This window comes from Ctenopharyngodon idella, chromosome 9 (assembly GCF_019924925.1).
Source record: "Ctenopharyngodon idella isolate HZGC_01 chromosome 9, HZGC01, whole genome shotgun sequence".
NCBI classification, from domain to species: domain Eukaryota; kingdom Metazoa; phylum Chordata; class Actinopteri; order Cypriniformes; family Xenocyprididae; genus Ctenopharyngodon; species Ctenopharyngodon idella.
The window spans coordinates 21689427-21753002 of NC_067228.1; the positions used below are offsets into that span (position 1 = coordinate 21689427).

General features: G+C 38.7%; 1 long non-coding RNA gene across 2 annotated transcripts; it reads left to right on the plus strand.

Annotated features, from left to right (window-relative positions):
- The first annotated feature begins 33017 nt into the window (after positions 1–33017).
- On the plus strand, positions 33018–51598 carry LOC127518450 (uncharacterized). Of its 2 annotated transcripts, none has more exons than XR_007931560.1 (2): positions 33018–33761; positions 50693–51598. It is a non-coding gene; the product is annotated as an uncharacterized LOC127518450 (long non-coding RNA). The 2 variants fall into 2 exon arrangements; XR_007931559.1 differs by lacking the exon at positions 33018–33761 and adding an exon at positions 45130–45456.
- The last annotated feature ends 11978 nt before the right edge of the window (positions 51599–63576 follow it).

The following is a 63576-nucleotide window of genomic DNA, read 5'->3' on the forward strand; positions in this document are numbered from 1 at the left end:
ATCCGCTAACTCCATCTCTGATGTTTCAGTGTAGGTCAGTGGTCAAGAATCAGACCAAAGTCACTTCCTCTGTTGTCAAAACCAATCAGAGGTTAGAACCCAGCACTGGCCTTTAAAGGGGACATATTATTGAAAATGCCTAGAGGACTAATTATTGAAGAGCAGATGTTTTTAATTATGTATGTTGCTTTATTAGTAATTGTCCTGCTTTGCTGTCTATCTTAGCCAAGACATTTCTGTAAAAGATATTTTTAATATCTGAGAGGTTTCTCACAAAATCAAAAAAAATCAGTTAAATTCCAAATTCAGCTCCAAATTTAATTTAGAGCCCATTTACACTAGTGTGTTTCTGTTTTAAAACAGCGTTTTAAAATGAAAATAATCCTCGTCTACACTGGTGTTTCCACAGCATCTCAGAAATTATCTCTGTCTACACTACACGGCCGAAAACGCATGTCACATGACTGTTCATGCACACTGGGCATGCGTGTACAAGTGTAAACAGTTGCCTTTTGCGCATGCAGGCAGCTGCAGTATTAAAAAAAAATGCTGAGTTCAACTGCAAAATGGCTGCTAAAAAATAACAAAACCAGCAAAGATTTCAGTTCAGTCTCCATGTTATTGTTTACACGGTCGTCAAGGATACGCAGAGCAAACGTGGGCAGCCACACCATCGTTTTCAAAAGTCTCCGTTTTGGTCCGTTTATACTGAAACACAACCCTGGCATTTTCAAACTAAAACAGGGTCTGCAGCGTTTTCCAAAGTCTCCGTTTTCGAGGTTCGAAAACGCCAGCATAGTGTAAACGACAGGAGTAACCATAGCAAAACTTATGCTTTTAGAACGAAAACGCACTAGTGTAAACAGGGCCTTAATTCCAAATTCAAATTCGATTCAATTCCAAATTCAAATCAATTCACTTCCAAATTCAAACTCAATTCAATTACTAATTAAATAAATAAATAATAAAATATAAAATAAAATATAAAATAAAAAAATATATGTAAAATAAAATAAAAAATAAAATTTAAAAAAATAAAATAATTGTACGTTACTGCTTCAACTTAATGCTAGCGAGTAAAAACATGTTGGCCCTCTGAATGAGACGACAATATTTTGTGTGGTATGATTGCAAAAACTAAATAAATAAAAAACTAAATAAAACTACATTTATTTCCTGATAAAATTGTGTTTTCATTTGAGAAATGTGAGTAATATAATAATACATAATGTGCATGTTTTTAGAGGCATGGAATCTCATTCAAAAGATTTTAAAGTTACATTAGCCAAAACAGCCTGTTTAATTCTATAGGTGTAACGTTGGGAGTCGTGACGACAAGGGGTAGGTCCAAACGCAGGCTTTATTAGAATGAGCGTAGTCATACAGGCAAGGGTCAAACACCAGCAAACAGAAACATTAGGGCAAGGCAGAAGAGTAATCCAAGTCACAGGCAATGGTCAAGGCAGGCAGCAAACGATCATCAAACAGTCCAGGGTCAAAACAAGGCAAGGCTAGGAACTAGGAACAAGGATTAACACGGAAAACATACGACTAAACAATACTCAGCCCTGTGTGTGTGTGTCTGGGTGCAGCTTATGGGAAACAGGTGTGAGTGTGTGATTGGTTCCTAGATGGGGAATTATGGGAAATGTAGTCCAGAGTGATGTATAACTGTGTGTGCACTGAAATGGTGAACCGGCGACCTCTGGTGGGGAGTAGCAGGAACCAGCAGGCGCTGGATACGTAACAATAGGACAGTGATAGGGTGGAAAATTTTAACATAAAATCTGTGCAATAAACTAGGGCTGGTCCGAATACCATTTTTTAAGCTTCGAAGCTCGGTAGTAATCAGCACCGAATATTCAAAGCTTTCGGCGGGAAGGAGCTGATATTCTTCTCTCTAATAAAGGCATGTGTAATGAGTAGAAATATAGTGTAGCCCCTTTAAGAGAGGCGCGCTCCCGGTTGAACTGTCTCGAACGATTCAAGCACCGCATGTATGCGGGTTATTTCTGTTTTTCTGTTGCTCATTTAAAGTTGTTTTCTGTATTAAGTAACGTTGTAGGCGGCATAACATTTGCGACGGACAGTTACACGAGTTTCATGGGGAATAAAGCGTCATTTGTGAAATGTCAATCGCCTCCGTGAAGTCTGTCTGGTATCAATAACTCAAGCTAAGTGAGCTAACGTATACCTATTTGCTCCGTACACAACGCGTTACAGCAGGAATCTCTGTGTGTCTGTTTGCATTTTGATTATGTCAAGAACATGTTCAGAATTAATAAACTTTTAATAAACTACAGAACAGCGCGAGCCGGAAGCGGCGCGCCTCACGCGGGCAGGGTTTATGCTTCGACTAGTACGGACACTGTACTAGTGATAAAAAAAACAGGTCTGTTAAGAGTAATACTTTTAATAAGGTAGTCTAACATTTTTCTGACAAACAAATCGCTCCCAAATCAGAAATTAGCAGCACAGTAATTACTGACACAGTAAAGGGTAGGCTATTTAAATAAAAAAACCAAACGAAAAATAAATGAACTAACGGTAATAAATAAAGAACACGCAGTCTCAGTAAAATAGTATTGCAGTTCGCCATATTTTGTAGTGCAAACATATTCAAGTGCGAATGAGAAGCATTTCGCGAGGGGGATGCCAGGTGTACAAAAAAAACAAAAACAACAACAACGAATATTCGAATCCCAAAATTGAAAATCGAATACCAACCTACCAAACGAATATTCGAATAATCTAATATTCTGGTCCAGCCCTACAATAAACCTTGCCTAACATGATAAAATGGACTTCAAGTAAACAAATAAAAAGCTAGAAAAATGTAGAATATTGCTCCTAATACTCCTAGAGTGAAGTTAAAAGCCAGACTAACAGCCTGAGCTTGAAGGCTTATCTCTGAGATGAAGACTGGCAAAAGATCTGAAGAATAAGAGCATCCATGCAAGGAAGGAACAGTGCATGATGGAGAACACCACTCAAAACAGATATGTAATCAGCGCTCAGGGGGATTTAAGGCTGGATGCTCAAACGCATGGAAAGTGTCACTAAGCACTGAAACAAATTAGGTTCTAATCCGTTTCTTTGAAGGGACTCTAATTAGTCCTCCAATTTCCTCTCACATCAGAACAAAAAGTGCTTCATGATGTAACATGATCTTGTTTAATGTAACATGTTCTGGCAAGATTGTTTTCTCCATGGTGATAGATGGCCTGCATGTAGAAAAAAGGGCTTCTCATTTGCTTTTCACATTAAAAACCTATTATTCTTCCCAAATCCACATATGACAGCGAACAATTTGAGCCTTTGTCCACACAATAAAATACCCTGTAAAGTGTCACAGTTCACAGATGGAAACAAAGGCAACATCATGTACATAGAGAAAGTATATTTTAAGCTGGCATATCTTGATTGAAATCTAGAGTTTGGATTTTCTAAATGCCCTTTTCCTTTGCAGAGGCAATTTCCTTTGGAAATTGTCGGCAGTAAATATGGTTAATGTGCTGTGCCTGCACTTCGCTCACACGGAGAGTTGAAGAAGGCTGACATGAGTTATCTGTATGATTCTTGCTAGAACTGAGATATGAATCCCTCCATCGTAAACTAGATTGTAGAATGATGTACAATTGCCCTGGAGGGACAAACTCACAGGAAAACCCTCCACTGATGAAATTCAACATATGGATCATGATACAAAACAAAAACATCTCTAATTAAATATCATACAACTTATAGATAACTAGAATGCTAATGGATATTAAAGGATTAGTTCACTTCTGAATTAAAATGTCCTGATAATTTACTCACCCCCCATGTCATCCAAGATGTTCATGTCTTTCTTTCTTTAGTCGAAAAGAAATTAAGGTTTTTGAGGAAAACATTCCAGGATTTTTCTCCATATAGTGGACTTCAGTGGGGTACAATGGGTGGAAGGACCAAATTGCAGTTTCGGTGCAGCTTCAAAGGGCTCTACACAATCCCATACGAGGATTAAGGGTCTTATCTAGTGAAACGATCAAGTGCTTGTCTTGCACTGCTCTGCGATGCGCCACGCATTACGTTGAAAGTTCACGTGTGACATAGGCAGAAATACCGGCAAAAAAAACTAAAAACTAATTTTCTACTCCTACTTCAAAATCATTCGATATCATTGTTTTACCTTTTTTTGTAAAGGGCGTCACGTGTGACCTTTGTAACGTGATTAGGTCATGCATGTGGATCACAGAGTTAGTGCAAGACAAGCATTTGTGGTTAAAAAGTATATAATTTTTATTTATTTTTTTTTTAGAAAATGACCGATCAATTCATTAGATAATTCCCTTATTCCTCTTCTGAGATCATGTGGAGCCCTTTGAAGCTGCATTGAAACTGCAATTTGGACCTTCAACCCGGTGAACCCTGCTGAAGTCCACTATATGGAGAAAAATCCTGGAATGTTTTCCTCAAAAACCTTTACGACTGAAGAAAGTCAATGATGAGTAAATGATCATGAAATTTTCATTCAGAAGTGAATTAATCCTTTAAATATTATAGATTTCTTTAGTTCAACCAAATTTTAGTGATTAAGGCAACTTATGGAAATTATTTTTATTAAACATTCCATTTAACAATCTCATTTTTACTACTATAAATACATTTTTAAAAATGCCCAAAAACAAAAATTGGTTAACATCTATGGAAGCGGTTTCAACTGTGAAAAAAATAAAATAAAAACAGTGCAATCTTATTTTACAATGTGATTTTTTTCATAAAATATAATGAAGTAACTCACAATTATCTTTTTTGTTACTCTGAGATGAAAACAGGCTTTTATGATTATCTGTAACTATGAATTAATCAAGGATTTTTGATTCATCTGATTTCTAAAGCAAATAAATAAAGAAAAAAATAATAAAATGTATAGTCTATGACAAGTTGTCTATATGACAAAGTGGTTTTAATTAGTGCAAGAAGTCTGGACTTTAATCAAGCCAGCAAGCATGATGGGAATGACAAGCCTCAGCGAATGAGAATTAGAGTAGCTGACCAGCTCATCATTCATTGGCTGGTAGATGGTGGCAGATGCAGGTCGACCATGATGTGGAATCAATGAACTGTACCACTACAGCACTAAGCTCCATCGCCAATTATCCTTTACTCAAGTCATAAATAACACGATCCTAACCATAGCTGCAAACAATTATGACATCCAACAAAGAAATCATGTAATAATGGAGAAGAATGAGACAATATTGCACTAAATTACATGAGCAAATATGCCTTCAGTACACTCAAACCGTGATATTGATTCTTTAGCATCTGCTATCACTCCAGATTCATATTCCAGCTGCAGGTTGCCTTCTGACACACTACACAACCATATGGTGACCAAGTGTGCAGTCCAGAGATGGGAAAAAGCACAGAATGTTCTTAAATTCAATATCAAGCGACCACAGGGCTGAGTAAAGAAGTTAAGGTCATTATTGTACAGTCTTGACAGGAAAGTCGACATTGGGGCTATTTGGCTCTGGTTCACATTCCACTATCAACTTTACTCAGTGAATAGATTCTTTGCCTGTTCCTTGATCTGCTTGAACTAGTGAAAGAAAGAAAAAAAACATGTCCTTGAGTGAGGTTCAAATTTCTTGCCATACTAGGAAACAAACACAATTAAAGACCTTTCTCAAAACATGTAAAAAGGATTTCTGTCACTTCGGCATTTTCATAGTGTCTGGATTTCACCAAGGGCAAAGAATGATAATTACACCAATCAACAGTTTTTAGTTATCTGAGACATCAGATTGATTTTGTAGCCAGGAATTCAGAAGAAGCAACATAGCATGAACCCCACTGTTGACACAGTAAAAACCCCTGCTTGTTATCAACGAGTTCAATAAAGAAGCGTCACAGTAATTAGCCTGGAGGAAATTGCCACATTCTTTTTTTTTCTGAGTTCTGAGTGGTATTGCATTGCATTTCTGTAGCCAAAACAAAACACTGTTTCTGTTATAAGACTGCATTCCAGATTATAAAAAAAAAGACAGCAAACCACTGTAATGACATGAGAAGGATAGATTCTTTCTATTTCACTTTCTTTGAGTATTGGCGAATAAAATGTAGCAACAACAACACAAACTGTAAACATGGTTACAGCCAAATTCTGGTTGACTGACCATTTTCAATGAATAATGTCTCTATTCTATAACCAGTTCTTAACTTCCAACTTCAATTTAGTCAACCCAGGCTCAATGGGAAAATGTTCCTACGGCGACATTTCTGCAAAAAAAAAAAAAAAAAAAAAAAAATTATAGTACGCTGCTTCTTGAATGTTTTGCAACACATTCAAAGTGAAATGTCCAGTGAGTGGCACTAAAAGTGTGTTCATTTTTCTCAAAAATAGATGAATGTGAATCTGGCAAATTTTTAGCACGTTGGCTGTTGTACATATTTCAGCAGTTCAGAAATGAAATGTACAATGAGTGTTGCTAAAAGGTTTATGCTCTTTCGCCTTTGAAAATAATGTATCAGTTACTTTATCCTACCCTAAACCTAACCAGTAATGTTAATAAAAGCAAAACGTGAGATAAAATGCATTTGCTGATGCAACCATGGCATTTTAGCTTGCTTCTACGTGTCTTTGAGTTTATTATGTGTTTCACAGTACTCGTATTAGTGCAATGCTGTACAACTACATCAGAAAAGCCATCAATGAACATGACAATCAATAATTTTAGAAACATCCCCAGCTTTTATAAAAAAAAAAGAAGAAAAAAAAAAGTTGTTGGTGTTTTACTGCCACTAGTGTTCACTGCAGCTAGAAGTGGGTGTAACGGTTCGTTTTCAGGTACAGAAATTCAATAAAGTAACTTCTCTTACAGCTGCACAAATTCTCTTTCGTGTCCTCTTGTGCTTGAATGTTTAAATTGGCAAGGCTTAAAAACACATGCAAATGATAAACTTCCTTAAACATATTTGGAGAGTGACAGTTCCTACAGCTTTATTGAGAGTCTTTAAAGCTCGCTCCGGGCCATCAGGAAGTCCTTATTGCTTGCACACTATCAACACCCGGGTGATGTCGGTGCAAACGACTGGTCATATTAGACGTATTACCTTGAGCACACGGCACTCGCATCGAACAAAGTATACACTGTTCTTTTTTTTTTTTCTTTTTTTTTTTTTTGGACCATCGCTGTTGTAACGTATTGGGAAGCTAAAATGTTCTCAGACAGGAGATTTATATGATGTAGGCAGCGGCTCTACCATAGGCATGTCTTTATTGCATGGCATGCTGAACTGCAACACCAACATGTAAGGAACTGTGATATCAGCGTGTGGAGCGTATCCATCATCAGAAACATATTAGCGTAAACTCTGTCTGTTTTACATGTTGTTGTTTTTTCACCAAACCATATTATAGATGTGGCATCAGATTAGAGATTAATGTGGTGCAGATGGGTGCCAAACCATGGGTAGAGAAAGGTACTGTGTTTGTTTTTTTTAACAGAACTGTTACACCATTAAAGGCCCCAATACACTTCAAGCGAAGTTCTTTTTTGTTCTTCGTTTAGGGATAAAATGAAGTTCGAAATACATGAGCAGCGATATACTGTAATCGAACATCTAACGCCACATACACTGCTGAGAGCGACGGTTCGATGAATATGTAAAAATGCTGCGCGCTTTCCTCTCAGTAACAAAATAAACAAAATTGAGAAAATAGCAAGGATTTTTTAATAAAGCATAAGAAAAGCATCTGATCATGGCAACATGGATATGTTTGTTTGCACAAACTCTGTAATTCAGCACTCCAGTAAAGTCACGTCACGTTTATATTATAACACTTTATAAAATAGATTGCTTAAAATCAAGCAGCTTTACTGTATTAAATACGAAAAACAGTGTCAGTCTCTCATTTCATCAGAAGTACAACTTCGTTTTCTACTATAAAGCAGCTCTCCAGTGTTCATGTTTTCACTCGCAGACGTCTGACTTCAACAGACTTGAGAAGAGAAATGGACTGGAAAAGATTTTTCAAGTGAAAGAAGGTGGAGCCTCAGCACACACCTACCTTACATAATGGCCACGGACCAATGGTAGTACGAAGGTGTTTACCGGGCAAAGCAAACTTTTCCAGAAAGTCTGCTTTGGCAAGCTGTTTCGAACTTCCAAAACGAACTCCAATGAACTTAGTTTCAGCCTGATTTTGTTCGAAATGACGTCACATCAGTGCGTTCTTTGATTTTATTTGAAGTATATCGGGGCCTTAATAGGTAAATTTTTACAAAAAATGTAGACAGTGGCATGGGGTACATGTCCCTGTAGACAGGGGTACATTTTTACAAAAAAAATGTAGACAGGGGCATGATTTTCCTATGAGTCTGGATTTAGTTTAGCAACAAAGAGCAATGACAAGCAGGACTGTATTTTCCCACCACCAGCCTCAGAGAAACAAAAACCCAAGTGCTCAAGCCAAAGAGCGCATCTACGCTAAACCAGGCTTGTGCTGCAAATCCAGGGCTCTCTGCTCCATCAGCGTTTGGCTTTACCTGCATTAATACTTTATAGAGCAAAGAAGAGCTACAAGTGCCTGCTAATGGCCTGGAAATAATATGCTTTTCTCCAGACCCTTACGAAAGGAGATAGCGGCAAAAATGTGTACGGACCATTACTGCTTGCTCCGTACTTTCCTTGCCATTTCGTGTTCTCACAGCAAAGGGCAAACCAACGTTCTTTCACATCAACAAAAGGAACTAAAAAATAGCTGACGGCCATAATTACTATTGTAATAGCTGACTGAGGGACAAGGACTGAAGCAAGTGAGAGAATGTTAGCGAGAAGTGATGGGTACAAAAGGGTAATGGAGGCTAAAAAGCCCAGCGAAAAACACCCCGTTGGCTTGCATTCAGTCTGCAGTACAGCGTCACATTCTCTTCCTCTATCTATCCACCTTTATTTAAGGCACCAGATGCAAGGACTATTCCAAATGTTAGGATGTACAGGTGTCGAAAAAATTGACTATAACTGTGGGAGCCTGGGAAATTTTATGCTGCCATTTTTTATTAAGCTTGTATGCCACTGCTGTTCCTTTCGTTTTGTTGTTTATGTATATTTTACGATTAAAGTTACGTTTAATGTTCGCATCCTTCTTTCCTGAACTTCAACTTTGTTACAGTTATGTTTGATCTCTTTATTTAAACATTGTTGGAAACATTTTGGATAATGCAAGTACACAAATCAACATAATATATAACATAGTTCTAGTTTTTTTTATATTTTAATCCAAAAATCTTACATATTGTGCCTTTAATATGCATGTGTGTTGGATTTTTTTGTGTGTGTGCTTATGCTATTATAAGTACATGCTATTATCGTTAACAACTTGCTAACATCAAAACCAACTGAAATTAACTACAAGCCAAGGCTCTCATGCAGAGTGATATTTAGGTGCATTTCATTTCATATTTAAGTAGAGCATTTCAAATCGAACCTTAGAAGACAGCTGCCTATGTCGGCAGTAGGCAGCGAATCAACTTTGAAACACAGCTTGTATCTCTTTTTCTCTCTGGTGCCAAGTTACTCATTCTCTTTTCCTTTCCATCTCAGAGAGATAAATTCCAGGTTCCCAAGTGATCGCTAGAGAAAGACAGTTTAGAAGAGAAATCTGATGCACAGGAATAGTGTCGTCCCCAGAGGACAGCAACCTTTTAAACACAAACAGCTGAGCAGCCGAGACTAAAACCGACAGACCCTGTAGGAAAGACAAAAAGAGTTGGGTAAAAAATGAGAGGGGAACGGGACATGTTACTGGAGTAAACACTAAATCCCCAGCAGTAAACTATCAGCAATGATAATCCATTAAGAATCAATGCATAGAGAATATGGGCTTATGCCTCATTGCAGCGGCGGTTATTGATTGAGAGTCGGTCCGTGCTGAGAGGGGGCAGCGGCATTATCATGCAGCCTACGTAATGCCATTTCATTCAGGCGAGACCGGCGAGCTTTTGATTAAGAACAGATGCTGCTCACACCTCCCATTCTCTTATGCGCTGCTTATGAAAATGGCAGATTTAGGAGCTTTATCCTGGTTTAATATCTCTAATGTCTTATATCCTCAACCACTCCCAAAGCCCTATTTCTGTCCCAAAAACGAAAGGCACAATTTCCCCTGTAATTGGGTGCTGTTAAATGAAACTGTGGCCTTTTAAGGGTTGTTTAACACAAATATATCGACGTTATGCCCTAACTGTTCGCCCCTAAACTCGAGAGAGAGAGAAATGTTCAGACTGTCCCTTTTAAATCACACCTAAAATTTGTTAACAATACCACAGTCTAGCAGCTTAAGCACCCATAGTGCAGTGCTTGTATATAAGAGATTACGGGATAATGACTCACTGCATAGTGCAGCTCTATTTCCGTATAGTTACAGTACACATTTTTCGTAACAAAACGTAAATATATTAACGACCAGCTCAAATCTGCTAAAAGCAATTATAAGGCATGAAGACATTAAAGAGTTAGTTCACCCAAAAATGAAAATTCTGTCATTAATTACTCACCCTCATTTCGTTCCAAACCCATAAGACCAGTGTGGTGTTCATCTTCAGAACACAAATTAAGATATTTTTGAAGAAATCCAAGAGGTATATGACTCATCCATAGACAGCAATTTAACCGACACTTTCAAGGTCCGGAAAGGTACTAAAGACATTGTTGAAACAGTCGACATGACTGCAGTGGTTCAACCTTAATTTTATGAAGCGACGAGAATACTATTTGTGCGCAAAAACAAAACAAAAATAACAACTCGGTTGTTACTGAGATTGTAACGACTATAATATTAGCCAAATTTTATTAGTAATGCAATATATTACTGTTACAGCAAAAAAAGAATATATAACTGTAATATAATTACTTTTGTAATGCGTTACTCCCAACACTGTGAACCGCTGCAGTCACGTCGACTTTTTTAACAATGTCTTTAGTACCTTTCCAGACCTTCAAAGTGTCATTTAATTTGCTGTCTATGGAGGAGTCATATACCTCTCGGATTTTGTCAAAATAGCTTAATTTGTGTTCCGAAGATGAACAAAGCTTTTTTAGGGGTTTGGAACGACATGAGAGTGAATAATTAATGACAGATTTTTCATTTTTGGGTGAACTAAACCTTTAAGATATTATAAAAATTAAGATCATGATTTTCTGTAAAGCTGTTTGAACAGCAATACAAATCATTTTAACTTTAATTCTTATATGCAAAAAAAAAAAAAAAAAACATCCTCTACTTTTGAAACAATAAGCACACACCAAAGTCTATTGAAGATTGTATGAATGAGACTCCAATGTCTCTTGCCATCACACTTGACTGACATCTAGCGTTGTGCCACTACCACACTCATAAGTGACAGCCACTCCATTATCACATTATCAGAGTCGCCACATAAAACTTTACAGCGCCGACACCCAGCATTCATCACACCCTCACCTCCAAGAGGGCACATGGTGAGACTCTATCAGATTGACAAGTGGCCTGGGGTCTGACTGAAGCCTGACAATACTCCCCCAGAGCCCTATTTATGAGTTATCGCACATCGGCCTCGACGGCAGGACTTCACAACACACAAAGTCGACCTTTGCTTTGTGCACGGTTCAGTGCTCCTTTAGATGGCGTCCTGTTTGATAATTGCCTCCTTGCCATGTTCAGACCGGCCGTAAATACCCCCTCCCTGTGTTTCACGGTGAATAGCAATTAGGAAAGTGATGACAAAGATTAGTATTCATGCAGTTGGTTCAAAAGAAGGACGTATATTGTGCAGCTGTGACAATTCGGCAATAAAATCAAGGAGCGGCAAAAGTTTGATTACAATTTCCCGAGAGGGCGGGAAATGGTGCCGGTGGGGCGGGGAGGATTAGGCCTTAACGTACGCCCCCTGTCTGTGATTGTGTCTGCCACATTACATTACCTCAGGCGCTCGGAGAGGAGATATAATGAGATTATCACAAAGAAGCATGAATCGAATCCCAGATGAGACGCAGTGAATGGGAGTCGCTGTTACTCACACCTGCATGAGTGGAGCTCCTCAAGCATGGAATGAGCAAAGCACTCGAGCGTAACCGCAGTGAAACGCGAACAGAGGTGATCCATTGCTCTCCTGCAAAATATCATTAAAAAAAAATTATTAATAATCTTATAACCAAAGATCTACATGAGACAATACAGCTAATGGCTCCAAGTTAAGAGACTTTGTAATGTCTGTAATGTGTTAAAGTATCACTGCCTTGGATGCATGTCTGAATAACACGGTAGCATATCAGTGATTTCATTTGCATTCAAAGTAGGGAACATATTGTATAGCCAAGGCTCGACATGAAGGTTTTTCAGGGATAGTTCACTTGAAAATGAAAATTGTCATCATTTACTTACCTTTATGTCATTTCAAACCTGTATGATTTTCACCGTTCAGCAACACAAAAGATGATATTATAAAAAGTCAATGGAACTTAAAACTTTCAAGCTCCAAAATGACATAAAGGTACTGTAAAATTAAAGGTGCATTCAGTAGTTTGGTGCTAATTTAAAGTTTCACATATTAAGAAATTCAATTGTGGTTTTATGAAGAGTCATCTGAATGGTGTACACTTATTATAGCTTTATATGAAAAGTGTTTTAATTATATATGGCACGGGTCACCCACCTCAAAATGTATTTCTCCATGTTGAGAATATGTGACCTGCAGTGCTTCACTAAACATCAGACAGAATCATCACGCTCATTGGCTTCTGCCTCTGTAGATACGTTAGTAATGTAATGCTGGTTGGTGATGCGAAGTGTGACATTCAGGCAATGAAACACACATGACAATGGGACAAGAAGATATGAAGCAAGAAGACAGAAAGAATCACAAGCTGGAAAAATCCGACGATGGACAAAATCCTGAGTAGTTATGCCCAAGTTGCTTCTTTTGTTGTACAGACAAGGGAATTAATTAATGCGTTGACCACTCTTTAAAACTCAGATACAATCGTGATGATTCACATCGATAGATGGCAGTTCAGCATCTAACACCATTGTGATATTGGTACTTAAAGAAAAATTAGGTTAATGCTATCCAAACAACTACTGAATGCCACTTTAATCTATACAACTGGTGTGCTTTAAGTGTTCTGAATGAGAATCACTTCGTATTATAAACAGATTAAGCTATTACACACTCAAATTTCACATCAAAACACTGATCAATGCCCACAGACTACATCAAATATGGCAAAACGAACCTCAAACATCATAACATTTGGACACATAATGTGCAAAAACCAATGAGGTTTGACATTAGTTTCCTTCCCGAATAAATGTAAATAGGAACTGAGCTGCTTTTTCATGTTTGTGTGTCACACGGGCAAGTGGACAACCATTAATGTCCAGCCCTGTGCAACACTGGCAAACACACACAGATGGCATCCTTCCATGCTCACACATACACTAACCACTTCATTTATCCCAATGAACTAAAGGTGAAATTCAGAGGCAGAAGTCAAATGTATCCGTTAGATGTCCAAAGAAAAGCTGTCAATTATCCTACAATATACAAACACAATAACCTCCAAAGGGGCTTTTAGTTGTAGCTGCACAAATACCATTTCATCAAAGCGAAAGGTCAAACACATCAGTCTCACTAGTTGTTAAGATAAATAAACAAATGTACCAACCGTGAAAGGTCGAAAATCAGCACAGTCTAAAAACTACAAGGAGAATAAAACATGACCTTAGACAGGCCATGATCGCATGCTGTACGTTCCTGCGGTAAACCCTTCAACTCCTGCCTCTCAATAATGAAAATGAAATTCAAAACAGAGCTTTTAGAATAATTAACAAATGTCAGCCAGGAGCAAAAACGTTATTATTTAAAATGGGCTGAATTAGCTGAAAATTAGTGAGCTGCGTATGAAGAGCCGTCATGTTGTCACATCACATTTAATGTGGAATCAATCTTCATATAGTACAAAGCGGTCTGTTTACACAGCTTAAAACATCGATAACTCATTGTCATCACAAAATGGAATGGCGTTGGTTGGATAGCATAAACATTTCAGATGAGTCATAACTGAACATTTGGGTGTAGAGGTGACACCACTGACTTTGAGAGCAGAGGAGAAATGAACTCTACAGGAGTTTGACATCGGTCACTCTGGAGTCTTGGAGATGAAAGCTCAGCCGAGGGATCTTGTCCCCTGCACACAAAATGAATTATTCATTGAGGATTTGGAGACATCAGTTAGAGGATCTGTCGATACCCCCCCCCCCCCCAAACACACAAAGACCGGCCAGTAACAGTACGCTCTGCCCTTTAATGCAACCTTTAAAATGTAGTGTCTCCTGATAGGTGGGTCATTGTGTCTCGAAATCTTGGAGAAAAAGGATGCATCCAAACAAATGCTTAGACTAGATGGCTTTATGTTTTTTGGATATTTTGAGAACAGTTTTAAAATATCACTTTTAAAAATCACTTTACTGCAGCACAGACTTTAATCTAAAGGTCAGAAATTGTACAACACATCGACAGCTGGCTCATGAAAGCTAGAGTTTTTTTGACACTGTTCAACTGAGAACAAGGAAAGTTGTTATATATTTTCCATGGAAACGTCATGTATTTGAGAGCTGGATTTAAGAACTGTATAAATTCATAGATGATTGATAAGAGTGTCCACAAATAAAGAACACAAGGCAAGTTCTTATAAACGTACTCTTTATATTCATGTTGATTTAGAAAAACTTAAACTACTAAAAAAAAAAAAAATAAAAAAAAAAATAAAAATCAAATTAATGATGCTAAAAATGTCATGTGATATGTAAAAAGTAACCCAGGTGAAAAAGGTGCACTAAAATGGTTTATTTCAGTACACTTCCATAATGATATAGATAATATAGATAGCTTAATTTACTGTAAACACAAGTGTATTGCAGCATGCAGTTCACTGATGTAACCGTTTGCATGTCATATTGAGAGAGAGATGAACCACTCACACCATTTTTACATTAGTCTGACAGAAAGATTTCAAATTACTCATTTGATCCGTTCATCTGTGTGGTTAATTTACTCATTCAACCTGCATGCTAGTGGACAAATGTTTGCGTAATTTCTAGAATTATAAAGGCAGAACTTGCAGGAATAATTCAAATTGTGCACAATACCCACACTGAAATTCAGGCCCTGAAAGTCATAAATTCTTAAGCCATAATACATCTAGTCCTGTATGTTTTTGCCCTTGCCTTAGGAGTGCATAAACAAAAAGTCGCCCAAAGTTAAATGTGTTTTGTTAGGAAGGCCACCCGCTGTGAAAAACACCCCATGGTCCCGTCTCATCATTTTGGCATTTATATAACACTAAAGAGGCATTCAGGACCACATCAGACATTCGTGGTGAAATTGTAGCATTTCACACTGTTTCCGTCAGGAGTCATTTCCTCGATTCCTTCCTGTTTTGCTTGTGACAGTCATAAAATCTCAGGCAGGGCCATCCATCATTCTTCTCAGCAGCATGTTGATGGGACCTGTCTTGGATGGGCTGTTTTGAGAACTGTCTATATTTAACCAGCATGAGGTAAATATTTAGTGAGTGGTGTGACGGTATGCCCCTGGAAAGCGGAGCAGTCGCTATGAGCAAAAGATGAGACATGGGAGCTGTCAGAACAAATGGCCGGACAGAACTCGAGAGGAACTTGAGGTGGAGCACGAACCCTGAGACATCGAGCATTATGAGGCACTTCCCGAGGGCCAGGCTATGAAGACAAACACCCCTGCTGGAGGAAATCCTACCTTGTCAACCACCACAGCATGACTCAGGTTTATTATGCTACAGAGTCATTTAAAGCTCAAAAAGAAAAGGTCTGAGCTCTGCCACAGCATTGATCTTCAATGGAAGCTTTTCAAATGGCAAACTTTTTTATAGTATGAAACTAAGGATGTTTCGGGTACAGACCCAAATCTGTATGATGCCAGAGTTTGGTTTGTTTGGCTAGTGAAGCACAGAATACAGCACTTTTTTTCACTTTTCATTGAGCAATTAGTAAGATAAATAATTACATATAAATAAATCGACATCTTCAGCTTTATTCAAATATTATAAAAAAATTTGCTAAAGATGTTGTAAACATATTGTGTAGTTGTGCTTGGAGTCAATTGATTTATTTGTGATAGCACAATAAAAACATGCCAAATTGTGCAGACGTGATTTTTGACCAGGCTGTCATACAAAGAAATAAATACCTCAACCAAGTTCAGTTTGGCTCAGAAAAAAATATTTACCTCATATTTTGATGGTTTAATCAAACTTGTATGGTATTTAAAAAACTAATATCCCCTCTGGACATCTTGTGGACTTTTGGCCACCATTTCATCAGGCTTTATTTTCCTCATATGTATGCATGTGTAAGTGCAGATGTTTAAATTCACTGACTGAGCTTTTAAGAGATGTGAACTTGTCCTGTAGCATTGTTTCCATGACAACCAAGTTACTTTTCTCACTCACTGCATCACAGGCAACGGTCAGAGGTCACAATGAACTCAAAGCAGCAAAAATCCCTGCATTCACATTTTACTGTTACATCAAACAATGTAAGTTGTCATTTGGTAGCTAAATGATGTTTTACATTTGATTAATTTATTACACATCTTAAACTTTCAATCTTCAATCTTCAATCTTCACTCTTTCAATTTCAGTCTTCTGATGTTAGGCTCTTGGGCCTGGTTTCACAGACAAGGCTTAGATTAAGCCAGGATTATAGGCCTTAGTTCTATTAGGACATTTAAGTAGCTTTTTTTAAAACATGCCCTACGAAAAAAAAAAAAACATTTATTTCAGTGAAAAAAAAATAAGTCACAACCTCTCAATTTCAACATTTTTTTTTTTTTATTTTATTTAGAAATTTTACACTAGACAAAAACTGTTATGTGTGCGCTGTAGTATGCATGAGATCGCATTACAGAGGAGAATTCAAATGTCACGTGCTGTTCTTCGCCTCTGATGCTCACAGTTAGGTTCGGACACGTGCCGTGAGTGTATGTTTTATCAGCATAGTAGCACAAAAGTATTTCATTTTTCCCACAATGCTGTCAGAGCTGGAGTTTGACTAACTACACATGGAAAATATGACCGTGACAACATTTAGTATGCAACAACATGCGGAGCGCGCATGAGAGCAGTTTCTGCGCGGAACGCCGCGATGAGTTTAACAACGCTCGCAACGCGGATCATAGATCATATACGGACTGGAGTAAGCACGTTTCAAATTTTTATGGTCATATTGCAAATAGTGTTGTCTCAGTCTGCGCCTAGTTTTGTGAAATGTAACCACAATTCACAACGTTTAGTCATTGCCCTGTGTGTTGTGTTTGAACAAGTTGCAGGGGTGACGTCGCATGGTTTCTCTCTCTCTTTCTCTAACGTACTTTACTCTCGCGCCCAGATGCGTTCTCAGGTACCGATCCAGCTCTACCGACTACTCTGTAGTACTGATGTAATTCGGTCGGTGCTCTTAAAGGGTTAGTTCACCCAAAAATGAAAATAATGTCATTTATTACTCACCCTCATTTCGTTCTCCACCTCTAAGACCCTTTGTTCATCTTCGGAACACAAATTAAGATATTTTTGATTAAATCCGATGGCTCAGCGAGGCCTGCATAGACCGCAATGGTACAAAATAATGACTTTTTAACAATATCTAGTGATGGCCGATTTCAAAACACTGCTTCGGAGCGTTATGAAGCAGTGTTTTGAAATCGGCCATCACTATAGTTAAAAAGTCGTTATTTTGGGGTTTTTTGGCACACAAACATATTCTTGTCACTTTATAATATTAAGGTCAAACCACTGTACTCACATGAACTGATTTAAATATGTTTTTAGTACCTTTATGGACCTTGAGAGAGGAAGTACCATTGCGGTCTATGCAGGCCTCGCTGAGCCATCGAATTTAATCAAAAATATCTTAATTTGTGTTCCGAAGATGAACAAAGGGTCTTAGAGGTGGAGAACGACATGAGGGTGAGTAATAAATGACATTATTTTCATTTTTGGGTGAACTAAACGTACCGAGTTCGGTAACCAACCCTACTCATGTCGTTCCACACCCGTAAGATCTTCGTTCATCTTCGGAACACAAATTAAGATATTTTTGATGAAATCCAAGAGCTCTCTGACTCCTCCATAGACAGCAATTTAACCACCACTTTCAAGGTCCAGAAAGGTACTAAAGACATGGTTAATATAGTCCACGTGAATGCAGTGGTTCAACCTTAATGTTATGAAGTGACAAGAATACTTTTTGTGCACAAAAACAAAACAAAAATTATGACTTCAACAACATCTTCGCTTCAGTGTCATTCTCCTACGCTGTTTACGTTCAGCGCTTCCAGGTTCTATGTCAGAAAGCCGACTACTAACTAACCCTTTAACACCTGCAGTACATTGTGTTGACTATAAAATTGACTAGAAATAAACAAGAGCAAGAGCCATGAGGGATGTGCTCTCACCTCTCAGGTAATTCTCTGTGTTATTATAACATTGTTCAGGTTATTCTTATCTTTCTTGGTACAAAATCTAAGAATACTGCAGTTAAACTTACAGTTGAAAAGCGTTGTCTCTTCAATTCATGTATGCAGTGTACTGGCAGTCCTGTTGTTTTGATGATCTTTCTTTGCGGAGCAGTTTTTTCCCTAACACTTGAAAATGGAATTTGTAAATCAGAATGTGTAGTGTAGGGCTGGGCGATTTTTCCAATTTTTTCGATTAATTCAAATTTAATGTTTTGCCTCGATTTTATTATTTTTTAAATCGAGAAATCGCGATTTTGAATAAAAATGTTAGCAAGCGTTAAAATTAGACATGCTGACAATGATAACTGTATTAGAAGAAGAAAATAAACCGACCTCATGATGGCGCCGGCGCGCCTAATTAACCACTTTCTTGTGACGCTCTATGAACGTAGAACACATCACTATTCTTATAAGTGGCTGTTCATTCACAAATGCGTTATAAAAATGAGGTGCAGGCAGCGGAATGAGAAAAAAAAAGGCAAAGTTATTAAACGCGAGTTTAACTTTTTTTTTTTTTACTTGACCGCTGTGTTTTTAGAATGCCGTTTCATGGATGAGACGCTGCAAAAGACGCGAGAAAAGTGCAACACCTAAACATAAAAAACATAAAAACAATAGGACAAATAGCGCAATGGAATGGAAAAACCTGTAAACCTGTTTGATATTTCATGTTTGTATGATGGTGACAGGCTTAAAGCTGCTGTTGTTTTCTGTTTTTACAAAGCATTTGCTGTTAATAATAGCCTATTACTGGTGTTATGTATTGCTATTACTTTTTGGCTATGAAATATTTAGCATTTTTCTTTTTTATATTACTTCTGAGTATATAGGATGTGTTTAAGATAAGTTTGTAATGTGTTTTACAACATTTGCCTTCATATTTCAGGCATGTTTTCTGCAAAGATATTTAACAAATTGTTTTACATTTACACCATGTTGATCACTTCAGGTGTGGTGCACTTGGAATGGAACAGTAAAAAAAAAAAAAAAAAAAAAAAAAAAAAATTGAGATTTATTTTTTTGCCATATCGCCCAGCCCTAGTGTAGTGTGATAAAAACCACTAAAATAGCGGTTTTCAAACTGTGGGCCATACAATAGAAAAAAATGTTTAACACAGAAAACAGTGTTAAAGTGTGAAAATTGTAACAATACAGATTCTCATTCTCAAATTCAATTAACAAGGTTAAGTGGGCATAACATATTTCTCAAACAATGCAGCACAAGTGCGTCACAGATCACAGCAGTGTTTTCTGTAGCGTTTATCAGTGGTGGCGCTACACACTAAAACAGAAATTCAGCATGACCTGTGTACATCGATTCAAAAACAAATTACTCTGAGTCTATTCTTTTAATTAATCATTCAAAAAGACTTCAATTTAGGAGGTTTAAATCAGATGAATCTTTCACTGAATGAACTCGAAATGAACTAAACCCATAAGAGTGGCCTACACAATGTAACAACATGACATAGTAAAATAACGTAAGAGACAACAAATGTGTTTTTTCCAAACCAAAAACAAAAATTCCTCTGGTTATTCCTCTGGTGGCTCGTAGAATGAAAAAAGGGATACAACGGGATCCTAATTGCCAGAAAAAGAAAGGTTGGTGAATGGACAGACATGGTCTAATGCAGAACATGTTTAACACTTTTTACATACTTTTCTTATTTTCAAATATTAGTTTTGTGTTATCCTGTCAATTATTTTCTCTTCCACTGCTTCCCTTGTCTCCTCAGAGAAAATACCCCTGCTGTATAAAGCACAGAAGAGAGCTGTCTCCATTCATCTCCATCAGCTGTTACAGTGATAATGGACTCTCAGAGAACAAGATAGCTTCATTCCATGGGCAGGTATTGGAAATCACTCAAATAGACAAACTAGCAAAGAGGGGCTGCATCTGTATAACCAGGGAGGATTAAATTCTTTACCAACAAGGTATCATCAACATCCCACTCTTTAATAATGATACAAGCACATTACAGTGCTCTACAGATACAGAAAAAAACCATAGGCTTCTCATAGATAGAGGATTAGAGCCATTTAGGCCATGATCACTGGCACAAAACTTGGCCATACATTAGAGAAAGATCCTTTACAATCTGTGAAAGTTATTTCCATTCCAAATACTGCTATGTCTAGCGGTACGATAAAAGGCAATGCTTCAGCAGTCTTTTAAATGACCCACAGGCATGGCAAAGTAGAGGCAAAAATGTATTATGGACCTTGACAACAATCCAGTAGGCCTAATGGAGCATACACTGCTTTCCACCAACAAATATATTCTCTGCTAAGTGTACTTCTACCCTCCCTAACATATAGAGGAAAACAAAAGAGAAAGAGGACAGGTTATAAAAAAATAAAAAAAAAGTTCTTATTTAGTCAGACACAGTGCCAACGTTTAACTTTGTAACCTCATTCATCTTGCAAATTGTTTGAGGTTCAGCACCGCATAAAGAGGGGCTGATTCACCAGTTTAACACTTGGAAGGTGGTGACACACCAAAGCTACACTATCATACTCTCTCTCTACACATACTAAATAGGGACATTTAATAGATGTCTATTGTTTCTTTATGTACAGCTATAAATACTATGCATTAACCCACACTCTTACCCAAACAGAAAACTTTCTGCATTTTACATTTAAAAATGTACATTTAATTTAAAAAATTTTTTTTTTTTTTAAAGGTGTCATGACATTTTCCTTGATCTTTTGGCATATGAGATGTTTCATACCATTAAAACATCTTGCAAGTCTCATAGCTTAAAACATCCTCCGCATTTACAAAAAGAGCATTTATGTAACCAAGATACACAAATCGTTTAGTTGGATATTGTGGGATTTGTAATGTCACACAGGAAAATACATTTGCATTTGACTGCCTCTAGAGAGCAGGACATCGACAAATCGTTTTACACCATCACAACATAGGCTCAGCTCACTGGCATTAAGTCGCTTAAAGAGTTAGTTCACCCAAAAATGAAAATTGTGTCATTAAGTACTCACCCTCATGTCATTCTTAACCTGTAAGACTTTCATTCCTCTTTGGAACACAAACAAAGATCTTTTTGATGAAATCTGACAGTATTCTTTTTGTACCTCCATAGACTGCCTTCACAACTTGAACTTTGACACTTCAAAAAGTTCATAAAGAGATCGGAAAACGAATCTATATGAATTGAGCGGGTTAGTCCAAATTTTCTGAAGAGACGTGATCTCTTTATATGATGATCAGATATAAGAATTTAGATTTTAGGCTTTTCCTCACATATAAACATTGATCAGCGAACATACACATACACAGAAGCAAGGTTCATTCTCGTGTTACGCAGCATGTTTGAGCTTCCGAAGAGGTTTGATCTTGTGCATCATTCAAGTTCGGTTGACCTTATGTGTATATTAACTGAAATCTGTTCATCATATAAAGCGATAGTGTCTCTTCAGAAAATTTGGACTAACCCGCTCAATTCATATGGATTAGTTTTAAGATCTCTTTATGAACTTTTTGAAGCATCAGTTCATGTTGGGAAGGCAGTCTGTGGAGGGACACTCTCAGATTGCATCAAAAAGATCTTCATTTGTGTTCCGAAGATGAATGAAAGTCTTACAGGTTTGGAACGACATGAGGGGGAGTAATTAATGACAGAATTTTAATTTTTTGTGAACCAACTCTTTAAAAGCTGATGGCTGTTTACACCAGATGTGAGCGTCGCATTGCTTCATAAACATATAGAAGCAGTATACAAATGCCCATTCAGTTTCTGACATACTTGAGTCTATAAGAACAGGACAAAAGTAAGATTAAAAGATACATCTGGTTTATATAGTTGGTTTGCGTCTCTGTACAGACTTCAGAAGGACCCCAGCATCAGGAACAAGTGGATGCTTTATTTTTTTTAAATGGCATCCCAGATTTCGGTGGAGGATATGTTTATTTTAAACATTTGACTGCAATTTTTTTGTAAATGAGAGTGTAAATGGAGAGTTAGCAAAGAAACTTGTTGAAAGATGAGGCAGCCAACTAATGGATCTGACAGCAGCTACATCACAAACAGCAAGTAAACAGTCTCAGATGCTTTATCTGTAGATTATAATTATATAAATATTTTCAAAACTCAGGTTCAATAATGTGGGGGCGTTGATACTTTTTCCTATGCAATGATGTCAGCCAGTGGCCATTTACTAACAAGCCTTAAAAGGAGTCGTCCCCTTAAAAAGGATCCTTTTAGACACTTCAGGGTCAGAATGTTTTTGACCACTGAAAATGTGTACAATTTACTCATGGAGCCGCATTAAGATCTCCATATCTCTGGGATTGAACCATCGAGGACCTTTAAAATGAAGACACCAAAAGGAATGTTTGTTAAGTACCAGAATCTAAAAGGATATTAAAATATCTTTAATACTTCTTGAGTTATAGGCATGCAAACTTGAGGCAAAAAAAAAAAAAAAGAAGTGCTTTCTGCCATTTTTGAACTGTCACCGTTGGCATATAATGAAACAAAGATTGCTAAAGTCAACATACTTTACTAATAGATCTACCAATCTCTGTGTAAAAATAAAATAATGACGCTGCCATCTATCTAAAGTCATTTTTACACCCCTGTAAATTGGCTCCAAATCTCAGGTGAAATTTTGACTCCCTCTACAAAATAGTGGATTACTCATTAAATATACATCTGTGACATTTAATATTTTGGCTTTCATCACTGTTTATATTTGTCTTTCTATAGAAAAAAAAAATATTAACAAAATCAAAAATGAGCCAGGGAAGTTTCTGAAATGTGGTTGATTTGACACAGAATGACCCTGTTTTGTGTTATCCTGTCAATTATTTTGTCTTCCACTGCTTCCCTTGTCTCCTCAGAGAATAAGAGTGTAATAGAGAGTTAGCATAGAAACGTCTCGTTACGTATGTAACCCTCGTTCCCTGAAGGAGGGAACGGAGACGTACGTCAGTAGTGACCGACGAATTGGGATATCGCTAGAGAGCCCTATCAGCTTCGAGTGAACTACAACAGGCCAATGAAGTTGGCGTGCGATATTTGCATAACGCGCACCGCCCCCGCCAGGTGGTATAAATAGGGGAGCAGATGCAATCGCACTCTGTTTTTCGCTGAGGAGACAACCTAGTCTGCACTACAGCGAGGGTACAGCAACTGTGGCGACGGGACGTACGTCTCCGTTCCCTCGTTTAGGGAACGAGGGTTACATACGTAACCGAGACGTTCCCTTTCAGTCGGTCACGTTCGACGTACGTCAGTAGTGACCGACGAATTGGGATCCCAAATAAAGCGCCACAGTATGAACCCCTTCCAGTGCGCAGCGCAAGCTCTAGCCACCCGGCGCACCAGTGGGACGGGGAAGGGGGCGAGCTTACGCCGAGAGAGTCTATTGCTGTTCCGATATACCCACTAAGTAAACTAGACTACACTGGGGAAGCGAACCCGTAGGGGACGCTGCGGAGACCACTACCCACCCGTAGGGGAGGAATTTACGTGGAGAGTACACATATGGACTGGCCGTGGGCAGTACGCATATGGAGTCCCTGGGATGGCTCCACCTGGGTAGGGGGAGACTCATCTGACAGGTGACAGCAGAGCTGGCTCTGCTAAGGGAAAGACACGGGCTCACCGTGGGGAGTTGACCGTGGACAAATACACACATGGGACCACTCACGTGGAGGGGTCACGACATGTGGAACCCAGCCAAACGTCAACGTCGGAGACAGAGGTTTGGCCTGGCATCAGACACTCCGCAATGTCCGAGCCGAAGGGGGAGGCGGAGGAACTCGACAGGGTTCGCCAAGCGGGGAACTCGACTGGAGTAAAAAAGATGCACGTATCCGGCCCAGGGGGCGGGAGTGGCATTGCAAGCCGACACTAGAACGGGCTCTTCGCGTCTACCGGCTGGTGGAAGCGAGTACACGGGAAGATACCGGTTCTACACGAAGGCTATAGAATCTAGCGAACGTGTTAGGTGTCGCCCAGCCCGCAGCTCTACAGATATCTGTCAGCGAGGCGCCATGCGTCAGCGCCCAGGAAGAGGCCACTCCTCTGGTGGAGTGGGCTCTCAACCCGAGCGGGCAAGGCACGCCCTGGGATTCATACGCCAGGGCGATGGCGTCCACTATCCAGTGGGCCATCCTCTGCTTGGAGACAGCCTTTCCCTTCTGCTGGCCTCCGTAACAGACAAAGAGCTGATCTGAGGTCCTAAAGCTTCGCGTTCTGTCCACGTACAGGCGCAGAGCGTGGACGGGACAGAGCAAAGCTAGGGCTGGGTCTGCCTCCTCCGAAGCCTTCGCTCCAGGCCCTCTTGCAGAAAGGAAAGCACGGTTCTGACCGAACATGATCGGGGGTCCTCTTGGTGAGAGGAGCACCATTCGACGAACAGGTTCCACTTCAGCGCATAGAGGTTCCTCGTAGAAGGAGCTCTAGCGGAAGTGATAGTGTCTGCGACCGCTTGCGGGAGATCACTCAGAACCTCCGCGTCCCGTCCAGGGACCACACATGGAGTTTCCATAGGTCGGGACGCGGGTGCCAGAGGGTGCCCCGTCTCTGAGTCAGGAGGTCCTTCCTCAGAGGAATGGGCCAGGGAGGTGCTGTCGCGAGGAGCGTGAGGTCCGAGAACCAGGTCCGAGTGGGCCAGTATGGAGCCACTAACAAGACCTGCTCCTCGTCCTCCCTGACTTTGCACAGGAGCTGTGCGAGAAGGCTCACTGGGGGAAACGCATATTTGCGTAGGCGCCGGGGCCAGCTGATTGCCAGGGCATCCGTGCCGAGCGTGCCGCCGGTCAGGGAATAGAACAACTGGCAGTGGGCAGTCTCCGGGGAGGCGAACAGATCTATCTGTGCCTCGCCGAAGCGCTGCCAGATCAGCTGGACCACCTGGGGATAGAGTCGCCATTCGCCCGGAAGCGGAGGCTGCCGTGAGAGCTCGTCGGCTGCACGGTTGAGCACGCCTGGGACGTGAATAGCACGAAGCGACCTCAGATGCTTCTGACTCCATAGCAAGAGATGGCGGGCGAGTTGCGACATACGGCGGGAGCGTAGACCACCCTGATGGTTGATGTACGCAACGGCCGCAGTGCTGTCCGAGCGGACCAGTACGTGCTTGTCTGTCAACAGCTCCTGGAAGCGGCCCAGTGCAAGACGTACTGCTAGCAACTTGAGGCAATTGATATGCCAATGCAGTTGGGGCCCCGTCCACAGACCCGATGCTGCATGCCCGTTGTACGTGGCCCCCCACCCCGTGGCAGAGGCATCTGTGTGAACCACATCATGCCTGGACACTTGTTCAAGGGGAACTCCAGCCCGCAGGAACAAAGGGTCCGATCACTTGGTGAGGGTGCGACAGCAGTTCGGTGTCACGGGGACACGGAACATACCGTGCTGCCACGCCCATCTCGGGACCCGGCCGCGGAGCCAGTGTTGAAGCGGCCTCATATGAAGCAATCCGAGCGGCGTGCCTGCAGCTGCGGATGCCATATGCCCCAGGAGCCTCTGAAAGAGTTTCAGTGGGGCCGCCGTCCTGCGCTGAGCGTACTCAGGCAGGTCAACACAACACTCCTCGGAGAGGCGCGCGGTCCAGGCGACCGAATCCAGTTCCCTACTGAGATAAGAGATCCTCTGCCCGGGGGAGAGTTTGCTCTTGTCCCAGTTGACCCGAAGACCCAACCGACTGAGGTGAGCTAACACCATGTCCCTGTGTTCGCACAACTGCTCCCGCGAGCTGGCCAGGATGAGCCAGTTGTCGAGGTAGTTGAGATGCGAACGCCCTGTTCCTTGAGCGGAACAATGGCCGCCTCTGCAACCTCTGTAAAGACGCGGGGCGACAGGGCCAGCCCGAAGGGTAGGACTTTGTACTGATATGCCCGACCCTCGAACGCAAACCGTAGAAGGAGTCTGTGACGAGGCAGAATCGAGACATGAAAGTACGCGTCCTTCAGGTCGATCGCTGCAAACCAATCCTGGGGATGGATGCATTTGAAAATGCACTTCTGCGTAAGCATCTTGAATGGCAGCCTGTGAAGGGACCTATTCAGGACACGCAGATCCAGGATTGGCCGTAGCCCACCGCCCTTCTTGGGTACAATGAAGTAGGGGCTGGAGAACCCTGACTCCATATCGGCTGGAGGGACCGGCTCGACCGCATCCTTCGCCAGGAGGACAGCAATCTCCGCCCAGAGAACAGGTGCATTGTCCAGGGACACACAAGTGTAATGGACACCCCTGAACACCGGGGGACGCCGGGCGAACTGAATCGCATAGCCGAGTCTGATGGTACAAATGAGCCAGCGGGACAGGCTGGAAAGCGCTAGCCAGGCTTCCAGACACCGAACCAGCGGGACCAAATGCACCACAGACGTACCGGGCGTGGGGCAGCGAGGTAGAGTGCTGGGACCCGACTCGGACGGCATAGCGGCCCGTAGTGTGGTCAGACTCTGCAAGGTGGCAGTGTGAATGGGAGACGGCACATGGGAGGCGGCCTCGACCAACACACTGGGACCTGCTGGTGAAGTGAGAGGGGGCTGAGAGTGGCGAGGTGGGGCCTCGCGCACTGCCAGCCGCGCCCTCTTGGGACCTGGAGGGTTAGAAAACAGTTCTACTCCGTGGGCACCGCTGGTCTCCGGAGAGCCAGCGGCGGAACAAACCAAAATTCTCCACCCGGCCCTCCTCCGGGGAGGGAGCGATGCGGGCATCGTCTCCCGAAGAACTGTTTACCTCAGCTCCAGGTCACCCGTTTCTCCAGGACCGCTTCTCGCTAGCCAAGTGGCTTGGCTGCGGGCTGAGCGGGCTGGATTTTAGGCCAGCTTGTGAGATGAGAGCATCGAGAAAGCGTACTTAGACGATGACACACCTCTGCAAGGCTAGCCAGGGGTGTTTCCGGACCACCATAGTGGACATTGTCTGGTCAGGGGCCTGCGCTATGACTTGCTTCATGCGTAGCTCAACCCCGACTCAGAACTACCCATATGCAATGAGTGCTTTGGCCTTCCACAGACTTGCCGGGGGCCAAGACCCATGCAGGGCAGAGGTGGTGTGCCCGTAGCACTGCCACCCCACCACAGAGGGTAGTGAGAGAGCAAAAACTTAATGCAGATTATGACCCTTTTGGCATTCCATATTGGCACCAAAAAAGGCTTCCAAACTGCCAAGTTTTTCATGCACGTCCGGGCTAAGACAGGGGGCGGGGCAAGGCGAGTACGCGTCGCACCACGCCCCCAGGGGCCCGGGAAAGCATGGTCGTTAACTCTGAATCTGATTCAGCATGAGCACATCACAACCGTGGGACGCTCAGCCTCATCTTCATGTCCAGAGCCCAACAACCCTCTCTCCAATGTAGCAGTTGACATCTGATCCTCTGCTGGAGCCCTGACTAAGATGCTAGGTCCCCCATGAGAAGGACCAGCAATCCACCCAGAAGCTACCAGCCATGTGGGAGAGTGAACGTGGTCGTCTAACTGAACGACACACGGCGCTGAGCACCGACGTGGCCATGTTTTTACCAAACATAAACCACCCACGAACACAGTCATAACATGTTTGCGATGCATTAGAGGAGTGGGGGGCCCACGGAGATTGGCTCGGCAGGTATTGCCCCACTGTGATCCTCTGGTCACCCTGGCTTATTCACCAAAAGTAGTACTTTTCTGATTCAGAAAGAAACTAGATCAGGGAATAGGTGAGGGGACTCCACCTCATTTGAGGCACTCGAGTCTCGACCACGCATCTAGAGCGCCGAACAACGCGCTGGGTTGCCATGGCAACGCGCGCTGTCAGCCGGCAGCTCGACGGCACACGGCGCGCTGAGCGCTCAAGCCCTTACGAGAAAGGCAAGACGAACAACGCGCCGACGTGGGCATGCTCCAGAAACGCACAGACAGAATGACGTCTTGAAAAAGACGCAGTGTCTGTCTGTGAAGCTCTTTTAGAAGCTCTTGTTCTTTGTGCCGAAGCACACAGGGAACAGCCGCGATGTGACTGCAGGTACACTTTTCACTCCCTGAGTCACACACACAGAGGAACCGGCCCAAATCGCAAACCAACGGGGCAAATAATGCTGTGAAAACAGCAGTTGAGAGCTGTATAACAGCTCGAGAAGCTCACTCTGGGAAAGCTCGCGGCCTCGCTGTAAGGTGCCATAAAGCCAGCACTGTAGAACAAAAACTCTTCAAAAGCTTGCGAGTCACTCTCAGACTAATAGCAGGAACACACAGGTTGGCTCCGAAGCGAAAGACAGAGTGCGATTGCATCTGCTCCCCTATTTATACCACCTGGCGGGGGCGGTGCGCGTTATGCAAATATCGCACGCCAACTTCATTGGCCTGTTGTAGTTCACTCGAAGCTGATAGGGCTCTCTAACGATATCCCAATTCGTCGGTCAATACTGACGTACGTCGAACGTGACCGACTGAAAGGGAACTTGTTGAAAGATGAAGCGGCCAACTGTAATGGATCTGACAGCAGCTACATCGCAAACAAGTAAACAATCTCTGATGCTTTATCTGTAAATTAGGTTTATATAAATAATATTTTCAAAACTCAGGTGCAATATCGTGGAGGTGTTGATACTTTTTCCTATGCAACGATGTCAGCCAATCATTAAAGTGGCAATTTACTAACAAGCCTTAAAGGAGTCGCCCCTTAAAAAGGATCCTTTTAGATCAGGGATGGGCAACTGGCAGTCCGCGGGCCGCATACGTCCCGCCATGTCTTTAAATAAGGCCCGCTGGACATTTTAAAAGCAAGTAATGTAAAGTTAATACTAAATCAATCCAGTAGAGGTCTCTATTTCCAGCCGATCCCCGTATTAATAACAGTGTAGGATGTGCACGCTAATGTGAAAGTTTACTAAAATTAACAAAAATTAATGAAAAAATAAAAATCGTGTTTTCACCATCCAATCAGGATGGTTAAGAGATTATCTTTTTACCAAGTTCAAGGGGTCACCCATATGTTTGATTTGTTTGGAAACGAAATCTGTAATGAAAGATTTTATTGTAAATTGCCATTACACCACTGCACTGCTCACAAAATCCGCTTTCCATCGTCGGGCCGAATGGATGAATGGTAAGGAACGAAAACGAAACCATATCCGTACCGGCCGGATCGGATCAGATCGCCACAGAATAGAACACTAAAGCAAAGAGAACGGTTTGGCCCGACGGTGGAAAAGCGGCTAACGAGAAGTATGAAAGATACACGTGACGTAGAGTTGCACTTGTCTTAGATTTCAAAAGTAAAATGCATATTCATTTGGCAAAAAATGATTTTGTTGACTGATAGAAATGTATGCACTTTTATGTTCTTATACATTTAAAAAAAAAAAAAAAAAATAGTATTTTTCATGGTAATATGTGGATGTGGATTATAGTAATGCCATATGGAAGAACTATTTTTTAAATAAGCACTTTTTAACAAGGCTGAGTTGAAAATGTTCTCTAGGCTTGTAATCAAAAATAGGACTTCTGTACATTTGTTTGTTGCAAATTTACAGATAATGCAATTGAGATGTGTACATTTGCTTGTTGGAGTAATATTGCTTGTCAACTGAAAACAAAGTTTCCCATTTGTATTAGCAAAATTGCACAATTTTAACAGTTCATAAAATCTTTTTTAAAAATTACATTAATTATACATTGATTTACTCAATTTACTTTTTAATAAGGGAAGACTGTGTAAAAGGTACGAGTGTGGATTAGTAATCTGGCCCCTGGTATTAAGGAGAAAAAAAATGTTGGCCCTCATCACCATCGAAGTTGCCCATCCCTGTTTTAGATACTTCAGGGTCAGAATGAGAGTTATAATAAATATAAAAAGAAAAGAAATATAAGGCTGTTTTTTGTCCCAAAAAAAAAAAAAAAAAAAAAAAAAAAAGTACTAAAAATAATAAGTGAGGCTCAAGGTACATAAACCATTCATGTCATGACCCCTTCAATAATGTCTTTACAAATGAGTGTCTCCATTTAGCTCACTTCAGGGTACAAATTTGGCCCCAAAATATGGTTAAGCAACTACACACAAAATCACACTTTAGAAAAGGTCCCTAAATCTGGACAACACAACAGTCTTTTTGCGACAACTCTCCATCCGGGCTGATAGGATGTCATAGTGAAGTCATTCAGGAAAATAAGAGATTTTAGAATTGCAAGTGCTGGAGAACTGATATCTCTGTCAGTGCACAAGGGCCAAGAGTTGTCAGTACTGTGCCAAAGGTTTTTTGAAACTAAATAAATAACCTAAAATTAAGCTAATGACATTAATATAATTTACAATAGCCATTAAAACTAGCTAGCCACCATTTAACCCTGACCCATAAACTGTTAGGTGGAACATATGCTTTCATATGTGAAGCAGACTATATTTTCATGTACTAAAGCTTCATTTTATCTGAGTTCACTCAGAAATTATGCATGTATGAGTGTAAGATGAAGTTCTATTATGCCCAAATTACAAACAACGGAGGAGAGATAACTGTGCTTGTACAAGAGGACACCTGCTGCTCTGCTTCCCAGAATCCTCGGTGCTGGATTACTTCTGTAGCTCATCTACATATACATCAGTAATCCTGTTTCTGCTCCAACACACACACACGCACCACACAGGAACTGGCTCATATGCAGCTAAACTGGAAAACATGCATTCAAGAACACATAATCCTTGCAGATCTGTTTTTAACTTAGAGCAGTAGACACTGAATATAGCCAACAAAATATAACTAAAAATTAAGATTTGTAAGCACATATAAATGTATTTATTTTATATATACAGGCAGGATTTCAGAAACAAACCCTAAAGAAAGCCATCTGCCACTGTCCACGGCACATGGGAAAATACAGCAGAACATGAGATAATATCACCAGCCACAGGGAGACTGCAGCAAACACAAATGTTGCTCCACTGGCATCCTATATTTCATCTCCCAGGGTTGAAACAGTCACAGAAGTAGTAAAAAATGTGGAGAAGGGGAGAAAAAGAATACAACACCCTGGAGCCAGTCAGGAAAACACCAATAACTAACATCACAAGTTGAATAATGAAAACCGCATCATTTCTTTGGCCATTTTTTTTTTCCCTCTGTAAGGATAAGGGGGATGTTCTTTGGACCCATCCATCGCACTCCTGTCTGTGTTTGAGCACTCTAGTGTGCACTTTTATAAAGAGCTTGAGATTTTCCAGACAGAGTGAGAGGCTGTCAGTATTGCCATAGCCAAAGGATGCACTCTGGAGCGTGACAGGCTGACTAGGTGCTCTGAATTGTTGACAAGGAAAACGTTGTTTGCTTCCGGTGTTGGACAGCATCAAATAAATGGAGGTATTTTGCGGCACAGTAGCATTTCGAAGCTGTCCGAGTCGGGTGGGTGAATGTGGTCTGACAGAGGGGCACTGAACGTACTACCCTTGGGTGGTGCGTAATGTTCTCTTTTGACATTTTAACTGATTCACACACACACACACACACACACACACACACACACACACACACACACACACACAGAAACATCAGGACATCCAGAGGACACCTTGTTTCACAGCTACTTTCGATGGCAAGAAACTTGATGGTTACTTAAAGGAATATTACGGGTTCCATTTTTGACAAATTTCCATTTTTTCATTTGTTTGTTTCATGCTGTTGATTGAAATTACCAAAAATGTTATCATTTACTCAATGTCATGTCATTATATGCCTAATTCACATTTTTTCTAATCAGAGCTTCAGACTGCGACTAAATGCTCACATTTTGTGACAATTTTTCCTGCCGGTGCGATCAAAATTTGTTAGCACTCGCACTGGCGCAACCACCATAACGTTGCCCAACATCAAATGGCAAATGTAATGAAAGCCAGTAAAGAAAGATCCAGAGAGAGATCCAGTAAAGAAAGCATTTGAATTTGCCATGGAATTAATAACATCGCTGCAAGACCTAATGAATCAAATTTAAATTCGGCTCAGAGTTCTCCGTTATTAACCGTAGATATAAGATCAAACAGTGCTGATGTGGAAACCAGAAGAAACATTGTGCCATGAATGAACAAGTTATAGAGGGATTCCAGTCCACAAATTAACAATATTCGCCATGGACTTAATGTAGTAACACTAACTGGAACCATGGAATTTTGGCAGGAATAGTAAAATGCTTTCAAGTACACATCTTTTTCCAGCACTTCAAAGCTCTAATATTACAATATTTAAATGTTATATTTAATGTGATGACAAAACATTATTTGTTCATACTTCATAGATTACCCCCATTTATAAAACCAAAAGTTTCAACATGTAGGAAAACTCACTTATTTAAAAAATAAAAGACATTAAATTACCATTGTAACCAGTAGGTGGCTGCCATTTCCACTCCCTAATGTAAATTGTCAATTGTTTTGCTTTTGAATTCTTGAATGTTATGAATGAATAAAATGAATATTATTTAGACATTATGAATGATAATGCTGCTCTCAAATGATAATCTGGAGCCTTGCAAACTTAAAATAAAACTGCACATTGTTATTTCTGTAAGTTAAGTCTATTTATTACCAAGGCATTTGTCAGTCTAAAAAGGAGAAAATGTGAATAACTGCGCTGCAGGTCGATTTAACAGGGCTCCAGACAACAACAAAAAAATCATTAAGGAGCCATTGGCTCCTATAGGGGGGAACATTTTTTTTTTTTTTTTTTTTTTTTTAAGAGCCACACAACAATGGACTTAAAATTTTAAATCACTTACTTTTAGTCATTCTGTTGTGTTTATATATCTCCCCTTTATAGTTTCAGCTTTTTCATCTTGTGACTTTTCTGGGAAATTAATGTCACTATTTTCATTTAAAGGGTTAGTTCACCCAAAAATGAAAATAATGTCATTTATTACTCACCCTCGCTGATTCATAATGCTCCGAAGCTTCCTGACGCAGTGTTTTGAAATTGGCCATCACTATATAAGTCGTTATTTTGGGGTTTTTTTGGCGCACCAAAAATATTCTCGTTGCTTTATAATATTAATATTGAACCACTGTACTCACATTAACTGATTTAAATATGTTTTTAGTACATTAATGGATCTTGAGAGAGGAAATGTCATTGCAGGCTATGCAGGCCTCACTGAGCCATCACATTTCAACAAAAATATCTTAATTTGTGTTCTGAAGATTAACGAAGGTCTTACAGGTGTGGAACGACATGAGGGTGAGTAATAAATGACATTATTTTCATTTTTGGGTGAACTAACCCTTTAATACTATTATAGTTTTTGTTAATATTTTGAATCCGGTTAGATTTTTATATTTTCTGCTTTCATTTTTTGTTAAGTTTTAATTTTTGTTTTTAGTTTTATTTTTTGTTGTTTTTAAACATGTCTGTTTAGTTTGTATAGATTTTTTATTTTAGTATTAACATTTATTTCAAGCAATAAAAAAAATGTTTTTAATGGTTTTAGTTAACTATAATAACCCTGATGTTAGTAAAAATCTTTATATTTAATAATATGTGTCAAATAATGTTCTTAGTGCTTCCTTCCTGAAGCTACAACAGTTTACTTTGAATCAAATGAAAATAAATATAAATATATGGAAATAAATAAATAAATATACTGAATTTGGTTTGTGTAACCAAATAACAAACAGGGGCAACTGATATACATACTACTTGACTTTGATTACTTTGAAATACAGCAGGACTCTTATTTTGTAATGTCTGTGCTTTACTTTTGCTGCTCATTCAAGTTCAGATGGGATTAAAAAATTACATTGCTATATCCATTTACAACACAATATAATATAAATAATATAAAGTAAGTTTTGTGATAATTGATCAGCATTAGTTCATAAGCAATCGGTTGACAAATGTGCGCTAATCATTGAATGCGAGCTGCTCTGAAGAACGCTATTTTTTGACTTTGAAACATGCAGTGCTCACATTTATTTAATGAAATTAATAATAAATCACATTAGGGAGTACCGCGATTTGTTTTTCCATCCACAAAATAAAAGATGCCTTAAAATGATCGTTTATACTCTTGTTATACTGTTTAAGGCACTGAAGACTTTTAATGACCTTAAATTTATCTGATGAGCATGAGCGGAGTGGAATAACGAAAGTGATCAGCATGATTGATATTCGAAAAGGTAAGCACGCGCTGCGTTGTGTGTGTATCTGCAGTCTGTAGAGCCGGTTTCCCCTTTTGAATGACGAATATAGACGAATTTATATGAAGAATTAGGCAGTTGTCTCCTTTACGCAGGAGCAGAACGGTGTGTTCAAATGCAGCTGTTTTGCACCGACGCAGGCGACGCGAGGCAACAACACAGTCGGCTTTCATCAGCTCTAGTTCTTTGGCGTCTGTTTGGTGTGTGAATTTTTTCCTACCTGTTCATATTTCGGCGCTCTAACTCAGTGAAACTTTCACACGCAGCATCTCATTTAATTACGTCAATACAGCAAATGATGTGATAGGCTACTGGTCATGTAACACGCAAATAACTGCACATTTTACAGTCATAACATGTGAATTTGTATGGTCGCCAATGGCGACCTCAGCAAAAATATCACTCGCAAATTAATAGTTTTAGTCGCAAATGCGCCCGTTTTAGGCACAGTCTGGAGCCCTGTTTAAGGTGTGCCCCTAAATTTTCTGATTGTGCTCCTAAAATTTTCAGTAAGGGGCTACAGTGCTCTTAGTAAAAAGAGTTAGTCTGGAGTCCTGCTAATAATAAATTACATTGTAAATTTCACTTACAACAGAAGTGAATGGGACCAACATTTGGAAAATTTAAAAAGCAGAAATGCAAAACTTTTCATATTTTTAAAAAATAACTTTATAAAAGCATTTGCTTTAATTCTTAAGAATTTTAGGATGTTACGTTGTTATGGCAACAGAGCTGTAAAAATTGGATATAACTTCATAAAATGTGTTTTTCAAAACGTGTTTTTTTTTAACACTAAAAATCATATTAACACTCATACTGTTTAGGTCTTGTGCCTACAGTATACTACTAAAACAGTGAGTATTTTACAGCTTTAATACATTCACTTCTATTGTAAGTGCCTCACTGTAACCCAGATTTTTGGTTATTTAAAGAAAAAGAGACCATTTGAAATTAATTATTGTGGAAATCAACATTACCCCACAAATGTGGTTGACTGAGCTTAACTTGAACTGAACCCGGAAGATTCATTTACTCCTTTTGGATTGTTAAACTTCTATACTTAATAATTAACAGAACACTCACTGACTGAGACCTGATTTAACTTACATAACAGAGGATTATGTCAAGAATGTGAAGGTCTAATTGCAGAAAAAAGCATGAATTAAATAAATCAAAAAGAAACGTTTGTGATCTTTGAACAGCACCTTTCATCATCTACATGCACCCAAATTCGACACACTTCCTTTAATGCAAGTTGATATTCTGCCATCTAGTGGCACAAGCATTATTTGTCATCTAAATCCTTCCAAGAATCTCCCTTAGTCATAAATAAATAAATATCACCGTAGGCGGTCTGGCTTTGAATGTATTGATATTTTAATCCGATTAAATCCCTTAAAACCAAATCTATCCTTCTGTATACAAAAAACCTCCATCATAATGAGAGGATAGTGAGAAAAGTGCTGCTTCCTCAGACCTAAAATGTTGAGGAATAAATCATGAACATTTGGGGACCAACCTTGACTCCTACCCATCCACACATTTCCCATAACATTCCTAAAAATACCAACTCAGTGTAACTCAGTGTAATTTCAGTGTCTTATGGGCAACCGGGTTGTGGATGGAGTCCCAAATCACTCTGCTGGTCCAGAGCAGAGAAATGTTAATTCCAAACCTAATGCATGATGGCACTCTCTCCTCTCCATCGAGGTGTGATTTACCCCGTGTGAAAGCATCCTGACAGCCCCCTCCATCATCACACCTCTGTGACCAAATCTATAGGATGCTCAAATCTCCTGGTCCCCGGCTCATTCGCTCTTCCCATCCCTCCATCCGCAGGTAAAGCTAAAGACTGCATCACTCAGCCCTCTGAGAATTACAGCCCTGAGAAACAGAGGCAGTCAAGCCCAATGGGACTCGAGTGCGTGGAATATGGGCTCTTGTTCATTAATTAGCACGGACTTCAATCATGTGAAATAGTACCTAAGGCTGCTTTTAATTTAGATGAGATCTGTTGCGCAAACACATCCAGGGCAAGTGTCATGTAGTTATTGCAGCTACACTGAAACATTTTTATCCAAAGCTACACATAACAAAACACATGATATGAATGAAAAAGCAAAATAAAGCCAAAAAGTGCATGGATGCTACTCATAGACTGTAAAGTTTATTTGCAAGCATATCAATATGCCTTTATAAGCCATTAGATCAACGTGGTTCAATACTGCTGTGCTCCAGACTGCATGAAATCCACTAATTCACTCCTGCTTCACTATAAATGCTTGGGATAATTCTGCATGGAGAGCACAGACTTAAGTATCTGAAAGTTTGCCAATTCAAAATGCCATCTGAAAACTTTTTTTGAAACCTTTGGGAGTTTAGATGAGGAAGGGACTGTTGATTTCTTTTCAACACTGCGCATTTTTCATTTTAATTTCATTTTAATTGCATGTGGCATGCAGCTGCTGGTATGGCCAGGGGGCAGCTTTTTTTTTTTTTTTTTTTTTTAAACTAGTGTCTGCGTGTTTGCTGGAGTGCAACAGAGGACTGGGGCCACACACAGTAATGGATTCCCTGCTCGTCCTGTACCATGCAGCCAAAAGTGATTTGTCAGATTGTTGCAGAGGGCAAGAGTTTTTCTGCTCATTTAATCAGTTTCTGGTTGTTTGGTTTGGTAACTGAAAAAAAAAAAAAAAAAAAAAAAAAAAAAAAAAAAAACAAAGAAAAGAAAAGAAAAGAAAAGAAAAGGAGAAAAGAAAAGGATGACCGCCTTAGTCATGATTCATCATTTTAGATTATAAATCACTACAGATAAAACAATCATCTCAAAAATCATTACTTCTAAAATGTCTACTGTAATAATTCAATTTTGCTATTTATGTTTCTTGTAAAAAATAAATAAATAAATAAATAAATAAAAATAATAATAATAATAATAATAATAATAATAAATTCTCAGAATAGCCAGCTATTTTGAATGGTTGTCAATGGACAGATGCTTTATGTCCGTGTAATGATATAGTTACAAAGTCTACAAGAAGGGACTAATTAGCAAAACTTTGACCTTGTGTAGCCAGACCTTTAACTAGATTGTGTTATCTGAGATATATAGGCCACAATAGCAGGCCACCATCAAAAAAAATAAATAATGCAATAATTATACAGTAAAACCACAGAAAAATTAAGAAATGGGTGAATATTTATGGTTTAAAAAAAAAAAAAATATATATATATATATATATATATATATATATATATATATATACACACACAAACCAGTGACGTGCAGTGGTTTTCTAAAATGGAGGCAAATTTTTTTATTTATTTATGAATTAATGTAAATTCATGTGCATTACTCTTAACATTGACACATCTTCCTTGTTAAATGAACATTACATCAAAACAGAAAAAAAGAAACCAAATACAATTCTATTTTGTAATTTTACATTAACAATGTATTGTAATAAATGTTCTATTTATCAAAACCAAGTCAATCTCCTCAAGTTAGTGTTTTAAGCATTTCTACATTCATTCCAAAACAATAACTAAAGGCAATTATAATTTAAACAATATATTTTATTTGTGTATTGATGTTTTTTTTTTTAATAGTCAACGTAGGCTATTTTGGATCATCAGTCATGCTCCGTAAACACCGTCTGTCACAGACACGAATTGTATTTTTAATTTCACCAAGCTGATTGCACTAAAAACCCCCGCAGTCATCGTGTTTTCAGTCCATTTCAAGTTTGATTTTGACGTGACATAAAGCAGTGATATCTAAGTGGGTGATCTGTTTACTTACTTTTCAATTAGTCTTCCCATTGACGGCATCATTTGTTCATTCAAACTGACGCGCGAAACGCACACGTAAACGAATCATATCCAATCATAACCAATTACATCCAATCATAGCGCGATGGAGACATTGCCTCCTCTCAAGTGACTTTCCCCCGTTCATTCTCAATTACCCCCCACAAAACCCACCGCACGCCGGGGGTCTGATGGTTTTCTATGGTTTTCTATGAGAGCAAAGGAAGGCATGGCTCCTGCTGTAACTGCGGTTGTCGCTGTTGGGCAGTGTTCCTTAAGAAATACGAGTGACTTACGCTCTTTTTAATGTCATAATTTGTAATATTTGTGTTGTTTTATATATAATATGGATTATTTTCTCATCCTATTTTTTTTTTTTTTTTGAGGAGGCACTGCCTCCCTTGCCTCCTCGGAGGAAACGCCCCTGACACAAACATAACTCAAAACAATGGAATATACGGTTTCGCTTGTGGATAGCTAGTTGTCTTACTACCATGTTTCTCAAAAAGATTTGATGTCACTATCCTGACATTTGGCAATGCTCGCTGTGTTAACCCAATACATTCCCCGGGTAAACTAATAAATAATAAGCCTCATGTGAAAGTCCATCTATGAGATTAGAACTAATCATGTTCTGTTAGTCCAACCAATTGAAAATCTATTTTCAGTTGGTTTAGCCTATTTGAAAACTGTCTTTGTGCACAAAACTTATAACTGTGTGCAAAGCAATAGGCCACACAGTATAGCTCAAACTCCACACTATCTCTACAAACTAACACAGCAGACAACCAAGAGCCAGCAAACAGCAGGAACTCTCTACTACTGAGGTAAGATTAACAAACAGACATGACGTAACTGTTAATATCCATTATCAACATAAAATAAGTTCACAGATCACTATTATCCAAAATATATAGTCAAGAAATCACCTTAGACCATCTTCCCATTAACACTGTAGCATTTTTGTAACAGTATTTTACTGTAATATGTACAATAAGATGCTGTAAAATGTTTACAGTATATTACTGTAAACAGCAAAGGATTATTTGTATTTATTTTTTATGAGAGCACATGCCACAATTTCTGCTGCCTTCATTAAAAGATTTTGCCAAATTAATACCTTAAGTTAAGATTACTCTAGTTTTGTTCTGTGGGACTTAGATAACTTTATTAACAAAGGAGAACATCTGATCAAGGTAATTACGCAATGTTAATTATGGTTCTTAATCACACTGCTAATTACGGGCACCCTTGCTGGCTCAATCTAAAAATCAAATTGTACTGCCTTGAAGGTGTGGCAATTCATTTGGCCAATCTCCATCTAAAGCGGTTTTCCAGCACACTCAGCAGTTCACCTGCTGAGGAAGAGAGGGATGAGGAGAAATCAAGTACAGAAGGCTTATTTTCATTATCTTGCTACCGTTGGTTCTGCATGTCTAATGTGCATCATTTTACCTTTGAGGAATACTGGAGTGTGTTGCCAGGCAACATGCACATGGTATGGGGCGCATGTGGAGGTTCACTAGCTTGCCTTGTATAATAATCCAAACAAGCTGAGCAGTCAACAGTGTGACACTTTCAGTAAATGCAAAAAATCTGGAGCAAAAGCTCCTTTGGTACTTCTAAACCGCTTCGCTGCTAAACACGGATGTGGCTGCTAGAAGGTATTTTTGGAAGTGCATCACATTACTTAAAGGGATAGTTGAGCCAAAAAAAAATAAAAATCCTGTCATCATTTATTCCCCCCCGTGTCGCTCCAAACCCGTATGGCTTTTTCTTCTGTGGAACACAAAGAGAAATTTCGAAATATTATACTGGTTGCTCTTTTTCATACACAATTATTCCCCATGTGGACTGATGGCTTCAAACAGGAGACACCCTAAAGTGGGCCATACAACTTGTTAGCTACATTACACGTCTTCTGAAGCCATACAATGGGCCTGTGTGAAGAACAGACCAAACATTTGAGTCATTATTCACTGATAACCCTACTCTCAAATAAAGCTGTTAACTGCTGCGACCAGATCGAGTTAGGGTGTAAAACATGAGAAAAACGATCAGTCAGATTTAAAAAGGAATAATTTGAAAAGATTTTTTTAAAAGATCTGATTCAAAATAATGATTCATTCACAATCACTGTGTAATTCTTTTCCATGAAATCACTTTTCACAACTGTTTTAAAATACACACTAGTGTTGTCAAAAGTACCGGTACTAAGTCAGTACTGAAATTTTGAAAATGTGACGATACCAGCATCTCTGTAGTACCGGTAGTACAGAGTATCCAGGTATATTCGGTACCCACTGATAGGGTTGTGGCAGTATTTACGTGAATATGACATGAGTGAAGCACAAAGCTTTGTCGGCTTTGTATTCCATTTTAAGCATCGCGATCTGGTCACCCGATTATCAGAGAATTTAATAATATTCCATTAGTTATTCCACTGAACATGGAATCTGTTTCTTTTCCCAAATCTTCACTCATGCAAGGGATTATAAACGTTTCTTTCTTTCGTTCGCTTTCAGGCCTATTATATTCGCATTCTGTACTGTGGTAAAGTAGAAAAAACACCGTAGGACAGAAACCTTTTTGCTTGCATGTAAATTTCTATTTAACACAGTTTGTGCTTGTTATTAGACTTCATAAAGGCGCGTCAAGTTTATTTGTATAGCGCGTTTCACACACTCCAGTGATTTTTAGTTTCGCTTTCTCTGGCAGCGCAAAAATCAAACATAGCCTGAATGTCTTGCCCCTGCTGAAGATAAAACTAGCTCTTCAGACCTTTTACAAAAAGTGTCAGTTGCTTGTAACATCAGGAGATAACATGAAGATATGAAGGAGAAATGGTCTCTTTCCTGCTCGTGTCCCTCATCCCTCTCAAAGAGCAGAGTACCCCTGTATGAAGCATCTTTGTGTGGAAGTAAAAAAAACTAATGTTTTTTAAAATAATATTTAACTTTCTTATTATTTAGGTTACTATTATTTACTAATATTTATGTCTTAGTTTTACAGTCTGTAGTGTGCCGTTTTACTGACGGAATAGCTCAAATAAATGCACATCTATTACAAAATGGATGTTTGAGCATTTGTTTATTTATTTTTTTATATTTCATAATTTATTTAATTGAGGTATATATACACACAAACACACTCCAAATATTTATATGTATGATTACCATCATATTTAATATGTTTTTAAAATAGGCTAGTTAAATAAAATAGTAAAATAGTTCCAACAGATTTTCCTGTGGTACCGAAATTGGTAGAGAACCGTAAAATTTTAATGGTATTGGTACCGACTACTGGAATTTTGGTACCGTGACAACAGTAATACACAATACCATCAAAAGTTCAGGGTCAGCAACTTTTGAAAAATAAATTAATAGTTTTCACTGAATTGATCAAAAGATTTCGATTTCGAATTAATGCTGTTGTTTTGAACTTTCTATTCACAAAGGAATCCTGAAAAAAACTGCATCATGGTTTAAAAAAAAAATATTAAGCTACACAACTTTTTTCAACATTGATAATAATAAATGTTTCTTGAGCAGCAAATCAGCATATTAGAACGATTTCTGAAAGATCATGTGACACTGAAGACTGGAGTAATGATGCTGAAAATTCAGCTTTGCCATCACAGGAATAAATTACATTTTAAAATATATACAAATTCAGAAGACATTTTAAATTGTAATATTTTACAGTATTAGTGTTTACTGTATTATTGATCAAATAAATGCAGCCTTGGTGAGCATAAAAGGTTTTTCTCAAAAACATTAAAAAAAAATAAAATAAAAAAAAAATAACATACACACACACACACACATATACACACTAACCCCAAACTTTTGAACGGTAGTGTAATTTTTCAAAAATTGTGTTCCCTGGAAGAAAATAAGAATTTGAAACATGAGATTTTCATTTTTGCATGAACTATTCCTTTAACATGATTCAGCCATTCTATGAACTTTAACCATTATAATCAAAGATCAATCCACATGCTGCCAATTTGATAAATGTGCAAAATCAAAATGACAAAATAAATAAAATCTCATGCGGAGGACACCCACAATCTTTAATTATGAATCAAATCTGAACTGTGCAAGAATCACAATACATTACAAAACAGAGAGCACAGATCCACTGTTTCCTTACTTAAATCAAGAAAGAAATTCAACTCAACCCCAAAGCATCACACTCACTTAAATAGTTCAAGCAGCAAAAAGACTGAGAGGCTGGAGGATGAACATAATTTTCAGCTTTTAACCACGTTCCACAAGGACTAACTCAAGGAGAGCTCCATTGCCTTCCATTTGCATACATTTCCAAATGAACAGAGTTTTGTAAAAAATTTGGCCGAGAGTCAAAGCGACGAATGGGAGTTAGCGAACGCTCATCTCTCAGAGCTCCCGGTTCGCACCGAGTGGTGACAATCTGGCCACGTCTCATCCGTCAGTTTCCCGGGTAAGAAATGAACCAGCCTGGGACACTAGCAGATTGCTGGAAGCTGTCCAAATTAATTATAAGGCCTCTCAGAATACAGAGAGCTGACTAGCCTGTGTGCGTCTCTCCCTGTGGCAGGGACAATCGCTCTCGAAGTTGGCAGATGCATTTAATCGAATGATCTCAAGCAACAGAAGTGCTGCACTGCATGATTTATAGAAGATAATTTCAGACCTTACCTGCTGAATTTGTAAACATCATCAGTCAATCTTTTCCAGGTTAACAAATAGCTGCCATTTAAAAATATGACAGACTATTAGCATAGAGGCATGGGCTAATACTGTGGATCATAGCCTGCAGAGAAGTGAGTGGAAACTGACTGTAATTGATGGAAGTGAACTTGTCGAGGGGGTTTAAGTCTGTAACTGACAATGGATCCGTGGACACAGACCTTAGTCGGGGTAGACAGCATATTTAATTTTGATGGGTAATTATCATATTCACACATGTAAATGAAAGAAATGTAAACCTCCCTTTATTTCTTCATGACTTTGTGAGAATTTAAAGATTCAAATACTTCAAAAAACAAAGTAGAAAGAAAAACTTGTGCTCTTCAATATCTTCTATTTTAAAGCAAGTCCATTCATTTTTGTATGATAGTAAGTCTGCTTTACGAAGTTGGTATGTCTGAGTTGTAAATGTTCAAAATGAAAAACAAAAATAAAAAAAAAATAAAAATTCACATCAAATTCAGATCAGTGCAATGGAGTGCAATAGGAGTGACCTTATCTTGACATGTCAAGACAATGAATGGTAAATATGCATGCCAGTCTTTATTTACAATGCTGCTCTGAGTGATGTGTTTCTCTGTGAAGTGATACAAACCACGTTGAGTGGAGGAACCGCAGCTGAACACAGCTTCAGCAATTCAGGACTGACAAATGAAAAGTAATTGACTCAGGAGCTAGAAATCAGACCCAGTGGAGGAGGAGTTATCATTCTGAATACTGATCAGCTTATGTGATTGACATATAACAACACAGAAAAAGCCCAAAGCACAGAGGGTTTCATCAGCAAGTGTGGAAACATTCAAATTGTTACAGACAGCTAGGATGTCTGCAGGTGAAAATGAGTTGGGCATTGTGGTCCTCTCTTGGGATGTAACCCCAAAAATAAGAACTCAAGCCAGAATTCCAAGACAAATCCATATCTATGTGCATTAGTTCTCTATATAGTCATCAACAAAATACAAAATAAACTGTACGATTAATACAAAGCAAAGCGAAGCAAAAACAAAACAAACAGGTCTGGTTCCGGAAGTAGTTCTTCTTAATTTTCTCCATAAGGATTTCAAAAAGTGTTTGTTAGCTACAAAGTGAGTCACAAAGACAAACTTTGTTTTGAAGCAAAAAAGTATTTTAAAATCTGAAAAAAGACGAAGGCACAGGAGTTTTCTTAACAGCTTTAAAGGTGCAATGCATACATTTTAGGAAATTTTAGGATCTATTGACAGAAATGCAATAAAATATAAATAACTATGTTTTCAGTGGTGTATAAAGACTTTACATAAACCATTATGTTTTTATTACCTTAGAATGAGCCATTTCTATCTATATACACTGCAGGTCCCCTTCCATGTTAAAGGGTTAGTTTTTCAAAAATGAAAATTCTGTCATTAATTACTCACCTTCATGTCGTTCTGCACCAGTAAGACCTTTGTTCATCTTCAGAACACAAATTCAGATATTTTTGATAAAATCCAATGGCTCAATGTGAGGCCTCCATTTCCAGCAAGATAATTAACACTTTATGATGCCCAGAAAGGTACTAAAGACATATATAACAGCTCATGTGACTACAGTGGTTCAATCTTAATGTTATGAAGCAACGAGAATACTTTTGTGCGCCAAAAGAAAAAATAAATAAATAAAATAACGACTTTATTCAACAATATCTAGTGATGGCCGATTTCAAAACACTGCTTCAGGAAGCTTTGAAGCTTTACGAATCATTTGTTTCGAATCAGTGGTTCAGAGCGCCAAAGTCACATGATTTCAGTAAATGAGGCTTCGTTACATCATAAGTGTTTTGAAATTTCAATAGTTCATGTGACTTTGGCAGTTTGATACACACTCTGAACCACCGATTCAAAACGAAAGATTCGTAAAGCTTCGAAGCTTCATGAAGCAGTGTTTTGATATCGGCCATCACTAGATATTGTTGAATAAAGTCGTTATTTTGGGGGGGTTTTTGGCGCACAAAAAGTATTCTCGTCACTTTATGATATTATAGGTTGAACCACTGTAGTCACATGAACTGTTCTAAATGTTTTTAGTAGCTTTCTGGGCATCTGAAAGTGTTAATTATCTTGCTGGCAATAGAGGCCATCGGCACTGACACTGAGCCATCGGATTTTAACAAAAATAGCTTAATTTGTGTTCTGAAGATGAATGAAGGTCTTACGGATGTGGAACGACATGAGGGTGAGTAATTAATGACAGAATTTTCATTTTTGGGTAAACTAACCTTTTAAGTCACCATTTTGCGCCGGCAAGTTTCTGTAGCCCTAAACAGACAAACTGCTCTACAGAGTGCGTTTGCTTGACTGGCTACTCTCTTCTGTCTCAGACGACATCTTTGTCTTGTGTTGGCCACCATACCTTCTCTATATTACAATTCACAACCTCACTGCTAGATGCTGCTAGAATTTACACACTGCACCTTTAAATAGGGAAAGAATTACAATCCCATGAAGCACTGTGAATTACATTATCAAATTAAAAATGGAGAAATAAAACTACTGATCTAAAGATACTTTATATAAATTACTGTATATAGAAACAATATAAAACATTAAAAAAAAAATATACATATGTATACAAAAAAAAGTAAGAATTTGAGAGCATCCGGAGACTGACTATTACGTCATTTGCAGTGCTTCATGGAAGTGGGCGAGTGGGTAACGTAGTTTTTCACAAGGATTGTAGCTATTAAACATGATTATTTAAAAAATAAGTTGAAATAATAGTTCAGTAGTAGCAGGCCAAATAATATAACATTGGCCTACTTATAAAATCATGCAACCAACAGGTTTGAAAAAAAGTTGATATCAACAGGCAATGATGGGTCCCGAGACAGAGTCAACATAATCACTGACATTGTCTCCGCTCATCTTTCTTTTGCTGCTAACATTTCACTGGTTTGCGTTAAGAAAGACAACAAGTGTATCAAAGCCAGTAGGATGCAAGCTTGATCTCTCCTGGGTGATGGTGTTGCCAGCCAAGGAAAAATTTTGTGCTTGACTATTGATTTATAGTCACTGTTAACACATAGAAGAACAATACATCTTATTTTTAATTTTTTGTAGATAGATAGATAGATAGATAGATAGATACATACAAGAAGTCTGCTGTGCATTTTGTTCTAATTTTCTTTGCTGCAAGTCTAGAAAAAAAAAAATGAATAGAGTTTTGACTTACAGAACCCAACTATTGTGTTCTGCCGTAAGAGTTTAACCCTTTAAGCCCGAAGTGTCCCGCCGGCGGGACACACCTCCCGCAAAAAAAAAAAAAAAAAATGTATAAGGTGGCACCTGCAAAATTCATAATCATATTTTTCAAAACTCCTGCCTTAATCATCACAATAGGTGTCATTTGAAAGCTTAGAGTCTGAACTTTACAATGAATGTAGCCACTCTGATTAACTCCTAAGCACTGCTGAGTTATTTGATGAAAAATTATAAAGTGGATGCTTACAGTGGATTCTCCCGATTGAAATGAGTTCAAGATCAACATAGTCCCATGCGTCGATCACGAGTTACTCCACGTGAAAGAACAATTTTAAAAATGCCCATCAGGGTGCGCCAATGGCGAAACAAAAAAGCTTCCTTGGTTCCAAATGCTGTAACTTTTGATTTCTTTATGCGATCACCACAAAATTTGATCCAGACACAGCTCACATATAGAAGAACGTCACTAAAAAAGAAGAATTGTCCTCCTACCTTATTTCCTTTCTGAGTTATTGTATGTCAAATATGAAATATATGTAAAAATTTCCCTTGAGCAAACTTTTATTTTTTGTCTTAATCAGCAGTTTCTCAGCATGAGAATTTCCAAATTTATTTATTTTTTTTATTATTATTTAAAAATGTAAAAAGTTTTCTTTCAAACAATACCAACCTTTTGACTCTCCTTGCTAGAGATTTGAAGTTATGAGTCATTATTTTTGTGCATGTCACTCAGGAAAAAAAACCCTCTGAAAATACCCTCAGGGATTTAGGGGTTAAAAGAAACTATGTACAAATAATATACTGTTTTTCTAATCATTCATAGTAAATTATGCAATCTGCATATTAAATTTAGAACATATCTGTGCTTAGTAAGCATCTTCTCTAACGGGAACCCATGTACCCAAAACAGATTGTTTTGCTTAGTTGCCTGCCAACACAAAGAAAAGAAGACTTTGCATGCAAGAACTCTTTCCTCAGCTCACTATACAATGATAGAATTGGTCAATTTCACACCTGCCCTGGGCGGTGTTTACACCTCTCTTAACTGACAGGGGAAAGAGGCTAATTAAAACCAAGGGAACACTTAAGTGTTGTTTGTCCTTTAGTGTTTTAACAAAACAGAATTTAATCTTTGACATTTCCATAGCGGCGAGTCGGCGTACTATTTCAAAACATACTTTCAAAGATCGGTTAAAAACAGAAGTGTTGGGTTTTTTTAGCATGTAAATGAAAGTCAAGTATTCTACTCAAATGAACAGTACTGACCTCTTGGGATTCAAAGTGGGTCAAAAGGTAATGATCTCATGATCTCACAAAATTTCCAAATGTTGCAATGGTTGATTCAACATTTCCTAAAAGCAATGTGGTAAAGAAGATGTCAGTACTGTGGCAGAGGTCTCAGATCCGCCCTGCACACACCAGAGGGATTGTGGACAACACAGCTTCCATATACCTCTCCACATTCATCTATCCTAGAGCAAATTGGCTGCCACCAGGGTTGGCAAGGATCATCCTGCTGTAAATGAAGACTGAGCCAACATAGACGGGCCTGTCAATTTGGCCCTAGCATCTTGGGACCTTCCGATCCCCAGACCTGCCCGCTCCAATCCTCACCACTATTAAAAGTATTCGCAATTCAACTACGGCCAAAGGAAATATTTAACCATAGCGCTGTCAAAGCAAAGACATAAAAATTAAACCCCCACTCTTCCAGGGCCAAAGATGAGAAAGTTGAAGCCATTTACCGAAGTGGAAGCAGCAAAACGCATTACCTGAGAAACGGAGTGGTTTTGTTTATTAGAATAGCTTTACGGGTCGACATACCTGTCAGCAGATTTTCCATCTCACTCAGATTAATGTTCCTCTTGTGCGTCTGCATCTTCATCATTTTATTCTCCATTTAGCCGCTTTATGGCTGTCTGTAAACAGAAACAAAGAGCTACTTGATTTCCACCGCTGAAAAAATGGCTGTCATCTCAAGCACTGATATAAACAGTGGTGTAGTAATTGAAGTGCTTTGTAAGCTTTGACTAAAACCACAAAGGGTACTGGCCATTGGACACGCTGGCAGCGGGGGAACAATCTTCTATTTGCTTTGATTTGTGTAAATCTATTTACCTGACAAACCACCTGGACCAATTGAGATCAATGGTTTAATCCAAATGCTAAGTGTTCCTCGCTGTTAACGCACGTTAATAATTATGCCGGTGAGGTGTCATTATATTCTTGTAAGGTGTCTCGAGGGATCCAACACCAAATGAGAAAGATTTGTCTCAATTATGGGCATTTAAGCAGAGGGTGTTCGAGATAAGGTGAAAAAAAAAATTACCCTAAAAATATACAGACAAACAAATTGCATAATATCAGGGGTAATGTATCAACAATCCCCTGAAAAGCCTGCCTCCCACAATGTTTAATTTTCATAACTGCGGGTAAAATGGCTTCTCAGTCGCTGTGGATAATTTCACATGCTTTTGTTTAAAATCTAATACGGTGGAAAATTACCTCTAGTACATTCATTTTCCCCCAATCCTGCCTGATAAATCGTGCCATTTGAAATGAGAAGAAACAGGTGGGTTTTAAACTGCAGCTTGCCTGAGATGACTAGTGCAAGTCATTTCCATTTTGAGAGGTTTCTTTATTGCTCTCAGTTTTGTTACATCTGTTTTCTGCCATGCTCCTTCACCTTGCCTGAAGTTTCTTTGCAACATCGGCTTGTTCAATTTGTATTCCTAAATTACCGAGCATACCATCACTATCACATGACTTTCTGAGAACTGAAACACCTGCAGCGAACCAGAACATCTCGCACGGAGCAACTAATCGTTTCATCTGCACTTTACCGTTTTCATGTTTGTTCACCTTTTTAACACTGCTCTAATTGTGCTTCCAAATTATAAGCACACGAGAACGTTTAGACAACAGGACAAATTACTGTTTGTTTTTCCTGACTGACACAAATGAATCTCATCCTTCACAATTAAACTAACCGAAAAAGAGGTAGTACTACTCACCGTCACAGCTATGTTCGCCATTAAATGGATGCAGAATTTATGGAGCACCAAAAAGCATGCAATGCAGGGGGAAAAGGGGTGCTTTCGCGTACGCGTGATACTCGCAGATATCGCAACTGCTTGAAGTTGGTAGCACAGACTCGACGCAATGACCAAAAAGAAAGCTGCTTAATTTGAAAATGACTTCTATGTGACCTATGCTTCACAATACACGAGGCCCTTTTTGCCCGCGAAATTTCGCTTGACCGTTTTTTCGCATCCGTCACTTCCGGGGAGAATAAGTGCTAAAATCTTTGAACTTTCGAGTGCAAATAAAGTACTGGGGATTATCTAAAGGTAACTGTGTTAAAAACTGTATATATCTTGACGGTTATTATCAAAATAGTGTAGCGTGACGAAATGAAGTTTGAATCATTTTTGCGAACCGATTCATTTAGACAGCTCAAAAACTGATTCACCAAGTCTCCATTTAGTCACAAAATATCAGCCTCTCCACTAGATGGCACCTACATCAAATGATAACAATAAGCCTTTTTCCATAGATGGGCATAGTATGCTGATATTGCTTTAATGAAGTTAAAATTTTATTAGCTATACTGTTTTTACACAAGTATTACATGGTGCATGTCTGCTGATTACATAATACACAACAACTGTGTGCCTGAAATTAATAAATAAATACATGAATACATCACATATCTGTTTTAGAACAGCAACAGTTCTGAAAATGGCTTGTAGTGCTCTGGATGAATTAAATTCTGATTAAATATCATTTGCACACACAAGTTATGGCATGATAAATGTGTTAATATGAAAAAAAGGGAAACAGAAAAAAAAGAGTGCCAAGAACAATTTGTTCTGAAGCAGGAAGTGGTTTTGATCAGCAGACCAAATCACACTTACCTACACTCTGTCTGTATGTGAAACTAGCTGGTGAAACTCAAAACCCCCTAAAAGATCACCTCCTAAAAGTTCACTTTTGGTTTTGGCATGCCCACTAACACAGGCATGTTGTTCCACCACATCAAGAAAAACAGAAAACAAAAATGTTTTTAAAAATTCATTATTTTGTCATTCATTATTTAAAGGCAGCATCAGCATGATTGATTTGCAGGCTTTCTCTCCCTTTTTTCTGCCTAATTAGCCTTTGGGCACTCGGTCACAATAATACAAGCCATCTTTTGTTTCCTGTGGCAGCCTTTACTCTGGGATCCATATCCACACACACATGGGAATACTCCATGTCACTAGAGAGCAACTCCCCATCATGGCTGCAGGGCAGGAGTGGAGCCACACGATGGAACTGCCACCATCCCTCTTACTGATTTATGATCTGGAGAGCAACAATAAAACAAGGAGGAGGCCCAATTATTCTTCTGAGGGAAACTGGAGAAAGTGCGTTAGCCTTGACTGCAGGAGAAGTGGGCGTGGGAGAGAGGGAAATGAGTCTGGCCCAAAACCCAGCTATCTCTAAGTAAAGTCATGGAGAAACAGATTTAGACCATTCAATGTCAGTGGTTCAGTGTGTGTATCAAACTGCCAAAGTCACATGATTTCAGTAAGCGAGGCTTCGTTACCTCATAAGTGTTTCGAAACGTTTCTTTGGCAGTTTGATACAAGCTCCGAACCACTGATTCAAAACAAAAGATTTGTAAAGCTTCAAAGCTTCATGAAGCAGTGTTTTGAAATCGCCCATCACTAGATATTGTTGAATAAAGTTATTATTTTGTTTTTCTGGCACACAAAAAGTATTCTTGTCGCTTCATAACATTAAGGTTGAACCACTGTAGCCACATGAACTGTTATAAATATGTCTTTAGTAGCTTTCTGGGCATTTGAAAGTGTTAATTATCTTGCTGTCAATGCAGGCCTCCCTCACCATTGGATTTTATCAAAAATATCTTAATTTGTGTTCCGAAGATGAACGAAGGTCTTACGGTGCAGAACGACATGAGGGTGAGTAATTAATGACAGAATTTTCATTTTTGGGTGAACTAACACTTTAAAACCTGAAAAGTGGATATAAAAACTCTACACACCCCTGTTTAAAACATCTTTTTGTGATGTAAAAAAAAAAAAAAAGAATAAGAAAATGAAAAAGAACAGTCAAGATGTGCCAGACTGATAGACTCCTATCCAAACAGACTGTATGCTGTAATAAAGGGGTGTGCACACTTATGCAGTTGGTTCTGATATGATTTATCTTTGTTTCATTTATTTACATCACAAAAACCAGCTGTTTTCAGGTGTAGTCTTTTTATATCCACTGTAAGTCAATAGCAAATACTGATCTCCCTATAGAGTTCCTCTGCATATTATCAGTAGGTCTCATGGTAAAGCTTTACAGTGGTACAATCTTACAGTTCATGCAATATAAGAAAGCAGGATATGAAATTTTACATCCCGAGAACATCTGAACACCCAGAGGAGAGAGAACACAAGCCCTTAAAAGAAGGAATAAGAGAGCAGTCTTCACATGAAACACTGTGATTCATCAAACATTGATTAAAGCACTGATATATGCCATCTCTAATAGCACTCAACAGAGTGATCACAGATTAAACCTGAAATCTGAAAGTCGCTTGACATGTGCTTTGATTTACGTTCAAAGAATAAGGGAAAGATTGAGGATCCTTCATAAAGATGTCTGGAGTGCCACCTGGTGACTATTTACTATATTGGTTTATACTGAATGAAAATCTTGACAGGGTCACTGTCAGATGAGGTTGGTTACTACTTAACCCTTGTTCTCTGTTCGGGACCTCTGTCTGTAAGACCCCGAGGTCATTTTAATAACTCAAAAAGCATACTTAACATTTTAATATACATTTACATCCTTTCATTATATAAGAATGAATGCAATGCATTTCACATGCTGCTTTTCTCTGTTTGGTGCATTTTAAGAAAATTTTAAATTTAAATGACTTAAAATAACTACTATTATTTTTACATATACAGTAGAGGTTTCTAAGACCCTAAATATGATTATCATAAAGTCAGTAACAGAACATGAAAGTTAATTACATATGATTTTCATATCTTGAATAAGTTTCGAACCAAACAAAGCAAAACGTAATGGTTCAGCCAACAATGCTATGAATTTAACCATCATAATAAGGATGCAAATGAACATCATAATCAGCTTTCTTTCACAGATGGCACTGCACATGTTGTTTTCCGTCTGTGCGTCTGCATTTGTGTGATGTGTTTATTTTGGGAGAATTCAGTGACCCTTCAAGAAACAAACAAATTTTGTGAAGTGAATCACAAAAAATGAGGCAAACCCTACTCTGTCTTTGTTAGCCAATGAGATGCATTAATACTGACAGGACTAGGCAGATTGGGAGATTTATGACTAAAGTGCCATGACTTCTGAACCCTTTTTAGCCCTGGAGTGCTGTCATGAACATACGACCCTGCCCTCGAAGCACAGCTATAACAATTAGCATACAAACAGGAGCAAGATGTTACATAATTAACTTCTCAGCAATGCCATGCTAAAAACCATTGACATAATGAGAACATAGATGTGTAAAACTGTGTTGCATTATCATTCTCCATGATAATGAGTTTGTAGGAACAGCATATGTGATATAATCTTTGTTCTTCTATGATTTGCTGTGCTTGGTGAGGAGATGACTTACATTGATCAAAGAACTTAAATGGCATAACGTCATTATAAACAAGATAAGATCTGTTTGCCACAAACATAAATCAGATCAGATACACTAGTTCCAGTAGGCTGAATGCCAATGATATTCTCTGTGACTGCAAACCCTGAACCTATAACTGAAGAAGTCTTGGACTCTAGCTCAAATGTTTTCACAGGCATTTTCTGTTATGGTACGTTCTAATAGATTTAAATTTTTGGATTGGATACAGTGGACTATAGAAATTCTCAACCATATTCAGCAATTAAAATCATACAACAGTGTAATAATTTTGACAACCAGCCTTGACTGCATCTCCCAAGTTTAACAATTTAACGCAGTTAGGCTACCCAAATTATTGTGAGGAAAAAACAACAATAAATACATATATATTACATTTATCAATAGGTTACAATTCAACAATTCACCCTAGCTAATTAGTTAGCTCCCACAGAACATGAAGCTATACTTCACTTTTTAAGCGCATGCGAGGATTAGCGTGCGACGTGAATTTCGTCATTAGAAGAGTGCATGTGTACTGAACGCACTCTCAAGGCCCATAAAGGTACTAAAAACATATTTGAAACAGTTCATGTGAGTCCAGTGGGTCTATCTTAATATTATAAAGCGACAATAATACTTTTTGTGCGCCAAAATAACAAAATAACGGCTTTTCAACAATATCTATATGGGCCGATTTCAAAACACTGCTTCATGAAGCTTTATGAATCTTTAGTGATTCGGATCTCCTATCAAACAGCTAAATTGAAGACTGCTGAAATCACGTGACTTTGGCGCTCCGATTCACTGATTCGATTCGTAAAGCTCTGAAGCAGTGTTTTGAAATCGGCCCATATAGATATTGTTGAAAAGTCTTTATTTTTTTTGGTGCACAAAAAGTATTCTTGTCGCTTTATAATATTAAGATAGAACCACTGAACTCACTGAACTTATGGACCTTGAGAGTTTAAATGGCTTTGCTCTCAATAGAGGCCTCACTGAGCCATCGGATTTCATCAACAATATCTTAATTTGTGTTCTGAAGATGAACAAAGATCTTATGGGTGTAGAACAACATGAGGGTGAGTAATAAATTACACTATTTTCATTTTTGGGTGAACTAACCCTTTAATGTAGGTTAAACTTGCAACCCTGTTACTCATTCTGGTATATTTTTTACATCTGGTGAATTCAGGTTGCCTGGGACACATTTTGCCATTGAGATGACTGGGAAAACATGTCCCAATCTACCTGAATTCACCCCTACATGAATGAATGAATGAATGAATGAATGGTAATTTTGTCTGTTTTTGTCTAATATATTTATGTAATATTTATTGCTAAGAAAAAAATGCACAAATCAGTCATGTCCCAACTTGGGACTGCAAATGTCAAAACCCATAAAAAATAAAACAGCTCATATAATATTTACCTGGATCAACATTTTGTGAAGGTTAAACACCTCCATTCACTGACCATTTTGTTGGGGGCGGGGGGGACTTCTTTTTAAGAATTTCAGACCTTACTTTGTACTCTATTTTTGGAAAGAGCTCACTGACTTTCCACCCATTGAGCAGATAATGGTGGAAAGCAGCCCTGTGGGGAGGCCTTGAAACCCTGAGCTGAATGCAGTTCTGCTCCAGATGTGTCACCCTGCCATTTTCCTCAGCAACAAAGCACAATCGCCATGCTCCGCTTGTGTGCTTTCAGAATGGCTGTGTCATGTCACTAATCTCTGGGTGCCTGCCTTTGTGTGTGGCTCCTTCAAGCCTGAGCTGTAGCTATTCACTTTGAGCAGGCCACACTTCACACCTCCTGTCCTCCTACCCCCCCACCACTACAAGACAAGAGGCCATCTGCCCCTCTAATAGATGTCAAGAAGACTCCTTCTAAAGAGTGAGGTACAAGCGTGACCTCTCAGATTTTTGAGACCGTGCTTCCAAAATATATTTGTACATGGACCCTTTTCACAGACTATAGTCTAAAATTTTTTTTATTTTTTCTTCTGTCATGTTTTATGTCACTTGGGGCTTTAAGTGAGCCATGGACATCCATTTGTGCCACCTAAAAAAAAAAGAAAAAAAAAAGGCTACAACCCCTGAGTGTAGGGGTGTTAAATATTTATTCACGTCTCTTTCTAAATGAACAGGAGGTTAACACGATCAATGAGAGTCTATGGCTCTGCGGCCACTTTAGTTTTCCATCGGTTGGTTTTGAAATGTCATAGAGCATGAGGTCATGCTTTAAAGTGGCTTTCTTGATCATGAATAAGCCCCTCTCTCATTACAGGTGACACAGAGGTGAACTTGTCTGCATGAAAGACCACAGAACAAGAACGCAGCAAAGCAAGATCTTTTTCTGACAACGGAAAGTTGTCCAGCATGAATTCAAGCTTGACAGTGACCTCACTGCGTGTTCAGAGGGAAACAAACAAGTCACAACTTCTTGTTTTTAACCGCCGTTCTCACGCAATCAGTGCACAAAACAGGGAAATGCGCAGATGTGACAGTGACTCATCAATGTTCTTAACTATTGATTTAATTTCAGACAAGCGGTTTTATCATGCATAAACAGGCTGTAGGGTTAGGTTAGAGGGGAGTAAACTAGACAGGGGAAGTTGCTCTGAGGTTTAAACAACATGAGAAGCAGCAGCCATCAGCAGAACACAGGCCAGGTTCACAGAGAGTTCAGCCACTGGAACACTGTGTTTGAAGTAACATGTTGAATGGCAGAAGTTTGGTAGGCAGTGAAAGGGAGAGCTAATTGCCCTGCAGACATCAACAGACGGCTTCATTTTTTATTGCATGTTTTTTCAAACTAAATGGCACTGGTAAAAACAGCCCTGCAGGAATGTGCTCAGGCATTTATACTCAAATACTTCTTAATGTACAGTATGTGTTTTTAGAACACCTGCTCTCTAGAGTGGTCTTGTATTGGCTTATATCATTGAATACAGAAGTTAGAATACAAGTACGGATACTTTTTCAGTTTTAAAATGGGGGAAATCTGGGAAGATATACTTTTGCTAAGATGTTCTTATGGGGTTACCATATCCGCTTGTTAAGTCATGACGTAAGGAACGCCGTTTCTGGGTCCAAGCCCCGGCTCGTTTCACTTGAGAATGCCATCTCGACAGCCGTTTACGAGCGCTATTTATTCATATCAAACATTTAACATTTTAAAAAGTTAAACATTTAAAATACTTACAGTCTACACACAGCAGTCTCTGTGCTCACAGCTTCACAGACATTAATATTTTAACGATTGAATCACTGTCTGGCCATCTGGGATTTTTGTATGGAGATAAAGGTTATGATTATAATTTTTTGGTAGTAGTACACCACATCATGTATACGTATATTAGCATCGTTTGTTGTTTTCTTGTGGTATGAGATAGAGCGTTTGGACCCGGAAGCGCTGCCACGTGACATCAGACTTAACAACCGTATATGCTCTTTTTCCCGGACATATCCTTTTTTTAACCTTAGTAAAAAAACATCCAACCGGGATTTCTAAATTAACTATGTCCACAATTTTGCAGCAATTTTCATATTGATGTGCTCTCTGGTCATAATTTATTATTATTATATAATTAAATGATTATACATTCTATGTGCGCATATTTATTTGCGTTACTTTGACCGTTGATCCCGCCTTCTCGCACGTCATAATTGGTCACTGCACAGTATTGGTCAAACTGCTTTCACAAATTCCCATTTTTGTTTTTTACACAGATACGATATAACGGTAGCTATCATTTTCAGAAACTTGCACTTGCACCTGTTTTCAAAAGTTTGCGTTTTCAGGCCACCAAAACGGTATTGTTGTGTAAATGAACGGCCAAAATGCATAAAAAGTGTCCTGTTTTTAGTTGGAAACGTGTCATGTAAACGCCCCCGGCTCACTCATTTTGCAGCATGTGTAAATCTGGAGCAAAAAGCCTTGTGAAGCATCAGATAAGCAGCGTCCCGTTTTTTCTGTGTTATATTAATCAGCTGCGCCGCTCCACTTTGAACTTTTTTTGTCCTTACGCAGTTCACTGCCGCCTACTCACTGAACAGGCGTTATCAAATACATCACTGAGGTACAGTGAGGTACACTATATTTCTGTAATACAGTCAAATTAAAAATTATTCAGACATTTTTTATATTTTTGATATATTTGTACTAGTGGGTGCAGGACACTATTGTTCATTTATGTAGGTGAGGATAGCAAAATAAAGTAAACTGTGACATATTATACCCAAAAATTCTTCATACAGTGGACTACCAGTAAAATTTATAAAAATTTGGAACCAAAAATTATTCAGACACTTTGACCTGACCATGTTTTGCTTAAGTGTTATCTGACATAATTAAGATTAATTTTTTTCTGACACAGTTTAACTCTGAGACCTTGTCATATTTTATTACCATTTTTTAAACTATAGTGAATAAACTAATAATGAATGAAATGTTCAAGATGTCTGAATACATTTTGGTTTGACTGTAAAATATAATATGAATTATATTGTTTATATAACATTTACACATTATGTAAACACATTTTGCAAAAAAACTCATTTAATTTATTATTTAAGTTATTGCAGCATTGAGTAGGCCTACAAACCTTAGGCAAAGTAAAAGCAAAAATAACAAAATCAAGATGAGACTAAACTGCACAATGCAACACTTCTAAGTCAAAAGTTCTTCATAATAGTTTGCTCTAACAAAGGGCACATGCATATTAAAAGTATGATTTAAAACAGACCTATTTTGAATGGTTTTATGGTTCAGTGTTTTAAGACAGCTAAGGCTTCCCTCATAAATATGAAAAACTGATTTGGCCTTAGGAACACCTGAGACAAATCAGACAAATCCATCTTCTGCCACAAGAAAAGCAGAGAAATAGGATATGGGTGTCTGAGGGCAAAGACAAAGCGCTCAGAAGTTGGTTGAGCAATAATTTCTGGTGTCAGACATTGAGGACAATAATAGGTGATTCAGTCTGAGTAATGAACTGAAAGCACAGGTGTTGCTATCACCTGGAATGATAACATTGCTTTAATTAACATCAGCCTTGGATGCCGAAAGTATGTTTGCACAAGAAATGCTTTAAGTTCTCAAATTACAGCACACCTGTTAGGAAACAACAGTCAAAATGTACAATTTCTGCAGGAGTTAAAACATTTTTATAAGGCTTGAGTATTTTACCATGACTTCTTCAAAAGACGTGATGAAACCGTGCCAAGGAAATGAAGAAAAAAAGTGTCTCATTTTGCATCCTCTATAAAATTTAGTTCCTCTAGACCAGCTGCATCTGTTGATGTATCTTCAAGTCACTTCATCTTGTCAGTTACATATAAAACCAGATGGAAACCACCCCGGGGACGTGGCCCTGCTAATTCAATTAGACAGGCCTCAGCCATAGCCCCAGATATAAGCAGTCAGTGGACACCCTGAAAAATGGCAGATTGATCCCCACTGCCACCCTGAAGGCTCAGGGCCCATGATTGATCAGACATTGATTTGATTTGAAGTGAGAGTGAAGAGCACTTTCTTGGGCTCTAAGTAAGAGGTCTGAACAAGATTTCCCTTGTCAAATCGTCTGCGTCTTGTGAAGTGACTTTGGCTGTGAACAATAGGGGCTTACAGTTGAATGCAATTCAAGCACGATTCAAAACACATTGCTGTGAGTGAGTGAGTGAGTGAGTCAGAACAGAAGAATGTAACATTTTGAGAATTGAACAGCATCCAATATCTGTCTAGTTTGAAATAGTACACTTATAAGAATAATGATAAAGATGTTGTTATAAAAAATCATTCTAAATTTCACCACAACTAGAACAATAATGAGGAAGATAGCATTGGAAAAATAAAAAGTCAGCTGATGAATGATAAAAGAATGATAAATGCTTTAAAGAGCTCAAGCATTTAAAGGGGTGGTTGATTATGATTTCACTTTTTTAACTTTAGTTAGTGTGTAATGTTGCTGTTTGAGCATAAACAATGTCTGCAAAGTTACAACGCTCAAAGTTCAAAGCAAAAGGAGATAAAAAAAAAAAAAGAAAAAAAAGAAATCGCTTTTTAAGGACTACAACAAATGGCTGGTAGGGACTACAACGAGCTTCTTCCCGGGTTAGTGACATCACTAACCCTAAAATTTACTTAAACCCTGCCACCGAGAACATGCAACAAAGGGGTGAGGCCATGTTATTGCAATTCAGTAACACAAATGCAATATCATGTCATAAAAGCAAGAAGACAACATGACAAGTTATAACCGTAATTAAACTAAAGTATACGTGTTCTATTTTCATGCAGCATATATTTTCTGGCTCTGTAGGATCTTACAACAGTTCCCACACGAGCGATTTAAAGATTATCATGACAGAATGTGCTAATTAGTGACTTTAAGCAAAGTCCCTTTAAGACAAGTCATTTCACTCGGCGGCCATCTTTGAAACGCCTCTCGGGCATTCAAGTGCAGCTCCTATCTCTTTGAATGGGAAAACATCAAATTCTCCAAAGCTGTTTGCCAAGCTTTCGATTAAATTTCATATTTTAAATCACCAATGAAATCTGACAACAACTGTCTCATTTTTGTTTTTAAGCGCTCGAATCATGACAAAAAAAACTGTATTTTTCAGGCTAGATCAAGCTAATGCGCATGCGCAGTTCTAAATGCGCGACTGTTTCTATAGGAACCGGAGCTTGTAACGGCCGCTGCAGTGACGCGTTGATTTTACCAATCGGTGATTGGCTCTTATTTAGAAGGCGGAACTTATTCCGCCATATTGCGCGGTGCACTTTCTCCCATTCAAAACGATAAGAGTGAGGCGTCTTGTGTTATTCTATAGTCTTTGCTTTAAGATAGTTAACTCCACATCAGCTACATAAATTCATCAACTAACCGTTCAGAAAAGTCCTGTTGCATTCTACATATTGTCACTTCTTCTTGAGTCTCTCCATCATTGTCCGACTTCGTTTTGAACATAAAAGACTGAACAGTTTCTGACATTTTCACTGAGTCTACGTGAGGTAATCGAGCTGCTAACGCCAGCTCTTGAAACTCCGTCCTCTTCTTGGGGGCAGCAGCTCATTTGCATTTAAAGGGACACACACAAAAACAAGTTTTTGCTCACCCTCAAAAAGTGACACATTTAACATGCTATAAAAAATTATCTGTGGGGTATTTTGAGCTAAAACTTCACATACACACTCTGGGGACATCAGAGACTTTTTTTATATCTTGTAAAAGTGGCATTATATGACCCCTTTAATGCAGAACTGTGTGCTTATAATAAACAGAACATCATTGTGTTTGATGTGGGCACTAAAATATTTATTGTTATAGTTATCTTTATAGTTATTGTTCTTGGTGTGTACGGGCCTTAACTTGTAATCTAACATTTATGATTACTCAAAACACTGTAAAATGTCAAATTAATATTACAGTATAATTTTGTTATGATTGCCTTGAGGGGTTTCGAGCCTTAATTGAAATGTGAACGCACAATGCTTATATCAGGACTATATTTTTTGGCTTCACAGCAATGTTCTGTTTCACTGTCTGGATTCTGTCGTCAACAGGTTTTATCAGTGAAGACATCTCAGAATTAACAAGTCATAACAGGAAAAAAGGGAAACTGTGGCATGAAATACAATACAAAATAAACTAAGAGCTGTTACTTACGAAGACCATAATGCTGGGAGTATATGATTCCCTGTCTGTCCACAGAAAAAGCCAGGAGGCGGAAACTTTAGCCAGGGGGAAAGGGAGTCCTCTGTTTACCTTTCTTAAAACACAAAGCCTCATGGGAATCTCCTTTCAGTCTCAGACTTTGATACTTTAAACATACAAATAACAAGACAGTATTATCTGTTGACATGAGTCATTTATATAGTGTACATTAAATATAAATGTCAACAGTATTAGGAAAAGAAGTGTGTGTATGTGCATCCCAATGAAAAGTACATAAAACTGTGCAATATACAGTAAATATATTCTAAAAATATATATCTGTGAGTACTTGGCCTCGCACAGCAGTCGTGCGTCAGAATTTGAAGTTCAGACGGTTGAGAAGCCTATAATTATGCCAAAAGGTTCACTGTGTGGCCCATCATTATAGCTTACAGCCTATGAAATTGAGGAACAAAAACAAGTCGTGTTAACAGGTGCTTGTTTTTCATCTCTCTCTCTCTTTCTCTCACCTCCAGACATGAAGCACAGAAAAATTACCATTTGTTTTTAGCTTGCTGCAGGCCATTGCTCTGGTCTCATCTTTCAGGCTTCAAGAAACCAGATCTTGGAGAAGACAGAGTGTGTCGGGATGACTGTGCTGATTATAGGTACTTTGTTTCAGTCTAGTGTTTAAGAAATATCTGCATGTCAGGGTTTTGTATGCCGCAGCAGTTCATGTGAATGTCCTTGATGCATTAAACTATGGTGTTCATGTTGGGGATGCTATGTATCCGTTACTTCTCTCTTTACCCAAAAAGGTCCACTCTATCTGTCTGAGATTTTAATAAAATTATAATATTTAGTATATTTAGTATTTAGTATTTGCCTCAAAAAGAAATATAAATTTTTTATTAAAAATTCAGTTTCAACTATTCAGTATGTTTAATATTTAGTATTTTCTAAAAATGTTAAATCCTAGTAAGTGACCTTAAGTAAATGTGTCAACTCTAAACACTTCCTCCTGGCTTCCTATAGAAATATAGTATATAATCTGATATAATATATATATAGGATATTGATATGATTTGATTCTTTTAACTGATGTTGAGCTTTCACTTCACTCTATCTTGACTGACTATACCTCAAATATGACTTGGCATGAGAGTAATCACCCATCAGTAACCTAATAAATAATAAAAAACTCAGAATTGCATTGTGGGTGCACTGAACGCTCATTAGCAGCGTGCCTATGTCTCTTCCGTTCATCCATTCATGAGGTCTTATGAGCTGTCATATGGTGCACCGTCCCTCTTATCTGAGTCAAGTGAAGCAGAATTGAGCAGACCATGTGTTTGATGTGCTCTTTCTCCTCTACTTAAGCCTCTCTGGCCATATGGGTGGATTTAGAGCAGGGGACATTTGAAAGGGGGCAAAAGGAGTGGCTGCCCCTCAACCCTTCTGTCACAGATAGGCATCGTCCTTTTCTGCTGAATGCACACAATGGGCTCTATTGGCAGTTCAGACACAGGTAGATCTATAAATAAAACAGCTGGTAAGTCAGTCAAAAATGTAGGTTCCAACTTATTTCTTGTTTTGTTTTAGGTCATTTCCCTCTGATAGAATAACAGACAGAGGGAAGCTACACCTATGGCCTTTTAAACAAACAATTGCTTGTAAACCCAGCTAACAGGGAACATTCTCAGAACTTTGGCTAAGGTTTTCTGAAAGCTATGAACAAACGTTTCAGTAACGTTAACAGAAAGTTAATTCGAAGTTATCTGGTCTTCAATAATGTTCTCAAAACATTAGCACAAAACATTATTTGTACATCATTCATGGAACGTGTTGTTTTGTTTTGTTTTTATCTGAAATGGATGTTCATCTTAGGACCGGTTCACACAGAATGCATTTTTGCTGTTAAAAATCTGAGACACAAAGTGTCTAGAGATGGTCTAGAGACGCAAGTTAGTCTCAGCCTCAGACGTCACGGCCACAGATCATTGGCTGAATGTCTGATGCATATGGCACGCTTAACTGGAAACACTTCAGGATTTTCGAAGTCATCATCTGGTTGGTTGAATTCTACAGGATGTCCGGGAGATGTGTGTGTCGCGTTCTTTAATGGTCCGCCTGGAAACAAATGCTGTGACGCTTAACCCCCTCGTGGAAGAACAACGCCGTTGTGTTTGCAGCTTTGACAATGAACACTTACCAGGATCAATTATGTGAAGTATGTGAAGTTCGCAGCTCCATTGTTGCAGTAAACTAGCATCACGCTCTTGAATGAATCATTTATTAGATGCACGTCGGTCTGTTATTGTAGGGACATCGACTTTACATTTTCACGCCCCTAAACATGACACGGAACAAAACGAACTGTGATTGGTTGCGTTACATCAAACGTCCTCTTGGGCGGACCTTGGCCAATGAAAGCTGCGATAGAGTCCAGACCTTCTGTCGTCAGTCTGAAGGTCTGGCTATGCGAGACTAGACGCAAGTTGACTTAACGCTTTTAACTTAAGCGCCACGTTTTTAGAACACCGTATCATGTGCGAGACACTGCAAAAGACGCAAAACGTGAATACAATGATTAAAGTAGTTTGTCTAGTGCATGCTTATATAGAAAAATATGGAAAAGTAGAACAGTGAAATGGAAAAACGTGTTCTATATGAGCGGCCTCTAACATTTTTTTAGGCATGACGTCAGGTATGACATCAGAACCCGGAAGTCTAATTCGCCACTAGTTCCTTTGAGATTTTCTTATGGG